This window comes from Dermacentor silvarum, unplaced genomic scaffold, assembly GCF_013339745.2.
Source record: "Dermacentor silvarum isolate Dsil-2018 unplaced genomic scaffold, BIME_Dsil_1.4 Seq375, whole genome shotgun sequence".
In the NCBI taxonomy this organism is placed as follows: domain Eukaryota; kingdom Metazoa; phylum Arthropoda; class Arachnida; order Ixodida; family Ixodidae; genus Dermacentor; species Dermacentor silvarum.
The window spans coordinates 1-60,001 of NW_023606136.1; the positions used below are offsets into that span (position 1 = coordinate 1).

Below are 60,001 nucleotides of genomic sequence, written 5' to 3' on the forward strand. Positions count from 1 at the left end.
AAATTAGGGAAGATTTCACACAGTATACCGGCAAAACGCATATCAGAAGCGGAGCCGATGCGGAGACGTCCACTCGTCTCGACGCCCATGGCGTCTCCCCTCATAAGGCCCTGTGTAGCGAGAGAGAAGCTTCTGGGAGAGGCCGACATGACGACATGGTGACCAAAGGAGCACCCAAGCACCAAGGGCGAACTTAACATCGCGATGGCGCCGATCGTAGTGCTCTTTTTGATTATCCTGCGATGCCAATAGACGAGATTGGGCGACTTGACGCGCCGTAGTGAGCGCGATAGATGACCTCACGAGCGTACTCAGTTGCAACACATGGCACAAAAGGTAGGGATGGTGGCAATGTGGGGTTGCGACCATACAAAAGATAAAAGGGTGAATATGGTAGGGTGTCATGTCGAAACGAGTTATACGCGAATGTCACGTACGCCAGCGTGGCGTCCCAGTCGCGATGATGGTTCGAGACGTACATCAACAGCATCTCTGTAAGTGTTTGGTTAAGACGTTCCGCAAGACCGCCCATTTGTGGGTGGTAGGCGGTGGACAGCTCATGCTCTGTGGCACAAGAGCGGACGAGGTCATCGAAAACTCGAGACAAGAACGAACGTCCGTGGTCTGTAAGTAACTGTCGAGGTGCACCGTGGTGGAGGATGACATCATGGAGGAGAAAATCTGCGACGTCAGTTGCACAACTAGTGGGCAACGCCTTTGTTATCGCGTAGTCGCGTAATCGGTTGCGACAGCGACCCACTTATTCCCTCTAGCCGTCCTCGGAAAAGGGCCAAGCAGGTCAAGGCCTACGCGATAGAAAGGTTCAGGGGGAACTTCAATTGGATGGAGTCTGACAGGTGGCAGGGGAGGTTTCTTCCGGTGCTGACACAATTCGCAAGTTGCAACATAACGACACACAGAACAGTAGAGACCCGGTAGAGACTCGGCAAATACGAGAAGTATTTAGCTACGTGCAAGCAGTCCAAAGCGTCATCGATGCGTGGTAGTGGGTATACGTCTTTTCGAGTAATCTTGTTAAGCGGTGATAGTCAATCAACGCAAAAACGCCACGTACCACCTTTCTTTCTTCACAAGGACAACAGGCGAAGCCCAAGGACTGGCTGATGGTTCGATGATCCCTTTGCGGAGCATTTTGTCCACTTCTAATTGGATGACTACATTCAGCATGCGATACACGATTGGGACGCCAACGAATAGGTTTCGTGTCTCCAGTGTTTATAAGGTGGAGAACAACAGATGTTTGGCCTAAAGGCCTGTCGCCTAAATCAAAGACGTCACTCTACGATTCGAGCAGGAGACGAATGGCCTGGGCCTGATCAGAGGCGAGGTCAGGTGCAACCATTTTCGCGAAGTCATCCGTGAAGGAACCAGAGCTGTGAGCTGCAATTGGCGTTAATAAACCACTCTCGGCATTCAGACTCTCAATGTCAAATTCGGAAGTACTAAAACCGCAGGCCAAAAACATGCTGGCCGGAAGCACTTGAGGGCACAGGCTGAAATTCAGAAGCGGAAGAACAATATCGTTATTGGTAACCGTAACCAGCGTATGCACATCGACGATGGGGCAAAGCACATATTCACCGTGAGGAACCTGTGGCTGTGCGGTCAAAGTAACGTAAGTGACTGCCTTGGGTGACAGACGCACATCTTGAAGCGAGCACAAGTGCAGTGGGGCGGTGCTCGGAGCATCGGAGAATTGAGGTAGTTCCAACTGAAGGATGCTGGTTGCGCAGTCGAGAGCTGAATGATTGGATGAAGATCCAACCAAAGGATAACGTCATGAGGGCAGTTGTCGATCTGAGCAAAGAGAGCAGAAGTAGGGCGGCCGGCTATACTTAAACATGCAGTACACATTCCAAGAACAACCAGCACGCCGCTGTCGGCCACACGAAGCACTTGTGCAGCTGCTGGGGTGAGGACCTTCTTTAAATGTCTACGTAAGCTAACACTCATCACCGATACGTGGGCTGCAGTGTCACGAGTGCTTTGACAGGTAAGCCGTCTACTTGAACATCAATCGCACTTCTCTTTGTGGGCACAGACAGAGGATTTGCTACGGCAGTAGTCAATGCAGCACCACCTCCGAGGGCTGCATTTCTTAGTTTTCCAAAAAGGTGCAGCCTAAAGCCACAGGGGGCGAAAGGCGACATGGCTGCGGCAAACAGGAAGATGGGCGACGCGTTTGCGGTGAACGAGACTGGTGTCCGCGTGGCGATGGTAAGCGATTGTACCACGTGTTCCTGGCAGAGTTGTCGGCGCTGTTTGACTCGGCGGTGTGCGTCACACGGCGGCCATTCCCATCAAAATGGCTCAGGTTGGTCGGCGTGCGAAGTTTTGAGGGCCATGAGTTGCGACAGTATCGGGCGACATGCGGTGACAGGTGAAACATATCGGCTGGTGGTCCACAGTGCTCCCTCAGTTGGGTTCCGATCGGGGCGGAGCGAAAAGGGCATTCATTGACTCTGGGGTTGGCGACAGAATGTAGACCACCATTTTCAATGGCTTGGGGAACTGAAAGAGGGGTAGCAAAAGCACAAATGAAGCACACAAGTAGTTTCAATGGGAAGAGTGCAATGACCGCTGCATAGCCTGTAAATGTATGGCTACCTAAGCGACGTACCACTATGCAAGTTTTCATATTTCATATGCAAGGGTGAAAATTTATCTTACTTTTGCTCCAATTTTATGTTTAATTGAGCACAGCTAATGTTTTGAAATATTCATAAAGTACTTAAAAAATATTCGCATTTATGAATAGTGACTATTCGATTCCAAGACTAAACATATAATAGGACACTCTTAAATTCGTTATTCAAAGATCAGAATATTTGCACACCCCTAGTAGCGAACAACACTACACATGCATCAAATAATGCAAGTAAGCCTTCCTTTTTTTACCAGATGGGCTCCTCACATTTTCACATGTCACTTTCTTTAGTAAAAAGTTGTCGCAGTTTCACCTAAAAGGCGAAGCATCAATTGCGATAGCAAATTTGTAGAGAGCTATACGGAGTAATGATATTAGCTTTATCAGCTGTATAAACTTGAACATGCAGCAGCACCGGCAACGCGCAGAACTGTTGTCGACGCCGTCGGCGTTTTGCCCGCGTTCGCTCAAAATGTGTGCGGCGTTGGTGACTGTTGCCGGAGCCTCTGATATAAATAGGCACTTGGTGCCGCAGCTAAACGTCGCCTCCCTTCCCTCCCCCTCCCCCCCCCACGGCCTCTCTCGCGTCGGAAGAAGGCGTGTTTGCTCTACATATATGGTGATTGTAAAGGAGGAAAGAGACGCCTACTTCTGCAGCCCTTAAGGGAGCACGGCGCAGAACGCGCGTTTGTTCTCCGCCGTGCGTTCACTCCACTGTGAAAGCGCGCGCCCCTCGCACCCTTTCACTCGCACATACAATGTTCGGCGGCGCGCGGCGACGATTTCATCTCCATTGACGTCATACGGAACCTCACGGCGATGGCGACGCCGACGGCAGAAATCTGCTTTTGAGTGTCCATATAATTGCTATCGCAATAATATTAAAATATTCAATATTCAACTTGATATTCCAAGATAATTTTTTTTCTAATACTCTTATTCAATGAGGAAACTTCCCTATTTGAACACCCCTAGATAAATTAAAGGAAGCATTAACTTCCTTTATGCTTTCCCTGCCTGTTGACTTGGTGTGGTTGTAATGTCATTTCGCTGAGCACCACTGCTGTACTGTCATTGATGCATCGTCATCAGCCCGTCTTATGTCTAGGCTTCAAAAAAAGAGCCTCTCCCAGCGATCTCCAATGAGCCGTCCCTGGTGCCAGCTGTTATGCTTTCCCATTTCCTAAATTCATCGTTCGTCTTCCCTACTCATTATAATTCTCTGCTGTGCTTCCCTATCCATTCTGTAAGTCTACTTAATAGACCACCGGTGCCTTATCCTACATCTTACACGAACTGCCCAGCTCCCTTTTATAGGAACACTAAAGGTAAATACTAACCAACGGGAACTGCTAAATACAATTCCAGAAACCTCACAGTGGTAGCATAAGAGAGGTGGACAAACGGCGCTGCTTTGCCAATGCGTGGGCCACACGTTACACGATGGCTCTCTATTGCCGCTGCTTTGCCATTATCAGGGGTAGTCTGGGCTCATTTCAACGCTCCACCGTACTTGAAAGTACATAGCGGCAGGCGTCGCGAGCATTTAAACTGTATTTTTACCTCTGACTTTTGAGAAAGAGCTTCGCGTCGTAGTGCCGTACACCAGAGAGTTATTCAATAACAGTGAACAGTTGCCGTCGCTTAAAACGGACTCTTTGCGTGGATTTATGCTTGCAGCGCCACTTCAAACGTGTAGTTTATTGCTTGTTTACTTTATTGTTTTCTTTCTTTATTTTGCCGGATACAGATTGGTTCTGAGAAGTATGCGGTGACTAATGCGTTGTTGCCAAATGAATCACATTTGAAACGAATATTTTTTAACACGAAAGTGTTTTATGCCGGGGTCCACCAAGACTTCACTGACGTATTTCCGTCACGGAAATACATCAGCTTACAATGTACACGAACATAATACAAAGAAAGAAACCAGAAGAAAAAGTTCCACAAACATGGAAAATTTGGAAATCGAACCCACGACCTCTCGGTCCGCGACGATAGATCGCCGAGCGTTTAACTCATTGCGCCACAAACGCATTTGCAGAGAGCTACACAGACGCGCCTTATATATCTAACACTCCTCCGTGTACCCGCGCTCTTGCTCGGGGCGGTGCCGCCGCCTACGAGCAGAAAAGAGAAGTACTGCATTATGACACTAACGCGCACCGACAGTGAACGCTTCGGTGGTCTCAGCACTACGACGCCTCGATGCCAGCATTCAAAGGGACGCTGGCATCAAGAAGCACTACCAACGCCACCTAGGTGGCGTTCACCGTACTCAGCACAGCGGAGCGTGGCCTCCGCAATTAGCTCTGAAAATGTTTCTGAAGTTGATCGCGGAGGCTGCAATTACGACGCGCTGTACGCGCTGATTTGACTCGGTGACGATTCAGTTACGTGCTTTGTCTTTCGCGTTGTATTAGTGTGTCAGTTACGTGCTTCGTCTTTCGCGTTGTGCTAGCGTGTGCAGCGTAGTGCAGCTTCCATATGCACGACGGTTGCTCATGGTCATCGACGTTGGTAGTCGTGATGGAGGAGACGTGCCACCAGGCGTCAGCGTGGGTGCATCAACGCCTAAGGGCGCTTTAGCCACAAAACACCAATAGACATTATATATCAATGTGCAATAAACATTACACTACTTCTGTGAAGACACGTTTCACTTTCGTGTTCTATATCGATTCCTATATAAGAGGGATCAACCACATTTTTTTTTTATATGTTCCTGATCAAGTACATGTTAATAAAAAATCCTTTATTAGCATGCACGACTAATATGCATAAACAGTACTTACTGTCTGCCCAAAAGCTTCTGTTGGTCTGTTAACCAATATATATATTACTGTTACTAATACTAATGGAAAACATTGGGTCAGGAAACCGTCAGTTTCCAAGCACGTTACTGAAAGATTAAATCAATGGGAGCACAGGCTGATTAAAAAATCGGCGTTTCCTGCAACACCGTGATATTCCTTGTTTCAGCGTGCACAATCTGTCTGCAGTGTGTATCCCAAGTGCGCTGCATTTACAATGGTCACTGTTTTTGTTCGTTGTTGCTCAGTTTTGTTCGTTGTTGCTCAGAGTGGCCGGCCAAGGTCAGTTGAGAACACTAAGGCATGGCAGTGCCGCTCTGTCTAGACAGCATTTCGCAGGCCTCTCCATCTGAATCTACGCACGAACCCAATGCTACCTGATAACTTAAAGCCCAATGCTACCCACAATGACGTGAAAACTAAATGCTTTTTTTACGCTGTACACTCACCGGTAAGAATTCTCATGTTTCCAGAAAAATACATGCGTGTCCCTTTTGGGACCGGCACTGTGTCGGTCTTGTCAAGATTACCCGTGCCGATAAGAAACTTCTGAGCTCCATAGAGACTCGTACACTTATTATTGCGGGCAAGGCCGGCAGACAACCTCTACAAGCTATTAAAAACATATAAAGCCACAAATATTGAGATAATAACCGACCTTTTACGTCACAGCAAAAGCTTACGGTGTGCATCTTTGAGCCCACAAAACCCCACCTGGCGAGAGCTGTAGAAACTCGAGAGGTGTGGCGACACGCTTGGCGGCGCTCATTTGGCCACCTCTCCTATTCTACCACCGTGCTCACAGTGCTTGTTTCATGCCAAGAAAATACTTAGCTCATGAGAAAATTGCATACCTTTAGCGCAATTCAAATACCCCACAAGTGGGGAATGGCGATGTTGCATACGCCATCACCGCCCTTTACTGCCATTGGTGAGCAAAATGGCACCCGACAGACAGTGCTACGGTTGTTTGAACAAAACGCAAATGCGCGGCCATCAAGAAACTGAGCCAAGACAGCATCTTGATAGACCACAAGGCCCTTGTGCAGGCAATGAACCATTCGGTGTCCTGTTACTCGCCCCGCAAGAGTCGACACCTTTTCTACATCTCCGAGTTTACAACTTTCCGCCACATCAAGGGCACTGACAACGTTCCAGCCGACGTTCTGAGTCGCGTCAATGTCGTTTCCACGTTGACGTCGGAACCTTTCATCATCGATGTCGACTTACTCGCCAGTCCTCAGCGTGACGGCACCGAACTTCATACACTGCGGAATTCGTCAACGTCCCTGAAATTGGAGGACGCCGTTGTGACTCCAGATGGTACGTCCGTCGTCTGCGACACTTCTACCGACACGCCTAGACCATACATTCCGGCATCCCTTGCAGACGTCTATTCGAAACCGTGCACAACCTGTCGCATCCTGGCATACACGCGACACAGAAGCTTCTTTACAGTCGTTTCGTTTGGCCTCGGCTGAACACACAAGTTTGCGATTGGATTCGCTGCTGTTTGTCGTGCCAATGCTCCAAGATCCAGCGTCACCCCATTCCGCTTGCCAAGTCTTTTCTTCCACCGGATGCTCGTTTTGACGCCGTACACCTGGACCTTGTCGGCGCTCTCGCACCTTCGAAAGGTTACTGCTACATACTGACATGCATCGACCGCTATACACGGTGGCCAGAAGCTACACCTATATCAGACATCTCAGCGCCCACTGTTGCAGCAGCTTTCGTGTCTACATGGATTGCAAGGTTCGGCTGCCCATCCACAATAATCACCGATCGCGGTTGGCAGTTTGACTCAGCACTCTTCAACGAGCTACTCAAAGTACTCGGAACGACACGTTTTCGCACGAATGCTTACCACCCGCAGTCCAATGGACTTGTTCAACGTTTTCACAGGCATCTCAAGGCCTCCCTTATGGTGCATGAATCGCCAGAGAAATGGGTTCTACATTTGCCTCTCGTCTTACTTGGCATCAGAGCCCCACTCAAGAGCGACCTAGGTTGCTCCTGGGCTGAGCTCGTCTACGGCACTCACCTACGCCTTCCATGCGATTTCTTTGTCGCCACCAGCAAAACATCTATGCCATCACCTGCCGACTACATTGCCGAACTGCAAGCTTTCTTCAGCCAGATGTGCCCCATGCCTACACGTTAGCAAGAAGCAAGGTCTCCGTACATTTCTCCCGCACTCACCTCTGCTACCCACGTTTTCGTGCGTAACTGTGCCGTGCGGAAGCCTTTGCAGCCACACTACTCTGGGCCACATTGTGTTTTCAAGCGTCGTCCGACAACTTTTGTCGTGAATGTCAACGGCCGATAAGACACAATTGCCCTGGAACGTCTCAAACCCGCCTACATTGAAGCACCCACGCCATCGGCCCCACCAATGTGCGACGCAACCCTGCTGCATCCATCAACGCCGCCTCCGTCCGTGACACCCAAGACCAACGCCAAGACACGCCGCGTCACGTGGACTTTTTATCGTTCGTTGAACTTTCCTCCTCTCTAGGGGGGGGGGGTGCCCTCTGTAGCGGCAGCAGCATCGGCGTCACAGGAAGAATACGCAGACGCTCGCGTCTGCACGAGGCGCGAGCGGCTGGCACGCACCGGCAAAGGCTAGCGTTTCGAAAGAGATTAAAAATGCTACACTAAGAGATCGGATGTCAGTATTTGTTCTCCCACAAGAGCCCGCGATTTTACCGGTCTATGTGGTCGCTCGTCGCCACAAAATTATTGTTCTCTTGTCTGGGCTACCACTTCTGAAACAAATATCAACAGGTTGTACATACTGCAAAAGAAGGCTCTTCACGCTATTTGTAATAAACCATATGATTTCCCTTCAGCTTATTTATTTCATAAACTTAAGACACCAAAAGTACAGGCCCTTTTAAAGTATCATTTAGTGCATGTGTATAAAAATGAACAGAAAAAAAAAACTACATTACTGTGATGGTTAACTTGAAGCTACACGAAACTCCATTACAGTGCAAGAAAGCCAGAGTACTGGCACATACCACAATCGCGCACTAACTATGGATCACAAATGCTGCGCTCCCGGCTACCTCTGTTATTAAATGATCTTATCATTAATAAAACTGATATTGCGACTTGTTCTCCTCCTGATATTCTTGATTTTTTTTTCTCATATGTGAGTTGTACATTGCCTATATGCTTATCAAGCGCAGTGAGATTTTGTGCGTTTTTTTCTTGCTTGCTCAGATCTTGCTTTTGTTGTTTTTCCACACCTGATTTGCGATGCTCATGCATGATATGTTGTAGTGCTTGAATTTGTAAGTAGTTGGGAAAACTGTATTTCCGCTCTGCTGCTCTTTTTTTTTTTTTTTACGGGTATTTGGGGCTGGTCAGGCTGCTACGAGCAACTTTTTCCCCCACTTTACCCCCGCAAGGCTGTACTTAGTTTTTGTGGAAATAAAGCATACATACCCAGCCAAACACTGAGCTAACATTGCCGTAACAAAGTGCAAAACACTTTAAACATTTAGGAAAACAACGTGGTCATGATTACGCTCCTGCCTAAAATTTACGCCAGCAGCAGAGTAGAATGCACAAGGTGACTGCTATATTAGCTCTGTGTTTGGTTGAGTTTTGTGCCACCAGGTGGCTCTACCGTGCAGGCCATTCACATTTTCAGGACCACATCTTATGGGAATGCCCCAGCAATCCGCCCCCTAGAGAGCTCACAATACAAGCTCCCTCACCGGAGGTGTGGGAATCGACACTGGGATCGACAGACCTGGTCATTCAAACCAGGCTGGCAGAGTGGTCAGCTAGTGCTGCGGCTCCCTCGGCCCCAAACTAGTCCCCCTGTCCAGCCTGGGCTCCATTTCCCCTCCCTTCTATATATAATAAAGTATTTCCAAACCTCCACCTCCCCTCATCACCGGACACACTAAACTCTATTGTGGTAGTAATCCTTCGGCGTGAAGTGACAGCCGCAAATGCATAGATGCTGGTGCCGATCAGATACCGAGAGCTGCAGCCACTCCACTTGCATGTTGCCTTGCAGAGGGACTCAGCTTGACATGTCGCCGATCGCTACATTTGCAGCCCACAACGCAAGGGCGAACCATGGTGCTCGCGAAAAGACAGATCGAGACCAACACAGACCGTGCAGCTCGGGTCAACACGCAGCACGTTGTAACACAAGCAGACGACAGTTGCTGCGTGCTGGAGTGTAGTGAGGATTTGTTCTTTTGCATTATCTTCCTGTTACTTTATTTTTCATAGAAACAAATTAACTAATATCCCCCAACTATTACAAACAACATTTCTTCAGCATAAAGTTAGAAACATTATCGATGACGTGCCCCAAGCAGCCAATCGAATAGCTCACCCTACTGACGTCATATGGTCATCAAGCGTCACTTGGTCAGGGGCCGCTGAAAACTCAGGAGAGCGGTGCCACTGCGATCAGCAGCTATATAGATTTTTAAAACCTTGTAATAAATTACACGCTTTATGTGGAGCGCTTAAATGCGTCACTTAATGATCAGAGGGACCAACACTAACAGCTTAGTTCGTTTATACAAATCGTCAAAATCGTTTCAGAAACGCTTTAACGTTACAGTTAATATTTTTTGGCCAATCGCTCATTGCGTGGTCATTAAGTTAAAAAAGAAGCTTGAAAAGAAGTTCTTTTCTTTTTCTAGCTTCTTTTTTAACCTCCCAAGTTTCTGTAGCATGTCAATGCAATGACTACTGGTATGCACCAAATACAAACAAGACGCTCGCGTGTCTTGTTTGTATTTGTATAAAGATGGCATTATCAGTTCCTTTAGCATTTCCGACCTTACTAGCGCACTTATCACCGTTCAGTGAAAAACCTATCTTCTTTATAATATACAGATTGGTTCCTTTGTACTTGTGTATTGTATAATCATGTGCCTTGCTTGCCAAGCCCGGAGGTACAGACCCTGTCAAGCCTGATTAATGGCTTTTTGTCTGTACCCACCAAGTGTCATTGATTTTCATTGATGCTGAAATAAAATGATTGATTGATTGATTAACTTGTATGTTCAAGGACAGCAGTAAGCTGCCGGTCATGATCTAGTAATAGCTGTGTGCTGTATGCACTCCAACCCACTTTTATTCCGGAAATTTCCTTGTCAGGAATCAGGTCCCCTGTGAGTAACTGGCCTAAATAAACATACTCTTGCCCAGATTCTAGAGGCTGACTGCCAATCATGAGTACTTGTTTTTTTTTGCTAGGCTATTGGACATTACCATTACCTTGTACTTTGTATCTTCAACCCTACTTTGTCTGCTAAGGTTATCAATCGTTTCTAGCAAGTCATCAGCAATGTTGCTGAACAGGTCAATGTCATCAGCATATTGCTGAGAATTTTGTTGCTGATTGTTTGCAGTGTCTCGCAGTCGAAAGCACTCCTTGCCCTTTGACATCCTGTGGAGGGTAGCTGTGGGGTCTTTATATAATTTGCAAATAAATCCCCATGCTTCCTGCACTCCTTCATGACGCTGGTATCTGTACTGAATCAAATGCCTCTTTGTAATTCCTGAATTCATATGAAGAGGTTGGTTGTACTATGATAATGCCTGTAGTAGTAGGCAGTTATTTTCAAATGTATTGCAAGGCCAAGCAGAAAGAAAGGCTTGTTTTAAGAGGAAATACAGAGGAATGGCAAGTCCCTTGTAACAGAACCAATTATGTGAGAAAAGCTTAAGGTTTGTCATGCCAGCACACTTAATACTGCACAAGCCGCGTTTACTAAGCGCTTTGAAAATGACAGATTTTCGCGCTTGATCTTGAAATTCTTCATTTTCTGTTATTTTTTTTACTGAGTATATCTATGCTGCCTCGTCTATCATTAAAACTGTACCATCTCGTGTTTAACTGCGCGCTACAAGTGTTGTAGCTTGAGTGAGCTTGATTGCGTGTTCGACTGCCGCGCAACCAATCAAGCAACGAAGCACACGCAAGCTGCAGCACCGCAAGCCTACATCTTCCTGTGAACCGCTCGCTCGCCTTGGAACGTTCGCCCGAATCCCTTTATGTGGAGAGTGGAATAAAGTTTCATTCACTGAGACAGCAGTGCTTCGAGCGAGTGCCTGGGAGGCTACTCCGTGATCAACCAAGTCAGATAGCAAGGGCAACATTCGGCTACGCTCACCCATAGCGGACAGCGTGTCCACATTGGCCCGTGCGCAGACGTCCAAGGAGCCGTGGAGCAAACAGCTGGCCACCAAGTCGGCTGGGCCCCGTTGAGCCGCCAATGCCAACGCGAATGAAAAGTCGCCTTCGCCAACAAGCAGGCACACCATGTCACCCAGTGCGCTGTAATGTGTACTGTCGATGTTCAACAACAGCCAATGCCTCCTTTACTAGATGCCCGTCGCGTTGCTCGCTTTCCCATTGGGGCGGCGGTTCCCTTAGTTCAGCATAAATTCCGTGAGGCGGCGCTCGTTGCCTTTTCAACTTCCGGCGGCTGCGGCAGCGGCGATCGACGACTTCCGGCGGCCCTTCTATACAGTACACTGTACCTTCTATAGCGCCTGCCGACTCCGAGACGGTAACAGATGCTACAGTAATCTCAAAGGCCGCAGCACGTGATCTAAGTTGCAGACATGCGCCACAAGCGGCGCTCGTTGCCTTTCGCGGATGATGATGGTATACGGGTTTGTGGAGACACATCTTAGGGACATGGAGCAACCTCCCTGTAACCCTGACTATGCATGGGAATATTGCAATAGAACAGAGGGAAGCAGAAAAGGGGGTGGAATTGGTGCATTCATTCATAAAAGTATGAACTGGCAAAGGGTCAAACAGGAATGCAAGGAGCATTTATGGCTAAAAGGGAAAGTTGCAGGAGAGCAGACACTCCTTGGCTTTGTATACTTGTGGACAGGAGCAAATGCCACAGAGGAAAACAAAAAAATGCTGGAATGCATATCAAGTGACATTAATGAGCTAGGAGAAGGGTGCGAGATTATTATACTAGGAGATATGAACGCACACATAGAAGACATGGACGGGTACACAGACTCAACAGGCAACATGATGCTGGATATGTGTGAAATGCATGACTTAGTTGTATGCAACAGTACTGAGAAGTGTGAAGGGCACATAACATGGGAGGTAGGGAGCCTGCAGTCGACGATAGATTATGCACTAATGTCACATAGGATGCACGATAGGCTAAATGTAATGAGCATAGATGAATATGGCTCCAGAAGTCTAGGTAGTGATCACAAACGTATTAAGGTGAGTTTTAGAAGGGAAATGAAAGTAGGTAGGAGGCAAGATGAACAACCAGGTGGGATATTTTACACGGAAAAGCAGCTTGAAATAGCAACCCAGCAAATTGAGGAAGTAATTTCAGAGGATACAAAAACAGAATGGACATATGCAAATTTAACAGGACTATTTGAGCTAGAGCTTACTAAGGTACGAGTCAGGACAAAAGGGAACAGAAGACGTAAACCCAAGAGCTGGTGGGATGAGGAGGTTAAGAAGGCCATAGAGAAACGCCAGGAAGCATCCAGGGAACACAGATATTCAAAGCAGAGGGGTGAACCAGAAGCTGATGTAGGCAGAAAATGGAACAACTTCTTAAGCTGTAGAAGGGAAGCATCCAATTTGATCAATGAGAAGATCAGAAGAAAGGGGAGCCAATGGTTGTCAGAAGTAAACAAAAAGGATAGAAAAGCAGCGAAGAAATTTTGGAAACATCTCAACTCCTTGAGTAATAAGACTAGCCTAGAGCAGAGGTTTATAGTTACAGCTCAAGGTGTTCGACTAGAGGGAGATGAGGCAATGGAACATATAAGAACAATGATGACAGAAAAATTTAAAGAACGAAACATAGCATGTGCTCAATCAGGTGAGGATGGACTAGTCAGTGCAGTGGCTCCACTGGCACAAAGCGAGTGGGAAAGGGCAGAGAAGAGGGTTCCTAGTAGCACGTCGACAGGTCCTGATGGCATCCCAATTATGTTGATAAAGACATTGGGCCCAAAATCTAAGAAAGCATTAAGAGAGGCAGTGAGCAAAATGATAATGGACGGTAAAGCCCCTGACGGGTGGAGACTGAGCAGGATGAGCATGATATATAAGGGAAAGGGGGACAAAGCTGACATAAACAACTACCGTCCCATAACAGTGACGTCAGTGGTTTACAGGGTGGTGATGCAGATTATAAAGGACAGACTGCAGGCATGGGTGGAGAGCGAGGAGGTGCTGGGGGAACTACAAAATGGGTTCCGAGAACAAAGAAGGTTAGAAGATAATCTGTTCTCATTGACACAGTGTATTGAATAGCAGAAAAGGAACACAGGCCCCTATGGCTTGCCTTTCTGGATATCAAGGGAGCCTATGACAGTGTAATCCAAAAGGATTTGTGGGACATACTGGGCACTCTAGAGGTGGAAGATGGAGTAAGAAATCTTTTAAAAGATATCTATAAAAGTAACAGGGTGCTTATAAAATGGGAAAACAAGGTATCTGGGCCTATAGAGATACAGCAGGGGCTTAGGCAGGGGTGCCCTCTGTCACCTCTGTTGTTCATGCTGTATTTACAAGGATTAGAGAAAAAATTAGAGAGGAGCGGACTTGGCTTCAACCTTTCCTATTCCAAGCAGGGAGAATGGATTAAACAGTCATTACCAGGACTGATGTATGCAGATGACATTGTACTTATGGCTGACAGCAAGGAAGACTTGCAGAGATTAATGGACATCTGTGGTAAAGAGGGAGATAGCTTAGGTTTGAAGTTTAGTAAAGAAAAATCGGCAGTCATGACTTTTAATGATAATCAGGGCAGCGAGCATAGGATACAGGAGGTTACGCTGGAGGTGGTGGATAAGTACAAATATCTTGGAGTGTGGATAAACAATGGGGCTGAGTACCTAGCGGAACATGAAAAATATGTGACGGCTAAAGGTAGCAGAAATGCAGCTGTGATGAAAAATAGGGCACTGTGGAATTACAATAGGTACGAAGTGGTGAGAGGGATTTGGAAAGGGGTGATGGTCCCTAGTTTGACTTTCGGCAATGCGGTCCTGTGCATGAGATCAGAGGTTCGAGCAAGGTTGGAAGTTAAGCAGCGAGGGGTAGGTAGACTGGCTCTGGGAGCACACGGAAATACACCAAATCAGGGGGTACAGGGTGACATGGGATGGACGTCATTCGAGGGCAGGGAAGCCAGCAGCAAGATAGAATTTGAGGAGCGATTGAGAGAGATGGCAGAAAAGCGGTGGGCAAGGAGAGTTTTCAGTTATTTGTACATGAGGAATGTTGATACAAAATGGAGGAAGCTGACCAGAAAACTGTCAATCAAATATTTGGACTGCAGGAGGGGTGCAAACCAGGAAACAGCAGTTAAGAAAAAGGTTAAGGAAACAGAGAGGGGTCTGTGGAAAACAGGGATGCAGACGAAATCAGCACTGGGCACATACCGAACTTTCAAGCAAGAAATTGCCAAAGAAAATATCTACGATAATTCTAGGGGAAGCTCTTTGTTGTTTGAAGCCAGGACGGGAGTATTGCGGACTAAGATGTACCGAGTCAAGTACCAAGGTATAGACACGTTGTGCTGTGCGTGTGGAGAAGAAGAGGAAACGGCTGAACACCTCATACTTTTCTGTAAGGGGCTTAACCCTACAGTGCAAGGCAACGGGGCTGATTTTTTCAAAGCATTGGGGTTTAGGGACAGTGAAGGCAAAATAGACTTTAAGCGGGTAGAAATAACCAAACAGAGGTTATCTGATTGGTGGATAAAATTAAGGCAGGGGTGAAATTTCACCCACCACAAAGTACAAATTATCTTAATAGTCATGGCTAGGTGGCGTATGTCACCGCCCGATTTAAAGGGTTCAGCCTCATCCATCCATCCATCCATCCATCGGAGAAGAGAAAAGGGAGAGGGCACGGAACCGGGTTTACCGGACCACGCGGCAGGCATCTAGTAAAGGAGGCATTGCAACAGCGCATGCTGTGGGGCCTCCTAGATCAAGGAGGTCGCGAAGCTTCCATAGAGAAAGAAATTCAACAAGAGGGGACACTCGGCAAAAACTGGCAACTTTTTGGGCAGCGTCTCCTGTGCCGCAGTGCACTCTAGACGAGTCCACACAGACACGGCTCCAGCAACGCACAGAAGTGACGTCACTTTAATAAATTAAACTAAAAACAAGCGAAATATATAAAATCTTACTAGACAATGCGTTGAACTTACATCGATATGAAAGAAAGTTGTCTTACGCGTTAATTAATATACACATTTTGATTAAGGACATCATCGCAAAATGTTTTCAACCATACTAGTCATGGGTTCCTGTATAATAATAGTTAGCGTTCAGTATTGCAAGAGAGCAAAATATTATTTTAGCTATCAGGTGCCTGCAGAGAAAGAAAGAAATTTTATTGACCATCTTGCGCGCTGTATTCCCCGCGCGGCACCCGAGAGCCCTAGGGAACAGGCACGCTTCTCAGAAGCGTATCGCCGCAGCGCGGCTGTACCCGGTTTGGGTCGAAACCGGATATCACGTGGGGTCAGCGAGGTACTCCCTGCCCCTAGGTAGGCGTGAAAGTAGCTAGGGAATGATTCCTCGGCCATGCCTGCCATGTCCCCAGTCCCTGTGTGCCTAGAAGCATCCGCTGGCCCAACACACGCATGCACGTTGCGCGGGAGCGGCCGCATACAAAACGCCGCCGACAAGAATTCGCGGTGAGAACGTCGTCGACCGCATTACCGCCAACCCAAAGGACTGCGACCTCAAGGTACGTCTGCCGAAACTGCAACTTGTGACATAAAGCGGCGATGCACTTTCATTTTTTTTCTTCTAATTTTAGGCCTTGCTCCTTCAGCTGTAGCGCGACGTGAGCCCTGCCATTTCACTTTCAAGATACGTAAGCTGCTTCGACACTGAAAATGCCGACGCAATGGTGAGTTGGAAAAACCATCGCTTATTTACGCTGCCAATTCGCGTGCATGCGACCCATACCTTCTTTTTTTCTTTTTTTTTTTCTTTTTTGCGGCATGCGATTGAAGTAGAGACTGCGATCGTGACTTCATGGCCCTCGCATTGTTATCTTCTGCAACACCCAATCGTCGCGAGCTAACATGTTTTTCAAATTTGTCAGTGCTAGCGCATCTCTTGATGTGAGCGCAAGTTCGTGTCTTTAATGACACGTAAACAATGCGCTGATGTATGCACGCTGCATTGAATGATTTACTGTTTACCTTGGTCATTGATTACATTAAAAAAAAAAGCTGCAGATATGTCCTTTGTAAAATCTGAATTACTTAAATGCGATCTTACGAGCACTTGAAAAGAAAAATTACTGGCTGATTAGTTTTCATATTCTACTACACCTGCCCGCTTCACAGCGGCTTACGAGCCAGAAATGTATGCAGCAACAGTTTACATTAAATGTAATATGTTACAAGACGACAGTAAATAATCTTGCACCCAAATTGATCATGAACAGCAGCTGCTACAGGGGCGCAGATATTTGTACCAAATAACCATATTCTCATAGCTGACAAGCGAGAGGGAAAATTTATTTCGTAGGAATGAAAAGCAGAGGTGAGCCTGAACTAGTATATTCTTGCCTGATACTCTGCTAAGGGGAAGGTGCAAAGGGGAAAAAAAGTCTTTAAAGGTGTTGAGGAAAAAAAGGATCACATGTGCACAATAATCACATAACGCAGTGGTCTCTCTAAACCTCAAGTATAGTCCTGTGTTCTGCAAATAGTCTAGAACAGCACTCGTAGCTATTTCTTGCTGCAATGCTGTCACGGTAAGCACCCAGAATTTCAGCTTCTGATAATCTTTGCCTTTGTTGCTTGCGAGCACAGAGGGCACCATCTGCTGCTCTCGCAACTAGTAACAGATGTCGCAAAAATGTGCTGCAGAATCTCAGGCATGTGGCAGTATTTACAGTTGAGGGATAAGATTTTGTAACGATTCCTTTTCCAGTACTAATGGCTTTTTGCATTCGTGAGTGGTCAGAGTGACAGCGTGTTGCTCAGGGCCGCGATTTTGTAGCAATGCCTTATGACTTATTCTATAATAGTCTTATCATCCACTGCTCACGGCCGGCTGAGCCCGTTGATAATGCGAGTGGACCGTCGCTCTGACCACTGACAAAGCGCGAAAAGGCATTATTACTGGGAAGGCATCGCTACAAAATACCGGCCCTGACCACACATGAACGCGAAAAGGCCGTGCTATAGAATTGTGGCTCAGTCTGTCAGTATAACCAATGAGATGTGCATAGCATTGAGTGAAGGCAACATGAAGACGAATTCAATAACGCATGCTTGCTTGTCTCTACTTTGATCTTAAATGGGAAGTGAACAACTTCTCATAATTTCTTCATTATTTTTTAAAACAAGTTGTATAATGTGCCCTAGTTTATCGCACAATTATGTCCAACATATTTTAGATGCAAGATCTTGTAGTGTTGGGTCTGTGGAAAACAAAACAACGCAGGAAAATCTCAGCGCATTTTTATTTAAGCAATGTTTTGACACCTTAAATGGCATGGCCATCTTGTTCATTGCTTTATATTCGTTACCTCTGGTGCAACGCGAGTTGACTTGGAATTAGCATGGACGTAGCATATATATTTTAAATTGTGCCTGGTGCATGACATTGTGAAAAACCTTGAATGTGAACCCGCTACAAACAACATACTGGCACCTAGCAAGAACACTCAACCGTCTACCTTCCCACACATTTTCCTGAAACAGTTTGCACACGTTATTCAAAATTGCCACACCATTCCAATCATAAGTGTTTCAGGATATATACGACACATTTCATTTGTGTCAGCAACGACACTAGTGGAAAACCTGACAGTCAATCTGTCTCTAATAAAGAATCCGTGTTGCTGATATCTGCTCAATAACTGAGATCTAGGGGGGTATTCTGTAAGAGTTCACCTGGACTGTCCACTTCAGCTGTCGCCATTGGCTCCAGCTTCACGAGCGCGAAGGAGACTGGCTGGCACCTTCGTGCTCGTGAAGCTGGCGCTAATGGCGACAGCCGAAGTGGACAGTCCACTAGGTGGACTCTTACAGAATACCCCCCCGCCCCTGGGCCAGGATAATATAGATTATTCCTTCCGTTCGATTCTATACCACTCTTATCATCCGCTGTTCACTGCCAGAAACTCGCCAGTTCTAATGGGTATAGGTGTCCCCTGGCCCAGTGCTCGGCACCTTCTACGAGTTCTCATCTTGCAAGGGGCCCTCCAAGGATTAAAGAAAATGGGTCTGGGCTGCTTCCACGGCAGCAGTTTCCTGTGTGGCATCCTAATGCAGCTGTTAGGTGGGGATGCCCTTGGATTGGAAAGAAACACCCCTTTCCAAGTATCCCGTAATGGCTGAGCACCTGACCGGAAGCACAGTTATACCTATTTTACCGGTGGGTACCAGGCGGCAGCGCTACTCAGCCTCCCACAGCAGTGGCAAATGCTCGTCTGGGTCACCATCGTTGTGGTGAGACAAGGGGCACCTTTCAAATCTCTATAGCGCCCCTTTCGACATGAAAACTCCTACAAACAACTGAGCACCAAGCCGGAGGACATCTCTACCCAATAAAAATCTGATAGGTTCCCAGTGGCACTGGGATTCTAACCAAGTACCTCCCTGCATACGAGGAAGACGCTCGACCATTTCGCCACCGCTGCAATACTTGTGTCCTGCCAAACAGATCCGCTGAGCACCTTGCCCAAGAGTGCCTTACTCACACTGGGTGTAGCACCACATACTGGCTTGCAGAACCACCATCCATGACCAGGTCGCTACAAATCCTGTACCCATTCACGTCAAGTCATCCTCAGACCGAAGTCCTCCTAGCTAGCATGATGGCCCACCCTGCTATTGTCACCTTGTTGGTCTCGTTGTGGGCTAGACCCATGTATATCGAGTAGGTGGGGGCATAACTCCCCGAATGTGTCCTGTGAAGGACACCTTTTTCAAGCGCTGTGGTGCCAAAGCCGCAAGCACCATATCTGCGCATGTGGAGCATGTATCGAAAGCCATGTGCTTTGCTGTTATGCCATTGTGATAGTACATATCACAAATAAGATTATGCAGTAACATAAATGAGAGCTTTAGATTGTGCTATCGAAGCATTCAGGAGTCCCTATCTTTTAGTATGTGTGTGGTTGCGTGCCCAAGCAAAAAAGCATTATAGCTTTGCATCCCCAAATGCAAGCAAGCCACACGCACTCGCAGCACGTAGTCAAGGTGGTGGTAGCATTTTTTAATATATAAAGCTAACCATAGAATTGCAAATAAAAAGACAATAGTTTCATGAAAATAGTTTATTTACATGCAGTTAAGTTGGCCCAAGTTGGAGCCCGGGGGCCACATGCATGACACTAACGCAGGTTGTTTATTCTTTCACAGCTGACGTCGTTTGGGTTCTTAGAACAGTGACCGGGACCGCTAGGGATAGTGCACTTCCACTGCGGTGTCCAAGATATACGGTCATTTAACGGAGAAGCGTACATAACGAGAAGCGAAGCAGCCACCTCACCGCGCGCATATCACTCAGTGGCATATAGGCGCATTCTTGGGGGCTAACATAAACACAGGCACTGCCGGGGGTGGCGGCATTCCCTTTGCGGTGTGGGAGACAGTTTACGTCGTCTAGCATACGTATGTAACGGGAAACTTGACGGCAATGTCATGCTCAAGTGTGATTCTGCGGCATGTCCAGGGTTAGTGGCTCGAGGGGTGATTTATGTGTTCGCGGGGCTTGCCATTGCACCGGGGCAACTGCACTGAGGCGTGTGAACTTCAAGCAAGAGGGCCATGTGGTGTTCGTTTAAGTGATGTTGGTCTGCGTGTTCCAAAAACCGGACTAGAAAATGGGGGCGGGTACAGCGTGTATTGTTGATGATCCCTTAAAAAAGTGTGTAGAGATGAAGAGGGAAGGAGCCAGCCGATAATCAGCCGCCGCTCGTCGATGTATGCTACTTTGTCCTACAATAAACCGATGTATTCCTAAGTTGGCCTCCCTGAGTGCAAAGTGTCACCGGACGACTACGAGGACTCTCTGAAGAATCGTCTGCCTGGAAGACCTGGGGGAGAAGAAACTTAACTCATGCTAAAGATCTTTGACAGGAAGCAAACAATGTATACATGCATAGGTGGCAATTAAAGCTGAGCCAAACCAATCCCAAAGGCTAGAAATTTTACCGTCTGGCACAGGATGTTTGCTGTGGAAGTGCACCGTGATCAGCATTTTGTCGCCTTCATTTCTCGGAAGATGACGTCAACATGCATTGTGAAATGCTGTCATCAGATTGAAAAATCAAATCGTGTCGGCCTGTTCAGCGCCGATTGTTTTATGAAAGCATGTCTTGGCTTGCTTCGTCTCAGTTTGCAATGTTTCAGCAATATTTCTTCTAAGTCAGCCACCCCAAAGAACCAAGCACATGTTAGGTCCTGCAGGTGCGCAGTGCCGCTTGCATCCTTTAATCTAAAACTCTTACGTTTACAGCAAGAACATAAGCGCATCCCTGAGTGTTGCCACCATGGAGTAATCGGCTTACATGTATTAATTTTGCATCATTTTTGGTGCTTAGCAGGGTCATAGGGCTGTGGGACCAGATTTAGTCCAGATGCAAGCAAAACAATGCAACTTAGAACAGAAAGCTGAGCAAGCTGGTAAGGGTTCATGCATTGTTTGAAAGGTTAGGCATAGAAAATATCTCTTGTGGCCATTTCTGATGCCTAACCCTTCAAACGACAATAGTGGCCTTGGGAACACACCACAATGTACTATCGACCAAAAGTTTACAGACCAAGGGACCTGACAAAAAGCTGAATGTCTCCGCAGCCTGGTATTCCCATTTCCCGCCTCTACTGGTATATGTGAACAACATTGTGATGTGCGGTTTTACTGGCTACTTTTAAAGGCTGCTCGGATATTAAGCGTTTGCCGAGAGTCCGTAAACTTTTTGGTCGATAGTACTTTAGCCATAGTCTTAGTACTATGACTGCAAAAGATGCCTGTAAAACTGCAACTTTCATGAGTAAATTTCATGATGGACTAGGTTTTCATGCAGTTAATCTTAGAAGCCTGCCATTGTGTTTGCTATCTACATGTGTGCCGCCACCATTCTTATTGAACACAAGCTGTAGCAGGAAAGTGCATAACCGGGACAGTTGGTATAGGTTCATCCGTTGTTTGAAAGCGCAAACGCACAATGAAGAACTTGCACTCATTGTCTCGTTCAGACTGTTCTTTTTGTGTTTGCAGTTCCAAACAACCATGAAGCTATAGGAGCTCTGAAGTAATGGAAAATTTTTTCATATTTTTTTAAGCAAAAGGATTGTCTTGTAGCAAGTATGCTTCGGTCAATAAGGCATGTGCCATATGTGTAGAATCGGCTCCACCTTGAAATTGTTCATTTCCACTGCTTGCTCAATTATCTGCTGATAATGAACTGTAACTTTGGGTCGATACAAACCGCGCATTGAAGTTGAATATGCCTTGAGCTTGGGAAGTAATCCACTAGACAAAATATAATTGTGACCCCCCTATGGTGGCTCCATGGATGTGGTGTTCTGCTGCTAAGCAAGAGGTCGTGGAGATGGCAGAGTTCTTACGGGCAGCCTACAACACAAAAATGCAGTAAAGCGGAGCCTTGTTTGCATACTGCGGTTTAAAATTAGACTACGCAGTGACACGCACAAGCTAGAAGTGATACTAGCGCAGATTTTATGTAAACAATTTGCTACATCTGTGCTTGGAAAACCAGTGAAAAATGCGCATGAACGCGATCCGACACGCTTGCACGAGACAAATAGGCATAGTCAAATGACCGATGGTTGACATACTCGCTAAAAAGGGCCGAGAACAAAACTTGAATTTGTAAAGATCCACCGCGTTCTGTGCACGTTGACACGGGAAATCCATTGTGTTGTCACTGTTCTAAAGTTCCCTGGCTTTATCGGGCATGCGTGTGCACTCCTTAGAAAATGCTGACAGAACTCTGCTACTTCGTCTTTAGCTTACCTTCTCTTACTCTGGAAGGGTTGCAGCAACACACGACAGTGTACGAGACCATTTATTTGGTGCACACTTGCAACAGTATGCGCATTCTTGTCCGCGCTACAGAGTGCACCAACAAGACGTGCTGCCCGGTCGCTGCCATTCGTGCGTATTGAATGCACACAGCATGAGCTGCAAGTTATATGGCTTTAACTGTCTTTTTTTTCCACCCACTTAGGTGCATCTGAACAGCTAATGGATACCATGCCCACTCTGTAACGACCAGTGCTTTTAATGAAACAGCACGGCGGAATAAAGTCAACCACGTGAGGCACCTCAGACAGCATATGCAGTGGGTTGTGACGGATTCAATGATTTCATCAGCATTTTCACTGGATGCAAGGCTGTGAATCTCTTGTATGATGCATGTGTGGAAAAGAAACCCAACATCCGGTGCACATGCCTGCTTGAAACAGTCGGGCATATCCCATTAGTTGAGTGCCCCTGTGTCGGCATTTGCTGATGTGATCCCAGCTATCTTCACCCATTACATTCTGCTGAATTTACTGCAGCCACCCTTTGGAAAAATAGCACATGGCAATTATTTCAAGGTAATTAGTTCTCCCATACAGAAAAAATACCATTAGCAGTACTCGTGGATGGGATAATCTGCCACTTTGCAATGGTGGCGAGCATAAATCCCACTAGCTGTAGTAACACCAGTTTTGACATTAGGAAGCAACTTTCTTGCAGCTAGACTTCATATGTACTATGTTTCGTGCAACGTCAGTGTTCAGAATAAAAGCATTTGACCACTGCAAACTGTCGTTTTTTTTTCTTCTAGACGTACATATGAACACATTCTTGATATAAAAAGACATGCAGGGCTGTATTACAGCACAGAAATGTTTGGACAATTCAAGCTCATTAATTCAGAATGTAAGTTTGAAAATTCTAAGGAATCAAACCATTCTGTTTTCAGTGCACTGAAGTACACAAAGTGCACTTCAGCCACCAAATGCAATTGACAAGGTTGATAACATTTATGAGTTATGACGGCACTGCAGTTACCTTTGTGTTGGCAAGCACGCGAATTTCAGGATCTGCAAAAAATGGAATGTGCCTTGCACCTGTACAGGACATTTCATGCAACAATCAAAAAAGGCGTGCATACATATTTGGCCAACAGGCTTCTCAGAATAGCTTTTTGCACAGCACTTAGTTAATATAATTTATTATGCAATGCTTTCTTTAATATTTGTTTCAGGACATAAGTTGTACTTAAAAAATTTTGAAAGCTGTTCCCAAACACCGAATGCAAGCTGAAGAATGTGTTCACATACAACCACTTCAGGGGGGGGCAACCTTTTTCTGGTCACTCAAGACCTCAAAGACTGCTGTCAGGGAGGAGTGTTGCAGTGGGTGAAAAGTGAAAAAAAAAAATGAGCGAACACTACACAAGCGCTTTATACCTGTTCAAGCATGAACTAACGCCAAGTACTCAAATTGCCATATTAACGAGGAATGTTGAAATCTTGTGCATCAGGCATTGTTAATTTTTTACAAGATGCCTCAATCACACTGGTGAGCTTATGCAGTTTTTTTTTTAATTTGTCACCAGAAATGCCCACACTGCTATCCGTCACTCCTATTCCTTGAGCGGACAGCAGACACAGATTACTGCAAGTCAACGATTCTGACCCGAGAGCTTGGGCTCAATTTTTACCAATGTGCGAAATTTTAGAAACCGATTGATGGAATCGCTATACTAAATAAATGCCACAAACATATTCAAAATGGTATGCTTATTGGAGAGCATACATAAAAAATATGTAGTGCAGGAGAAATTGGGTCTCGCTGCTCTGCCAGAATTTAGTTTTTTTTTTCAAGTGGTAATGATGTAAAAAAAAAGAAGTGAACATGGCTTTTGTAGCTGGTGGGACTACAATTACACCTAACTACCATCTGGGATTAAAATTATTCATGCAGGGGGGCCTCAGTGAGGTACATCTCAAAACGAGGTATTGCACCGTAGTCGAGAGTTCGACAGGATAGTCTGGTCAGGTGAGATCATTGTTAAATACGGACGAAGTCATTGACCATGACGAAACAAAAATAAAATAGCGTTTCGGTATCCACAGGAATCCCTTGTTCATAAAGGAATGTCTGCTGAGAAGGTTCTTGATGGTTCTTAAGTAGCATTGAGTGCATGATGCAAAGTTCGGAAGTACATGTGGTTTAAAATGTTAGATGATCTATTGATTGTTTACTTGTTTGAATTATTAGTGATTCGAGATGGAGCCTTATTGTCCATTTCTTCTCTGTGGCCACGATGCGGGCGTTGTACTAGTTTATCTTCTGACTCGTCGTCTCGGCATGCTCTGCGAGGGCATTTGTAACTGTGTGGCCTTTGGCGACATTTTTGTGCTGCTTGAGACGCCGCCAGAAATATCTGATAACAAGGGATCTATATGGATCCTGAAACATCATGCTATTGTATTACAGCTGTAGTATGTGGACTTAGCTTCCTTCTCCAGGTTTGGTGCTAAGTAGACATAAGTAATCTCTTGCACAACTGTGGCACAGAGAAGGCAAGCACACAGAACAGCTGTGACATCAACATATGGGAGTTTATTCTTGTAGGTCAGCGGGACCCTAAAAGACATTTACCAAATCTTGGTTGGAAGGTAGAGTCGATTGTGTCCATGCAAAGAGTTTTTGACATGTTAAAATTCAAACGTTAAATTTCATACTTCTTCGTACATATGCTCATACTTCCAATTCTATTTGCACTGTGACACCGACAACCTCTCAGTATTTAGTGAGTTGGAAGCAGTTGCGGGTATGGATATGCTGAAATGTGAAGCAGTGACTTTAATTTCAATCAATAAATAAAGAAAGCTTAATTCATTATCGTGTATTGCTTGAACACATTATTGCCATTAGCACAGCGTATACTTAACATAAAATAGTATCTACAATGCAACATTACATGACACAACACATTTAGCATAAGCGCAAGCATCTACACCAAAGCTTCGTATCCAGTGTTTCTCACAGAGCACTGGAGCCTTCCAGAATGCTCTCAAATAGAATGGAGCCCGAGAAGCTAATGTGATGCAGACATAGCTTTAGTGTAATGTGCACTTGCCAGGTTCTACTGTGCAAGTGTATGAACAGCTGAATACAGTTAATGAGTCAGCATTACAAAGAATATTATTCTGCATACGGAAGCTGGTTGTGGTGATAATTTTTAGTGAAAAGTGTGGTGACAATTGTGTGCGTTGGTTTGAAGAGGATAGCAGTAGGGCAAAGCTGCGAGATTGTAAGCACGCCACAGCCTTGAGTCTGGCCTGGTGGAAGAACGAAGTGTTCAATAAAATCTCGGCATTCGAATGGTAGGACTTGGATAAGGCCAAGATGGAAGTACTCCAGGGAATAAAATGAAATACCTAAACTGAAAAGCAAGTATCTTCGCGTACGTTTGGCAATTTATTCGCTGCAGATCTACGGCCTCCTAATGTTGATTACATTCGTGACCGCAATATCGTCGACTTGTTAGTTTTCCATGCACCTGCCAGTATCGTAAGTAGCAACAGAATACAGACATTTAGCACATAAGTTTACAAACGAAGTAGGCCCACCATTGATCCAAGTGCTTACGTGAGTGTGGAAACTCCGCGACAGACAACAGACAAAACGGTAGGAGGGCTAAGCGTCAGTTGACGACACGTATTCTCAGGTGCTCATATCGCATGAGGAAACTCATGGACAGTGAATAGTCGTATTTTTAACAGCAGCAGAAGCGTAGTACTCGTCAGATGTCCACGGGAAAGCAGTTGCCCATCAGCCTCATCAATTGCCTCGAATGCACACATCGACAAGCAGTCGTTTTCTTGACCACACTTACTCGTATCTGCAGATTTCGCGAAGCATTCTCGCTTCATTCAACAAGTTTAGAACACGAATTTTGCAGGTTGCTCGGAGCATGTCTTACCTGACCCAGTCATAGAATAAGAAGCCAGACGCAGTGGACAAGCATTGCCGGTCAAAGCAATATTCATACAAAAATCAGTAGCGGAATAAGCCGCTGCACTTGCACACGTGTTAAAACACGTTCAGAAGTTTAGAGAATGCGTAAAAATACTGAAAAGAAACCTCACTTTACACTTCAATCCGACTTTCTGTTGCCGCCATTACCGTGTTTTGCTCACGACTAGTGTCCATGGCGATGCGGCCGCCGCTTCGTGCTCAGAAGTATGATAAAAAAGTAAAAGTAAAATGATGCGCATTTTTACACATAAAATAGGTTAAGTACTTTTTTCCCAATATAATAATACATAAGGTATTGTATATGTTATGCAGACTATGTAATTTTCAGTGCAGATCATAACTTCAAGGCACAGTACTTGCTTGTAGTGCTTAATCAAGCACTAATTAACAGTTTAATTATTTGCCACAGCGCACATAATGCAATCACACAATTTGTGTCAATCGGTACTTCAGACCAACACCAGTTATATACTGAAATCCCCAGCACTATGAAATACAAACAAAATCAGTGAGAAATCTCGCATATTATTTTCCCCAAAATTTGTAGGCAATGCTGGACAAAACTGATGAATGCCAGCATATCCCGGTTTGGGGAATGAATGTGCTATACCTACCGGCTTCTCTACCTGAAGAACTGACACACTTTCAATCATGTACCACAATGATTCTGCATTCAAGGCCTTCATCAAATGAATCCATGCAGGAGAAAGCAGAGACAAGCCCGAGCTGCTTGAAAGTCATGAATGACATCAACATTATGTTGCAAGCTGTTCGTGAAGTGCAAGACATTAATTCTGCCCCTTTGAAAGGAAAGATCCCGCTTCGCAACAGCTTTATTAACAATGTCATAGAACAGACAGGCAATGACAATTTCAAAGCAGAACAGTAATCAATAAAGAGCTACCTAGAGTCCTTTTGTCTAACAAACTCAGAAGTATTGCCATATAGAAGTTTAGAACATGGTTGCTTCCACTAATGTGGTTAATCTAACGAATAGAGCCACCAAGAAAAGAGTATAGACATGTCGGACCTACAGTCAAGACAGCCAAGCTACGAATTGTCGAATTTGACTGCAGTTTTTATGAGTGGCATCCCTCTTAGGATCTCTATGTGGAGTCTCTACGCAACAAGCAGCGACTTAACATTGGCAATTTCAGCCACGGGAAACGGTTTATAGAGTTTAAGTCACCATCCCCCCCCTCTCTCTCACAAGTGTGTAGGAAAACTCACCATCAGTGGCTTCACAGACTGAAAACAAATTCCAGTCTGCCAATTACTCATTTACTTCACTTAAACTTTACTTTAGCAAACAGTAAAGGTATACTCGGACATTGCAGAAAAATAGTTATGAACATGCGCGTCAGATCTTCAGTTGAGCACCTTGTTGTGGACAGCTATAGCTATGGAAAATACCTGCCACATGAAAGTATAACTTGAAGTACTGACGACAGAGGTCTGCAGCACAAAGTAATTGCAGAAAGTAAGAAAGTGAATAACCAACCAACCACCCAAAGGAATACAAGGGAAATGCAAGATTGCAACACAGATGTTTATACCTACCCACAGCTCATCTAATGCCCAGTTTAAGTAATACTAAAGAAGCTTGCTTACTCTGGCTTACTGGCATGCTTCTTTCCGCACGGAAGCTTGGGCTTTTGGGAAGAAATGCGGGCGCAAAGCTTAGACAACTTTAGGGGCCGAGAAAACCACCCGTACTGCGTTGCATGGTGGGCGTCGTATATGAAATTCCGTTGAGCTGTGGCAAGTCTTATACAGGCCAAACAGGCCGCTGTGTTAATGACCGCCTAAAAGAGCATGTTTTATTGATTAAAAATGGTGTGGGTTCACACCTGCCGTTCCATTGTTCCTCGCATGGCTGTGCTCCATGGTTTGACGACACGTGTGGTAGGAAGAAGCAGAGTAGTGTTAGCACGTGAATTGCTCGAGGCATATCACATAAGGAAGAAGGGTGATGGTTGTATCAGTGTGCCCTTTGTTGACCTCTACAAAAGTGAATGTTCGTTTTTAGATAATGCAGTGAGGTAGCTTGTGACACGTGCTGCACCATGTCTTTGTGCACATATTTTTTTGGAAATAGATATATTTTGGTGATGTGCTAGAACTAAAACTAGTAGAAAGTTTGGCACCCTATCCTGTCTCCTTTTTGGCTTTACTTTTTTTTTCAACCTTGCACCACAATTCATGCGTTTAGCTATGCACCAACTCACCCAACGCACTGCCCTGCAAAACTTGAGTTGTCTGTCTCCGTCTTCTTTTATCTGTGTGTGCACGCCCCACTTTCTTCTAATAACATTAAAATATTTGCGTGCTTTGCATATATATATATATATATACCATGCACAACTTTGAGAGCACTGCACAGGACACAAAAATCGCTATACAAACTGCCTTGCGGCAATGTTATTTGTACAAGGTCAAACTAACTAGCAGATTTGAAAATGCTGACACTTTCGCAACTGGAACTTCTTGGGACTGTGAGAGCAGCCGAACTGATGTCACTGGAAGGAACTTGCAGGTGTCTATGACACATGGTTTCTGTTGGATTTATCACCAGTTTTTCAGTGGAATAATTCAAGCCAAGAAAAAATGAAGACCTTTGTTGTAACGGAGTGAAGAATATTCGAGGTTAAGCCATCCTGATCACATTAGTTGCTCAAAAGAATCAAACCCATGTGACATGATTAACTGAGGTACAGCAGGAAAACGTTTTTAAGAAGGGCTTCTCTATTGAGAAAGAGCTCATTGGCTGTATTAAAATAAGTAATTTTGTCCTCATCATTTGTGCTGCATGTAAGCATGAAGAACTTGAGCCATTTACAATGTTTACTCAACAAAATTCAGTGGGGAGCACAACAGCTTAAGAGGACCAGAGATCGGATTCTGCATGTGATGATTAAAAGTCCTGACCTCTCTTTGTTCCTCTCGAGTAAGCAGTTTGTAAAAGAGCTTTAACATCACTGAAATGGCCTTCCATTTGATGCACTACTAGATAATTGAGTATGAGCAGCCCTTTCTGCATGGTAGCCACAAACAGCAAAATAGTTTTTGATTGTGAAGGTGTAAGCATGCACAATTAAAGAGTGTATGCTGACTATGTAGTGATATTAGCTAATGAATATTGCAAATGCCTCTCAAATTTTGAAAGCAAATGATGCTGAGATCACCCTCATGAGATATTGTCCATATAAGGGCAACGTCTGTGTTACAGCTCAGTGTAACCATTACCTGGTTGACAATCTTTTGTACTGTGACACCTGTTTACCTATTACTGCACTATATTGGACAAATTTTCGCCCGACTCCAATGTACTACATCTATACTATTCCTGCAGATATCCCCAAGACTGGCTGTGTTATAAATGTGAGTCATCTCAAGACATGCTAACATTTGGATTAACAAAAACATGGCTGCACTGCTGCTCTGGGACCTTCTGGTGCACAAACTTAGGCATGCCGTCTTGGGATTTTATCAGCGGGAAATATTTAGCACTCAACATTTTTGTCATTCAATGCAACAACATTCGATTTAACTAAACACGAGCACTAGTTTATTCGGTTTGCTACACAGTCTGCAACACCGCAGCGGTAATTCACTCAAGAGAAGCTGCAAACGTTTAACAGCGCCCACCACACATTTATTCACATTAAACACGATTTTAAACACCTCGTATACAGTCATCGGCCGAAACCCTCGGCTCACGGTTTTGTGCATTCTCGTAGAATATCTGAAAAAAACAAGAAAGACAACTAACGAACCCCATTATACAGCGTAATTTTTACCTTTCGCGTTTTCTAACGACAAATCCACGTACTCGGGAACTTGTACACACGACGTCACGCTGCGATTCTTTCGGTCTCAAAACACTTTCCAACGAAGGGACGTCACCGCATGCCTCATTTGTCACCTCTCCACATGTTTCTTGCAGTGATCTCAGATGTTCTTGCGTTGAGTAAAGTGTTTACTCTAAAACACGCGGCGATGGCTGACGCACTTAGCCGTTGACCCAGTTGACAGGTGATCTCAACTACACTATATCTCAACTCTCCTGTGATCTTTCCAATCTCCCTCCAAGCACGCCGGCCATGTTCTCATGTTCACGTGACGCGCTAGGTACTTCACAGCGTCATAAGGAACGCACAGAGGGGAAAAAAATTCTGCGGACAACCTAGGGAGGAAATATCTGGTGTGACGTCAGAGCATCTATTGTTCACCGGGTCCAGCCGAGCTGCGGCGAAACGCATGTCCCACGCGGCCTGTAAAATAAGTCGTGTTGTTATTCCTCCGTCTTGAATGTGCCGGTCGGTAGTGCACGCTGCTTCGATGTGTTTGTCTGATCGTGTGTTTTTAGGTTTGCCGTAATGAAATGTGGTGTAGTTCGTGTGCATAAAAGTGCCGGAAGGTAGCCTGCGTCTCGCTGCAAACTCGCCGTATGCGTGGCGCGCCAGGCAAATGTGGACCAACGATTTTCATGCCGTGGAGTGTGTTCCCTTTGTCTTGGGTGGTCGTGAAAAGTTTTGTGGACGTCGCGATGAAATAATGCGTATTATTAGCGTGCCTCAGCTCGTCCATTACGCAACGGCATGTATACTGGATCAACATCGTCGACGCAGCACTGGCAACTCGGAGAGCTCTTTTCGATCTCATCGTACTGTTCAAAAGGTAAGCAATCGTAGTTGCTAACTACACGTGTGTTGTGCGGGCTTATCGTGTGCATAGAGTGCCTTGCGGACGTAGGAAATAGAACACCCACGGCAACAGTGAAATCTGTGCTGATGCTTGCGGCGCACTGGTTGTCAGAATTTAGTTACGCAAATTTGTTGCCACAATGCGGAATTGATAATTGTGATAAGCGTTTTCTTCCGCTGAGATAGATTTCGTTCGGGAATCATCTTGTGCACCTGTGCGTGAGCTCCCGTTTTTCTGCTGCAGTTGCATAGTAACGATCCACCTGCCTCTTCACCGATTTTTTCAATGACGTTTCCTTGCTTATAAATGCTTCGACGTTGTGGGTAATCTCTGCTTACGAGGTTTTAGGCTTACGAGCAGCAGGAAAAAAATGTAAGCCAATCACAGCTTGCTACTTACTAGTATAGCTTTCTTTTCATGACAAGCTGTGCTGACATAACTTTCACATAAATAAACATGGTAGGGGAAAGTTGCTTAATCTAAGTAATAAAAAAACGACTCTAAAAAATTTTAAATAACATTGTAATGTGCAGTTGCGACGTGCCCAAAAATTTACTTTGATGAAGAGGTCCATATTATCAAGCCATTCAATAATTTCAACCTTTTGCTCTCTTGCCATCATGTACTAGTGCAGACATTGTTTTCGTGACTATTTTAGGTGCTCCTTGCATGTGTTTACGACATTAGAGCTTTATTGCTCCACTGCTATAAGCTAACACAACTCATTTTGTAGTGGCGAGGCCTTGGCCCGCAACAGTGTTCACTAAAAGGAGGAGCCCCCAGAAATGCAGACCCCATACGAGTGCCTGCAGCAGCATGGCTGGATGCTCATGTCAGGTATGTATGAAATGTACATGTTCCAAAAAAGTTGGACCTTGGTATCATTCATGGTTCAGTTTAGCGACACATTAGTTTATGCAGTTTATTAAAGAGGATAAATATTTATGCAACTGTATTCAACTTACTTACATGTGTGCGTAAAGATTATGCACACATTCTCATGTTCTGTATAAAACTAGACCTAACATGTCCTGATGTTTAGTATTTTTTCCTGCATAAATTGTTTGGCTGCAACATAAATTTTATTTTTGTTTAGTACACAGTATGTTTATCGCTTTTTAGTTTGGTTTTATTGTCTTAAAACTGTTTCCTATGCTGTTGCATTTATTTCCATATTTTTCCTGTTTGTGCTGCAATGCTCATGCAGTTACCTGTGCATGTAAGAATTTGTAGTGTAGTTTGCCACATATGTCACACAAGTCTAAGCAAGTAGTGTGCACACCATTGTTTATCATTAATATCTTCCCAGTTATTTCTGTCCTGTTCCCAGAAAAACTGTGTCTGGCAAATGCACATTTGATTAGCTTGAATTTGCTGAAAATAAATATGAAGGTCAGTATTCGCTCTGCTCAGTTACTTCAGTAATAAATAGGCAGACTGATTTCGATCCCTTGTCATCTAGAAAGGATATCTTTTTTTTCGTGCATTATTAATGAAACCTCGCTCACACATGTCTTCTTATTTATGTGGTATGCCTCACTGATTTCTCTAGTTAATTTTTCAGTGTGGGTGAACACAGATGAACAATCTTAATCCTACATTATGCCCTTTGTGACAATGCATGGCCAAGTAGGACAAGCATACTGGTCTTTTGAGTGAAATATGGTCATCTCTTAGGCACATGTTTAGGCACCGGCCAGTTTGCCCTATGTAAGTTCGACCACATGTCAAAGGAGTACAGTACACTACCTGTGACACGTAATGGACAAATTTGGTGGTATTTCTCACCGACGCAAGCCTCCCTTGCCTGCTTGCCTTTCTCAATTCGCTTGCGGGCTGCCATGCATATCCTGCCAGCTTTATTTTTCGCTAGAAATACATGTGCATAGCAGTGTACAAGTGAACTAAGAAAGGCACCCTGGCCAGGGAGACTTATACTATTAAATTTGTCTTGTGTCTGTCAGGGGTAGTGTTGTCTATTTCTGTGATCATATGCATATTTGGTCAAATGTACATGGCGCAGACTGGCCGGTGCCTCAACATGCGCCTAGGAGAGAAAATTATACGGACCAGGGGTTCAGCGTTAAAGCCAATTTTTTCCTCTGCCTGTGAAAGCAATGCGAAATTGAGGACGGCAGTCCAAACTTGGCATTGCAAACTTTTCATTGCCAACAACCCTAAAAAAGTCTGACTGGTCCCCATGCAACAGATAGTTAAATGCATTGTTATCATGATTGCTCAAAATCTCAAGCTCCACGTGAGAAATTGAATACTGCCATATTACGCATAGCACATACGAACTATGGCGACCGGCAGATGTAATATTGTTTCACCCGCTGAACAATAGAAGCCAGTAGATCATTCTCTTTTTCTTCCAAAAATTTGTTTGCTATGCGTAGCGCGATGTCTATATAGGAGCCTTAGTTCATGGGTGTTCCTGCTTGCTTACATATGTTAAACTTAAAATGTGTTGTCATTACAAGATGACGTTAATGTGCGACTGGGCTGCTGTCTTTTGGAAACACTTTATTTTTGTCACTAGCAATGGCATTCTAGTATCGGTGCATTGGCCTAGTTCTAGTGTCACAAAATCTTGGGAAAGTGAAAATATTCTCAAAAGTGATTGCCTGAGAACTGTCCCTCTTCACGGAGATACTTCTGCTACTTTCTTGTTATAATTTTTTTTCTGAAATACCTAAATGAAACAGTGTAGTGCTACAACTATATACATATAAATATTTATACCACATTTGTAGATATATATATTTGTGACATGTTTGCGCCTGCCTATACATTATGGCTAAATGTTCATTACACCTTTTTAAAATGATTTTCAATTGTATTTTGCAGGCTTCATCCGTGGCAGAGTACCAGGCGGAAGCAACGAGGTTAAAAGCTAGCCTTTCCTCGCTGCTTTCCAGGAAGTGAAGTAGTGGGCGATCATGTAAGAATGAACTTGCAACATGTGAGCAGTAGCCAAAGCATCATACAGGTCATGCTGCTGGTAAAAACTGGAATGCTGAGACAAACTACATTATTTATTTATTTAAGTATTAAATAATTTACATTTATTTGTTTATACCTCACTAAAGCCTTACATGCCTCCACGAAGAAATTAGGTAAAATGGGAAAGCATTATTAAATCAAAGTAAACACGTCATTCAAGAAAGCATCATTCGCATGCACAAGCATGATGTAACATTTTTTATTCAAGTGACGTTTCATACAAATCCACGAAAATTCCAAGAAACGAAGCTATTAAGTTAACAACTCTTACTAAAAACAGTGATATCACCGTTCTGTTAGTTGCACCTAATCCATAACTAAAGTTGGCGAAATTGACGTATCATATACTGCTCTAAAATACAATAATTAATTTGTGAGTAGGACGTGCAAAATGCTTATAAACATTGGAACATTTCACGCAAGCTGTAAATTCATATATCAGATTCCTTGACTTAAGACATAGCTGATCCAGTCTGCAGAACTGTTATATGTGTTATTATTGCAGAGTTGGGGAATATTAAACTTCATGCTTTTACTTTTCTTTAAACCTCCCTATTTTTTATAATTTTTACTTTAGGCTCCGAATTGAAGTTCTTCCAACAACCGGTAGACCTTAACTTTCTCAAATGCTACAAATTTAATTCAAAATAGCCTTGTGGTTGTCTCAAAACCATTTAGGAATTTCACACGTATTTAAGGAGGGACATCGGAGTTGGTCCTTAGCTAAAGCTCGAGGCCAATTCCGATTTGCAGAACAGAATTGTGCTTGCTAGTTTTTTTTATGAGTTATAGTTCTAAACATAAGTTTTTTTTTTAATTGTGCAATTTTCAACCATTCTTAATAAAGATTGGTCTAAATGTAAATAACACCAATTAAAAATGTTTTAAATAACAAACATCAAGTTCAGTCCTGTGGTTGCCAAGAAAAACGATTTCACTATTCACACGCATGGGAGCTCCTGAGCTAAATCGTTTTCTTAGGTATTGGTGTGCATCAGTCATGTTTGTATTTCCCTGCATAATTTTGGAATATTGAGCCTGATCTCAAAATTTGCCTTATAACAACATTCAAGCTTATTAAGCTTTGTACAATATATGACGCACTTCTCCAGGAGTACCACTGTTTGCTGCATTTTTACAAGGACTGCCAGTGTTCTTTTTACACTTCAAAATAGGCCAGAATGCTGTGTTTTATAAGTTTAGTGTGGTTTTGTGGAGCTGACGCAAAACATTGCAGTGCACATATATCTGTGCACATTAATATGGATCTACTTTCAGGCTTTAGTATCCAACCGTTTAATGTGCATTGCTGGAACAGCAGGTCCTTCTGCAGTTTTAATGCGAAGCTTTCTTGTCTTAGACAAGCCTGCTTTTCTCAGATTTCAACTCCAGTCGAGTGTGCCACAAATGTTTTCCTGTTTCGTATGTTAGCACCACCAGCTTGATCCGTGAAGCGCATTGGCAGCTACAGTTTGTGTGTTGCAAGTTCTAGGCTGAAGCATGTATGCTGACTGTTCTAAAGTGTGCAGTATGTATGATGCATGTATCTAGTCTGAAGTGCAATAAACGTTTAAAACAGATCACTTTGTGGTTGTAGTGCCAATTATTTTTGCCACTGCATTTACTGTAATCGTTAATGCTTACAGTACAGTTCTCTAGAACCTCGGCAAAGTACAAGCACATTACAAACATCGACATAGGTTTTATAGAGATTTGTCTTTTGGGTCTGTAAAGCAACTGCAGAGAAATGTTCTGAAGAAATTTGTCTTTACAATCTTGAAAAGAACTCAATAGAAATGTTCTATAGAAACTTGTCTTTAGGATCTTTAAAAGAACTCCGTAGAAACGTTCTGTAGAAATTTGTCTTTACAATCTTGAAAGGAACTCCATAGAAATGTTCTATAGAAATTTGTCTTTAGGATCTTAAAATGAACTCCGTAGAGATGTTCTATAGAAATTTGTCTTTGGGATCTTAAATGGAACTCCGTAGGAATCTTCTATAGAATTGTGTCTTCAGAGTTCCTATAAGAATGCGGTGGCCAAATAACTGTTGGAACTCTATAGGAAAATTCTATAAGCAGTCAAAATAAACACAATAGAATTCTATCGAACAAGTTCAAAAGACTCTCTAAAAAACACATTAAAAATTTTCTAAGGGTGCACAAACCGGCACATTAGTGTAAGAAGCGCGCAGTCGTTTTCGGCGACGGAGCACATCCCGAACATACTCGCTCGAAATAGTAAAAGCCGCGATGGCGTACAAAGAGCAATGGTAAACAACAAATTGATATCAGTGGTAATGCTGTGAAAACAGGTTACTGTCAAAAAACGACCCATGTTAATGGCTAATAAAGTTTTAGAATAGGGGTCCCTAAAGTTTGGGGCCCCCAAGAGCTTTGCCGGTGTTAGCGTTGGGGCATGCAGGAATGAAGAGTTTTGGAATAGGTGTTTTGCGTTTGCGGATAGCGTGTTGCGTTTGCAGCTCACTACGGCGTAAAAAAGCGATTTTAAATAATAAAATATGCAATTTTATAAGAGAAGTAATTTAAACTTTCGTGTTTTCGCCTTTAATTACAATTTAGAACTTATTCTATTAGCAGCATGCAACTTGTAGCGCTCAGTTTGAATAACCAACTTTACGCACCTTCACCCAGCCAAGTGAGTCTGTGATAGGCCTACGAGCCATGAAATCGACAATTGAATTCGGAATCAGCGGCGTATAATGAATCAATCTTCATTACACATGTTAGTTGAGAGAAAGCGATAACCGTAATCACTTATTCTAGCTTACGAACTTCACGCATTACCACGAATCGAGCCCAGTTTTGTGCTAAATTAGAGTCGTCGCTTCGAAAGGCGCCGCCATGTTTGTGGACGAAAGCTTTTGGGGCAGCTTTTGGGGATCCCGCTAAATCGATAAAATAGCGTGCCCGACGCAAAACCCAAACACAGTTTCCGCCTTGCGGTGCAGTGGCTTCGACGCTATTTCTTCGGGGCCCCAATACTTTTGAGGCCCCTATTCTAAAACTCTAATAATTGCTAGGGTTTTGCGTGCCAAAACCAGGATATGATTGGGGGCATGACGCAGTGGGAGGACTCCAGATTATTTTTGGCCAGCTCAGGTTCTTTAACGTGCACCTAAGTGCACGGGTGTTCCTGCATTTCGCCTTGATCGAAATGCGGCCGCCGTGGCCGGGAATCAAACCCGCGTCCTCGAGCCAGCCGCACGACACCTCACAAGTTAAGCTAACACGATGGTTGAAGTTCATGTGACGTGGTGCACTGATGTCATCATGGCAAACATGTTTCGATATTAGCAGAATGAGTGTCTGCATTCATGTCTTTACGGGAATACCATCTAGAAGTAAAAGCACCACAACCCACCTTTGGCTCGGGGTCTTGCTCCCATTCGTTTTTATACATTCCCGCATACTTGGCCCACTTCCCCATGTTTGGATTCTCCTCTGTGAGAAGGATCCCATCTTACGTCCAACCTATTTAAATGAATCTCGAATCTAAGCACAATTCCTCTAGCACGAAAAGGAAAATGGTAGTAAAGCTTCGCGGCAGAAACGTAGAGTAGGTCGAAAGCTGCGCCCGGCGCGATACTTCATCCGGAAGACATGGCCATGAACACACTGGAGCGTGTCATCCACCCATGCTTCCCTTCTTTCATGTCGGCGCCACGATCGCCCGACGGCCCCGACCCTATGTTACTGCTCGCCCTTCCTGAACATAGCCATATTAGTACAGTATACCGTGAAAAACCCACTACTCCCAGGTTCATCCCGATGCCCGGAGATCGGGTGCCGAACGGTCCAGCAGGGTGTAAGTTTAAGTGCATCAAAGATCCAAGCCACCGGCTCAGACAACGGCGCAGAGAGGGAAGGAAAAGCGGGGAGGGTGGGGGGTCCTTTCGCGCACACGCACAGCCACGCAGCCGGCTCAACCAGCTATAACACCGCCTTCGAGATTTGCTTCTACCCGATCAGAGCCACTTTGGAGCGTGGATTAGGGCGCCACTTATAGCCCAAACACAGCCAAGTCGCAGATTTTCAGTAGCCCAAATATTGCCACATAGCCAACTCGTCCAAGACGACGCCAAAACATTTTTCCCGTAGCCCAATATGGCTATATATAGCCAAACCTGGCAACAATGGCTTTCAGTTATGAGCGCTGCTCTCCGCCGAAGGCTCAAAAAGGTTCTGACGCCCGCCGTACCGTGCACTGGGCGAGTAGACGATGGAGTCCGCACTACCTGATTCTCGGCCTCGACTTCCTTTCAAAACACTCTGCCCAAATGGTCGGCTCCGCAGGTGTTGTACAGTTTGATCTGACATTTCCTGGCGACGCAGCAAGTTGTGTTTCACACCGCTTATGTTCTGCTGAATTTACAAGGCTGTCTCCACAAGCTGCTACAACTGCCCTCCTGACGCCCTATCCTCCCGTTCCTGATGACGAGCATGTCGTGTCGCCGCTTACTGACGTGGATTCGTCGCACAATATTGCCCTACCGAGCACGATAGTCCTCGAAAACAGCGCTCGCGCACACATCCTAAATTTAGGATTTTTGACGCATGTGCTCCACATGGCATCGCCATAGCGCATATCATTCCTTTGGAAAAATTTGAGATCCCTTGTTTGGCCTCTGAATCCTTCCTCTGCACCAACGAACCTTTGTCACCTACTCCTTCATCCTGGACATGTCTGCGGACGACGTTTCTTAGATGATTGCCCCTGACCTTCTTTTCGAGCAAACAAGACCTGTCCGTCCTCTTCGGTCGTCTTATCCGGATATATTTGATTTGGACGACAGTCCTCTTGGCCAGACACCCTTTACACATTACATAAACACCGGTGACGCCAGCCCCATTCACAGGCAACCATATGGCGTCTCCGCAACAAAAAGGGCCGTCATACAGAAAGAGGTCGACAAGATGATGGACAAGGACATCATTGAGCCTTCCAGTAGCCCGTGGGCATCGCCGGTTGTCTTAGTAAAGGAAAAACACAACTCGTGGCGCTTCTACGTCGTCAACACGATAACAAAGAAGGATATTTATCCACGGCCACGCATAGAACAATGCTTTTGACTGTCTTAAAGGATCCGAATACTTTCCTTCAATTGACCTCCGTTCCGGCTATTGGCAGATTACCTTTGATTAGATGTACCACGACAAAAACCGGCTTCGTTTCACCGGACGGTCTGTACCAATTCAAAGTCATGCCCTTTGGATTATGCAATGCGCCAGCTACAATCGAGAGCATGATGGACTCTCTCCTGCGCGGCTTGAAGTGGTGTACATGCCTCTGTTACCTCACTGATGTGATTGTGTTTTCGTCGAACTTTCATAGCCACCTGAGGCACCTCACGACCATACTCTCCCTGTTTCGCAGGGCTGGCCTTCAGGTAAACTCCTCCAAGTGCCATTTCGGTCACCGTGAAATCACCATGCTCGGCCATCTCGTAAACGCCGCCGGCATCCAACCTGATCATCGCTCGCGAAATTTTCCTGTACCTTGTTCAACTGAACATGTCCGCAATTTTATGGGCTTATGCTTTTATTTCCGGAGATTTGTGCGAAATTTGCCGACATCGCTCGCCCTCTCACTGACTTTCTTACCAAAGATGTCTCTTTCTTTTGGGGACCTTCTCTAGCCTGATTAAGCGGCTTACAAGTTCGCTGATTGTGGCCCGCTTTGACCCTTCTGTGCCCACTGAAGTACGAACTGACGCGAGTGGTCATGGCATCGGCGCTGTCCTCGCTCAGCGTCAACAGGGCCATGACCGTGTCATCGCTTACGCCAGCCGCCTTCGTTCCCCGCTCGAGCGAAATAACTCCATTACTGAGAGGGAATGTCTTGCGCTCGTATAGGCGGTTGCGAAATTTTAACCGTACCTTTTCGGTAGGAACTTCTGCGTCGTAACCGATCTTCACGCTCACTGCTGGCTCTCCTCTTTGAAGTACCCTACTGGGCGACTTGCACGTTGGGAATTGCGTCTGCAAGAATATACATTTTTTATTATGTATAATTCAGGGCACCTGCAAAAGACGCTGACTGCCTGTACCGCAATCCCGTGGATCAACCGGACGATACCGATGCAGACTCGGACATCAATGGTCTGTCCCTCTCCTGCTTTCTCCTTATTGGCAACGAGCAACGCCAAGATCATGTTCTTCGAACACTTATGGAACGCCTAAGCTCCTCGCCCAGTTACCCTTCCCTCCGGATGCCATGGAACTTTATACCGTCGTAGCGTTCATCCTGATGGCCCGGAGCTGCTCCTAGTCGTTGCAACCCACCTCCGACTGGCTGTGCTCCGGCAACTTCACGACGCTCCTACTGCTGGGCATCTTGGCATCACTCGTACTTACGACCGCCTGCGGTGCCGCTTCTTCTGGCCTGGCATTTATCGCTCTGTGCGCCGTTATGTGGCTTATTGCGACTTGTGTCAGGGCCGGAAGATGCCTGCTATGCCTCCTGCTGGTTTGCTTCAACGTATTGATATCCTTACAGAGCCCTTTTTTCCATGTGGGCATCCACCTCCTTGGTCCTTTTTCCATTTACATAAAATGAGTCAAGTAGATTGCTGTAGCAACAAATAGTGCCAGGAGATATGCCATCACACGAGCGATATTAATCAGCTGCGCTACAGACGTCGCCAACTTCTTACTATACATCGTCATCCTGCACCATGGCGCCCCTCGTCCGTTATTAAGCATCGGGGCCGCTACTTTTTCTCTAATGTCGTCGATGATCTGCTCCGCTCTTGTTCTACAGAACACAAGATTGCTACCACGCACCAGCCTCAAACAACAACCTCTCCGAACGGCTGAATCGCACAAACTGGAATCACTGCAACTGAGACGTCGATCGTTTTACCATGCATCACTTTTGCATACAACTCGTCCCGTCACGACACTGTCGGATTCTCACTATTTTACCCTTTGTATGGCCGCGACCCCACCTTGCCCTTCGATACGTTGCTACCTTCTGAACTACAATCACCAAGCACTGATTACGCCCGCGACGATATTTCCCTTGGCCATCGAGGCCCGAGAAGTAGCCCGTCATCGCCTCACATGTCTCGCAAGCTTCTAAAAAGTGACCCTACGACCGTCGAGAGATTTGTCGCTGCATTCCCACAGATATTGGCAAGTATCTGTAAATCTTTTTTATTGTCCGCTAGTAGCACAATGTCGTCTGCGTACATCAGTCCAGGGACCTTTTGTTGCACCATTTGTCCATTACGCATGTAGGATAATCAAAACCTAATTCGCTTTTTTCCAGTCGTCTTTCTATACGCTTCACGTAAAGCGTGAACAACAATGGTGATAGAGGGCATCCTTGCTTCAATCTTTGGTGAATTCCCACCATTTAATTTCCTTTTCTACCTTCCCATACTACTTGTACTTGGTTGTCTCTATATATCTCTCTGAGCAGCTCCACGAAATTGTCATCTGTGCCTTCGTACTCAAGAATATCCCACAACAATTCCCTGTCTAGGTTGTCATAAGCTCATTTAATATCTAGAAATGCTATCCATAAAGGTCTTTTCTGAGCTACTGAAATCTCTATGCACTGAGTTAGTACAAACATATTATTTTCTAAGCGTCTGCCTTGCCTGAACCCATTCTCTACATCCCCCAATACATCGTTTTTCTCCCCCCACTTCGACAGTTCTAATTTTATGGCTTGCATTGCCATTCTATATATCACCGACGTTACTGTAACTGGCCTGTACGAGCTCGTCTTATCCTTAACTCATTTGCCTTTGTAGATGAGATTCATTTTGCTTTCACGCCGTCCAACGGGAATTTTCGTTGTTCTAATCACTTGCTCTATGGGATTAGTCAGCAGTGCCATGCTTTTTGGACCGAGGTTTTTGATTAGCTGTATTGGGCTTTCATCGGGTACTGCTGCCGTGTTGTTAGGGACATTTTCTGCTGCCTTTTTTCCAATAAAAGCTTTCTATGCTAAAGTTTCATCTCTCTGGCCTCTCTGCTGTTGCTGGATCTGTTGTCTGAACTACGCTTTTTCTCGTGCCGAAGTTATCCCTAATTACGTCTGTGATGTACCGCATCACATCATCTCCTTCATAGATGTTACCGTCTTCATCCCTTATAGCCGTTTGCGAGTTTCTAGTTGGAGATCCGAGTGCTTTTATATGGTTCCAGAATCTTTTTGGGGCGCCTTTGTCTCTTTTGTGAATGTTATGCACCCAACGTTCACTTGCGCATTTAATTTTCTTTTGCACGAGCTCACTCGCAACCCTTTTCTTTTCTCGGTATGTATTCCATCTAAGGAGTACCTCTTCTTCTTGTAATCCCAACTTTTTGGCTTCTCGATGAGCCCTAGATGCCTCTTTACGCTCTTATATGGCTTGTTTTATTTCCTTGTTCCACCACTTACGTGGTTTCCTCTTGCCAATCCAATAATTGTTTTGCTGTGTCCGCCTTATTTCATGCTGCATAACGTCCACCAGTTCCTTATATACCCAGAGTACTGTAGGAAAAGCCTCAATGTTCTTCTCTATGTTGTTTGCAATCTCTGTTATTTGCTCGTCCTTCATTTTAAAAAACTCTGAGGCTATTGGTTCATGTTCTGCGCTAGTATCTCGCGCAAACTTTAATGCTAAACGGCTATGATCGCTTCCCAGGCTTTTTTTTTCATTTTCGTCTACTATCATTTGGTCTAGTTGTTCGTAGACCATTTCTGAGACTAAGGCGTAGTTAATACCTTACTGCCTGTTTCCGCATTTCCACGTTACCTCTCCATGACACGTATTGTACTTCTTCTCCTGTCCATGACACTTAGACTGTCAGAGACGCAAAACACCACCGAGAAGGCCAGCCGGACTTCTACAGCCGATCGAACCAACTCGCCGACCGTTCCAGCAGATCGGGATGGACTTACTGGGTACGTCGGAATAAACGGATCGTCGTAGCTACGGACTACCTCACCCGCCACGCCGAAACAAAAGCCTTGCCCAAAGGCAGTGCCGACGAGGTAGCCAGATTCTTCGTTGAGAACATCCTCCTGCGTCACGGTGCCCCAGAAGTCCTCATCACCGACAAAGGTACGGCCTTCATGGCAGATCTAACTCAAGCCCTCCTGCGATAGAGCCAGACAAGCCGTCGCCGAACCACCGCCTGCCACCCGCAGACAAATGGCCTCACTGAGCGCCCAAATAAGACCATCGCAGACCTGCTGGCAATGTACGTCGACGTCGAACACAAGACGTGGGATGCCATCCTTCCGTACGTGACCTCCGCATACAACACGGCTGTGCAAGAAACTATGCACATGGCGTCGTTCAACCTGGTGTACGGAAGGAACCCGGCAACGACGCTTGACGACATGCTACCGGGCGTCACCGAAGAAGACAATCTCGATGTTGCCACCTACCTGCAGCGCGCCGAAGAAGGTCGACAGCTCGCCCGCCTGCGCATCAAGAATCAGCAGAGGACCGATAGTCGGCACTACAATCTTCGACGGCGCTACGTCGAGTACCAGCCCGGCGACCGTTTTTGGGTCTGGACTCCGATACGCCGACGAGGACTTAGCGAGAAACTGTTACGACGCTATTTTGCACCCTAAAAGGTCATCCGACGTATTGGCGCACTGGACTATCAGGTCGTGCCAGACGGCATTTCGCAATCACAGCGGCGTCGCGTACGACCTGAATTCATCCACGTGATGCATCTCAAGCCTTTCTACGCCAGCTAACTTAAGGACTTTGATGATTTATTGTTTTTTTTTTCTCTTTATTACGCGTGGTTTTGTTTTCGTTTTCGTGCGTGTTTGTAGCATCGGGACGATGTTTTTAAGGGGAGGGTATTGGCACGTGTGAATGTTTGTCTTTCACCGGCGACCGCTTTTTACCGGCTAACAAATGGTAAACATTATCGCTCGGCGCAGAACGCGCTTGCATGTAACGGAACTTCCTCGAACGTTATCGATGCTTCTAGCCGTTGTCGGTTGTCACTACGCTTGTGTAATCTAATTGTATGAGTGACGCGAATTGTCTAGTGCTTTCTGGAAAACACGCGGGCACCGAGATTACTCGGGAACGTTCGATGACTCATGTATAAAAGCCGACGCGTTTCACCGCTGATCAGATTTAGACGATCGTCGACTGTGTTCGCCGCTATCTTTGTGCTTCGATTGCAACTTGCTCTTGTGTGCACAGGTTCGCCCAATAAAAAGTCTGTTTCCTCATTCACAGGTTGGCGACTGTTTTCTTCACCATCACTACTACGTGACAGTAGGGTCGGTGCTGCGGCGACAGGTAGCGTCCTGGTGACGGCGAACGGAAAAAAATTAAATTATGGGGTTTTACATGCCAAATCCACGATCTGATTATGAGGCACGCCGTCGTGGGGGACTCCGGCAATTTGGACCGCCTGGGGTTCTTTAACGTGCACTTAAATCTAAGTGCACGGGTGTTTTCGCATTTCGCCCCCATCGAACTGCGGCCGCCGTGGCCGGGACTTGGTCCCGCGACCTCGTGCTCAGCAACCCAACACCATAGCCACGGAGCAACCGCGGCGGGTAGACGGCGAACGGAAAAGTTGTCGTCGTTCCCACTGCGTTCCGGCGACGAGGTAGTCAGCGATATCACGAGGCCGTTTAACTTGCTGTAGGCGGGGCGCGTTGATGGCTAATCCTCGTAGTCCTAAATCGCGGTACGGGCATCGGTGGTAAACGTGGCCCGCGTCTCCGCAGTGATAGCAGAGCGGACGGTGATAAGGAGCGGTCTTCCTCGGGAATGAATGAATAACACGTTTATTGAAAATTATATGTTGTATTAGTTACTGCTGGAGAGGGTCGGGCGGGTCCCTATTCCGAGACTCTGTTGGACAGGACTGCCACCCGCGTCTGCCCCACGAGGCTCCGCTGGTCCTCGATAGCCGGGCTGGACAAGGCCTCCTCCCACCCCTCCCACGTCGGCTGCGTAATTTGCTCTATGCTGCTGTTTGCTTGGCACGATCAAACCATGTTGTACAGGTCAGTCCGGCCGCCACAGAATTTACATGTAGCGTAAAATATTCGGGATCTATTTTGTCCAGCACGGCCGGGCTACCGTACGACATAGTTTGGAGCCTACGCAGATGAGTCTCTTCTGCTTTAGTAAGTTCCTTAGCGGGATGAAATAGGGTTTGTCTGCGCAGGCGATATAGTTGCAGTAAATTTGCGTATGTTGTGATGGGTGTTGGTAACTGAGTGCCGCGGTTTGAGGGGTCGGTAGACAAAGCCCGGGGAAGGATGGCTCGGGCCGAGTTGTGTGGTAACTCGTTTCCGGCTACCCCCTGGTGACCCGGCAGCCAGATGAGCCGCTTTCTCGTGGCCCGTGTTCGTGGCTGCCATAGGATGGCGTGAGCTGAATGGGAAATTCGCCCTCTCATGTAGTTCCTATATGCTACCTTAGAGTGGGTAAGTATATATTCCGCAGAAGAGTGTGTTGCTGCATGGGCAATCGGTGGTTTCTTCTACAATCGATGCATCCGAGCATCTTACTACCTGAGTTTGGTGGATGACTGCTACTGTGCAAATCCCTCTAACTGGACCTGCAGCATCAATGAAGTAGGCTCCCTCTGCGCTGCTATAGCGTTCATTCTGGGCTGCTCTTCTTCCTTGGTGGTGCATGTTGCGGGGTAAGGCAATGTCAGGAAACAGCACCGCAATTCACGGGCCTGCCTGACGCTGTAGGAGGAATAGCAATCTACAGATCATCCAGGACCTGTGCTCAGGTGCATAATTTGGTTCGTGAGATGAGTCTCGATAAGCTCCTCAGCCGTGTTGTGTATACCTAACTTGAGAAGCCGCGAGGTGGATGTTTTAGATGGTAAATTCAATGCCTTCTTCTAGATGTTACGGATAAGGACATCTGATTTGTGTAGGTCGCATTTCCGTAAGTGAAGGTAAGGGGTGCTGTAAGTTATCCTGCATATGAAAAAAGCCTGTATAAGCCGTAGCATGTCATGTTCCTTCAAGCCGCGGTTCCTGTTGGCTATTCTGGAGATCATACGCGTGATTTGCTCGCACGTGCCTTGCAGCTTGGTCATGGCGGCCGCGTTGGCCCCTTTGTTGCTGATCGTGACTCCGTGAATCCGGATTGTGTCTCGCTCGGGAATGGGAGTGTCGTGTACCTGAATGTTAACCGCGGCTGTGTCTTCCTTCTTCCGGAACAGCAGCAGTTCGGATTTCTCAGGCGCGCACCGCATGCTTCTGCTTGGTCTTGTACCTCGTCGGTTGCCATTTGGAGAGCTTCTTCGATGTGTCCTAAATTTCCGCGTGTAGTCCAGATTTTGGTCGTCTGCGTATAGTGCCTGTGGAATATGCGGTATGCCATTGAGCCTTCCTAGGAGCTGCATGAGTGCTATCTTAAAGAGCAGCGGGGAGAGGACGGCTCCTTGGGGCGTCCCTCTAGTGTCCATGCTTATTGGTGCGGACTTATTGCCTCCAATTTTGATGGCCGCCTTGCAGAAAGTTGATGTAGCAGAAAGTTCTTCTGCCGCAGTCTGTTCCCTGCAGATTATCTAATATTTTCGAATGCTTGACGTGGTCTAATGCCCCCTTGAAGTCCAATGCGTGAATGGCCCTGTGATTATATTTGCTGTTAGGTTTTATAACTTCTCTCTTGAGTTGCAGCAGAAGGTCTTGTGTAGATAGATGAGCTCTGAACCCGAAAATGGTGTAGGGGATGAGTCCACGGTCCTCGAGGTAGGTGGATAGCCGTAGCTATACTGCTTTCTTCATGAGCTTACCCTTGCATGACGTGAGGGAGATCGGGCGGAGGTTATTGATGTTAACTTCTTTGCCTGGTTTAGGGATGAAGCTAACCTCCGCCGTTTTCCAGGCCGTGGGCAAGGTGCCGGTTCGCCAGTACTCATTGATGTAGTTTGTGAGGCTTTCAAGCATCTGAGTGCTGATATTAGCCAGGATCCCGACAGTGATTTTTTCGCTGCCGGGTGTCGTACCTCGCCTCATGGCCATGAGTGCAGCCTGGATTTCGCTAGTGCTGAATCCGCGATCTAGTTCCTCGTTTTCGGTACCGGTATATTTTTGCTCAGGCTCGTTATCTTGGGTCGTGCATAAATATTTGTCCTGAAGTGCTTGAATGAGCCCCTCATTTGTGCCCTCGAAACCATGAAGGGACCGTTTCAAGTTCCGCTGTTCCCCTAGTATTGGTTGGTTCGATAAGGCATCTTAGGAGGTTCCATGGTGTCTTCATATGCAAGTTACCATTAAGGGAGTCGCACTTGGCAAGCCAGTTGTCCCGGGCCAGTTTCTTTGCATATTGCTGCGCTTGCGCTGTAAGGCTGGCTATCCGACGTTTGAACTGCCTGGCGTTTCCATCACCGCGTTAGGTCCCTCCTTGCGTCCCATAGATTGATTAGACGATTATCTATGGCGGGGGTATCTGTGTTAGTTTGAAGGCTGCGCGTGTATCGCTCTCGCGTCTCTAATAGCATGTGGGCCCATTATTCGTATTGTTCTATAGGCTTGTTTAGTGGGCTATCCTCTTCGTTCCTGAAGGCCTTCCAATCGGTGATTTTAGCTTGTGCTCTGCGTTTACGGTGGTGTCCATGTTGTAGTGTTAATTGGAGGATACAGTGATCGCTCCCAAGCGTTTCTTGAGTGTTAATCGATTTGTAGTCGTATACATTCTTTGCTAGCGATAGGTCAGGGCAGGTATCCCGGGATACACTGTTGCCTATCCTCGTTGGTAGCTGCAGGTCCGTGAGTAATGTAAGACCACAGTTAGATATGGCTGACACTAATTTCCTTCCATTTGGGTCTTCTTTAAGGTATCCCCATTGAAACGCATGTGCGTTCAAATCTCCCACTATTACAACGGGTCTTGTTTCGCGTGACGGAGTGCCTTCTGAAATATTTCGTCGAATGTAGCTGCCCTTTCTTGCGGTCTGCTATAGACGCTAAGAATGTAAACGTTGGGTTTGGATCTCGTGTGAGGAAGAAGTTGAATAAAAGAGTATTCTACGTTTTGTATGAGCTCGAGGTCTATGGTGAGTGCGGTGCAGTCTTTGCCTACCAGCAGGCATGTAGATGCATTGGTTTGGTGCGTGCTGTACTAAGTTTGGCTTCGGTATTCATATCCTGGAGTGCGATAATGTCAGGCATTTGATGCTAGATACTCTACGTATTGTTGCAGGGTTTCTCTTTTCTTTCCATTGCATGATTTTCCATTGCATGATTTTCAGAATGGGTGCGTTAGCCATCTTGTTTCTGTAGGTCTTAGTCTTGGGGTTCCTCTCCAGTACCCCACGAATCGCCTCTGTCTGCTCGTTTACTACATTTTCTCCCAGGTAGTTTGGGAATTTTTGCCCGTGTGCCCTCGGTCTGTTCCTGCAATTTACGCTCGAACTTTACTTCGAGGGTTTCCAGCTGAAGCAGCCGTGGCTCCAGGACTGCTTGAAGTGTGCGTTCTATTGTGTCTCTGATGTTCTCTTCGATGGCTGTTGCACGCTTCGTTCAATGACGTTTTGGAGTTCTCGCTCCTTGTCTGCTTGCACGCGATGTGTGCACTGCATGACTATAGCTTCTATTTTAGCCTCATCAAGTACCACTCGAGCATGACTATGTTAGAACCATTGAAAGCGACGGACACCTCCTTGCAGATAAGCTGTTGTTACCAGGCATGGCTGCTGTTCCTGGTATTAGCATTTTAATTGGTGCTGACCAGCTATGGCAATTCATGTCCGGAGAAATGAAACGATACCATGGCCAGGCAGACTTGGTGGCGCTAGGTTCTGCATTTGGCTGGATGTTACAATGACGACTTTCGTATACCACCTCTTTGGAATCAGCGCTCAATGCATGCGTATTGCGAATAAGTGCATCTACCGACTTTATCGACGATCTACTTCGGAAGTTTTGGGAGTTAGAGAGCATCGCGATTATGCCAGTCGACAACACTCCAAATTAGGAACCTAAGATGGTGCTAAAAAAATTCGAACACGATATCACCTTCGTCAGTGGTCGCTACCAAGTAGCCATTCCGTGGAAAGAAAGCTGTGGAAAACTAGAAGATAACCGATTGCAAACACGGAAGCGACTGATGTGTCTTGAAATGAAAATGAAGAACAATCCAGAGTTTGCCGTAGAATATGATACCACCATCAGAAACTATATGAAGATGGGTCACGCCGAGAGAGTACCTACCCAAATTGAGGTACAACCCTTTAAGGTTTACTACATGCCGCATCACGCTGTTGTGCGAAGCGAGTCTACAACTACTCGAGTACGAGTAGTTTTTGACGCATCCTCTCACGATCCTGATTCATCGTACCTCAATGACCATCTCGAGAAAGGACCAAAGCTACTAGCCGACTTGGTTGCTCTTCTCATTAGTTTTCGTATGAACCGTATTGCTATGACGGCTGACATAGAGAAAGCCTTTCTCCAGATTAGCACAAAAATGAAAGACAGAGATGCGTTGAGATTCCCATGGTTGAAGGATATGCCCTCTAACACAAAACCCGATCCTAAAATAGAGGAATGGCGCATGACAAGAGTGCCTTTTGGAACAGTAGCAAGCCCATTCCTACTCAACGCCACACTCCAACACGACCTGAAGGGAGTAAATAATCAAACAGAAGAAACGGCCAAGTTGCTTGCTGATTGTTTCTACGTTGATGACCTTCTTATAGGAGCAGATAGTGAGGCTTCAGCTCAAATAGTATACAGAGATGCAAATTCTATAATGGAAGACGCCGGAATGCGACTAAGAAAATTATCATCAAATTCTAATCTGCTGAGAGATCTTATTGCCACGGCTGAATGAGATCCCTCGGGAGTTGTAAAGATATTGGGACTCTTGTGGGATCCTCTAACAGACAAGATGACAGTAGCCGCAAAACCAGCGTTATGCTTCTTGGGAAAATATCAAAAGCAGTGTAAGAGATACGTTTTGCAAGCAGAGTCAAGGATATTTGATCCGCTTGGAATGATTGCACCCTTCAGCATTCAAGCCAATATATTGTTTCAGGAGTTGTGGCAGAGACAGGTAGATTGGGACGCAGATTTGCCTTCGGACCTTGCTTTACAGTGGCAAAATTGGTGCTCAAATCTGCAGCACCTTACTTCTACGACTATCCCACGTTGGGTCAAGACTGGGCTCGAAAGTCACTCCATGCAGCTTCATATATTTTGTTATGCTAGTCAGAGGGCATATGGAACTTGTGCATATTTGAAATTTCTTGACCAAGAGAATTGTGCTCACAGCCACCTCATAATGGCGAAGTCACAAGTGGCGCCTATGCAAAAAGTGACTTTGTCAAGACTGGAGCTTCTTGACGCTTTGCTCAGAGCAAGACTAGCGAAATTTCCGAAGACTGCCTTTGAGAAGTGCACGTTAAAAACATTCTTTTGGACGGATTCCAAGGTCACACTGCATTGGATAAAAGAGTCCCCGAAGAAATGGAAGCCATTCGTCTAGAATAGGGTGGCTGAAATTCAAGGCTGTTCCGACAAGAGCCAATGGCGACATTTTCCGGGGACTGATAATCCTGCGGATTACCTTACACGTGGAGTTCAGCTGCAGTTTCTCAAGACAAACGCAGTGTGGTGGAAAGGACCACCATGGTTCACAGAATTGGAAGATGCATGGCCCATGCACACCCTGGAGGAAGATTTACATTGTAATGATATACACTCAACTGAAGTAAAAGTTGTCGTGCAAGTTTTACATGTGAGAACGTTGTTCCCTATTTTGGACCTTGAACACTACTCAAGCCTCACCAGAGTATCACGATTAACAGCGTGGCTATTTTGTTTCATCAAAAGCTGCAAAAATAAATGCATTGGGGGCCAACCAAAGCTCACAGGCGAAGACATTAGCGGCGCTGAAAATTACTGGATCAAGGTGGCTCAAGAGGATATTTATGGAGAAGAAATCAATTAACGTGAAAAGGAACTACAGCTAAATCGCAATTCAGACCTGAGAATGCTTGATCCTTTTCTCGACATGGCAGGAAGGTTGCGTGCAAGTGGACGACTGCAATTATCACCGGAAGCAGAAGTTCAACATCTTATTTTGTTGCCTCCGCTTCACCAACTGACAAAACTTGTCATAAGAGACTGCCACAAGCGTACACTCCACGGTGGTCTGCTAGATTTCCCTTGCCGAACTTAGAGAGAAATTTTGGGTACCCCACGTCAGACAAATTGTAAAGAAAGTCATCAGAGGATGCAACGCTTGCATAAACACACTTAAAGCCCAGCCGCACACCTGTTGTACCATTAATTGAACGAGCACACTGATCTGATCCCTTTCAAGCAGTTGGAATCGATTTTGCTGGACCTCTCTATATGAAAGACAGTACGTGGAAGGTCTACATAGTGTTATTTACTAGTGCCGTCACAAGAGCAGTACATCTTGAATTAACCACAGGCCTGTCAGCAGAAAGTTTCCTGCTCACGTTTCGGCGATTTTTATCGTGTCGTAGATTGCCTGACGCAATATACACAGACAACGCGCAGACTTTCCAAAAAGCGTCAAAGGAAATCGCCTCCTTGGCAGGAGCTCCTTGTTCAGTGGAGAGCTACAAGACTGTTGCTCTCAAAGAAGAAAAGAATGGAAGTTCATCGCAGAAATAGCTGCGTGGTTGGGCGGCATCTGAGAGAGATTGAAAACCAGCCTGTGAAAACTGTGACAACCAGCCTCCGGAAGATCCTTGGCAAGGCAAAGCTTCCGCCAGAAGAACTAATGACGGTACTGCATGAGATAGAGACAGTAGTAAACTCCAGGCCTCTCACTTACTTGTCAACTTCACCAGCAAAAATGGAAATACTTACTCCGGCTCATTTCTTAACCGGTAAACGACTAACAAGTCTTCCTTACCACAACGAAGATGTCGATACTTCAGGGCCAAGATCTACGCTACGGTCACAAGAAGGTGGCTTCATCGTAAGTAGTTACTGGAGCACTTTTGGAGATGATGGAGGAGAGAAAAATCTTAGCCTGCGCTCAGCACACTATGGCAATGTTCAAGCTTCGAACAATCTGAAAGCTGGTGATCTTGTGCTTCTTTACGAAGAAAATGAACCACGGCAACTATGGAAGACGGGGCGAATCCAAGAAGTACATCGAGGACGTGATGAAAATATGAGAACTTGTTCGCTGAAGCTTTCAAACGGCTCTGTAATACGCCGACCCGTCCATTGTACCCAATGGAACTTTCTTCACTCTAACACACTCGAACTGTGCGCCTTTCCGGGGTGCGGAGGATATTGAACATTTATCCTTCTTCGAAGAGCTAGAGAAAAAGAAGAAGCCAACTGCACGGCACGCGGGAGCACGGACGCACGGTGAAGACTAAAAAGTAGAAGAAAAGACAGCGTCCGCCATGCACTGCATTCGATCGAATTACTGTAAATAATGTAAATACAGTTGTGTTTCACCATAGGCCGTGACCATTTATTCTGTAATAGTCATGACCATGACTCAGAAAAAATGACAAAGGCCTAGCGAAAAAACATGAACACTCAAAAACCGATGGAATGGGTTCGGATGTGGTACTAAGTGAAGGAAAAGACTAAAGGTCGAAGTCATAGTCTTGAGCATGACTAAGGCATTCGCATAAGCTTTTTGAGTTTTTAAGTGTTAATCTTTTTTCGCTAGGCCTTTGTCATTTTTTCTGAGTCATGGTCATGACTAGTATAGAATAAATGGTCACGGCCTATGGTGAAACAAAACTATATTTACATTATTTAAAGTAATTAGATCGAATGTAGTCCATGGCGGACGCTGTCTTAGGCCAGCTAAAGGGACTCCTGAGTAACTCGTGACATGAATGTTATGACATGCGTGTCATGTAGGTCATGAAACAGGCGCCTACGTCTTGGTGCTCTCATGGTCGTTTCGTTAACTTGGTAGGCTCCCCCCACACACTTCGCATATTTCCACTTGCACTCGGTGGCTCCCGCGATGTGCGGACCGTTGCGCACACTACACTTGGCGTGGCACCCGTGTCCGGCCTCTGGATTTAGCGTTCCACAAGTTGAGTAGCGGGCGAGATGCGGATTAGGGCATACGTACGTCCGATGGCCCACTGTGCCCCCGTGGGTGCACATCGGTGTAGTCTTTCGGTAGAAGCCCACAGGGACTGCTTCACCACAGTAGAATATGGTGTATGGCATTTTTCTGCCTTCGAATGTAAGCAGTGGTGTATTTGAGTTGCCCAGTTTTCGGACCCCTACAATCGGCGCGTCCGGCGAGTATATCACTTCGGTGATATTGGCTTCGGTGGTTGCTACTTGAATTACGCCATGTCATCCGTCGCCTAGGGGTATGTATGCACAGCGGCCGCCTAGCAGTATGGGTGTTACTGCCAGGACTTGCCGTATGTGCTGCGCCTCTCGTATTCCAATGACTACGATGTTTTCTTTCCACGCCGGCCAGATAGAGAGTACCTGATAACCGCGCGGGAGTTCAGCAGCTGTAACGGCTTCTCTGATGAAGTTGCTGCCCTTGTATTGAGTGAGGTTGCACACATCTCTGGGTTTCATCCCTGCGACGGCGTCCTCCGCCCCTATCTTCGGGTTCGTTGTTGGCCTCCAGCGCTTCGGTGCTCCCTGCTCTCTGGTAGGAGGCCCGGTTACGTAGTTGCCTACCCCTTTCCCGTAGCAAAGCGATGCCCGTTGTTTTTCAGCGGCAGAAGTCGGCCCCACGCTCGCACAAACTGCTGTCGTCTTCTGGATTACATATTCGGTGGTCTTATCAAACACTGGTGTTGTTACAGTTCGCACTTATTGCATCTGCATAGTTTCTGGGTCATACCCCCGTGTCACAGACCACGTGAACGAGGCGCAGACGCCAGACCAAATTCCAAAGCCGACTTAACAGCTTTCGAAAATAATCCCACGAAAGCAAGGACAATTAGGAAGGGCCCTCTGGTGCGCCAGCGAACGCCTGTTGCTGTCCAAAGACCGAGTCAGAGCTCAGAGTTCTCGAAATACAACAAAATATATTCTTCACACAATGCAGTTACACACACACTTGCACACTTAGGCTAGACACAACACAATACAAATCAGATGGGTATTTACAAACACAAGGAAATAATTAACGACAAGCACTAAGAGTCCAACACGTAAAGTACAAAATAAAAAGGAACACTAAGTGTCTAATCGTATTCACCAGTGTTGCTCCTGGAGTCAGACGATCTCGGCGTAGCTCGGGGCAAATCTCGAAGAAGGAAGTTCTTCTGGAAATGCAGACGCTCGATGAACTCGTCGACGAGCTTGTCGGGGAATCCCCTCCTTCTGCAGACGCTCGGTCTTCACGTTACATCACTTCACCGGTGCGGACTGAACTCCAGTGACGATTCTCGTACGGCGGTTGTATAGCTTCCACAGGCGTTCTCGAACTTTCCTATCGGAGTCGTGATCTCGTAGCATGGCCAAAGCTTGGGAATCTTCTCGTCTTTTCTCGTATCTTCGACCACCGCCGTCGTAGCGTCGTCGATGGGGGGGGGGGGGGTGATGACTCATGCTGTTGGTGCACGCTCACGCTGTAGTTATCTCTCTCGACTCGCCGGGTGAGAAGGTGTCCCGGAGTGCGCGTGTGCTCTCTCTCTCTCCGGTTAACGTCGTTTCGTCGATGCTCTTCTAGACGTTTCGGCGCCGTTGTTCGCGCTGCTGTTTGAGGCGTATGCGCTCTCCCCCTCTGTTGAGAGAGAGAGAGAGAAAAAATTGCCCCCACCTCCCCGAAGGGAATCGTGAGGAAATGCGAATGCATTTCTTGCGCCGAGAGTACACAGCGTAGTAATTTTAATGGCGTAAATTAATGACGAGACGAGGATTTGTACAGACACCAGCCAGCGAACGGTCGAGTGTGAGGCGCGCGCTTCACTCCATTTATATATACGTGTGAGCGAGCGAACGGGAGAGTGGGGCGCAGGGAGGAGAGAGAGCGAACGGCGAGACCGTCTGAAAAACTGCTGTCTCGCTACACGGGCCAATACCGGGTGCTTCGTGCCGTGACTCCCGTCACCTACGAGATCGCCCCCGACGCCCCATCTGCTTCCCAGTCCAGTGATATCGTACACGTTACACGACTTAAGCAGTATCACTTAAGCAGAACGGGATCGCGCCGCTTGCGTGGCGCGATCGAGAGCGCGGGCGGCAGCAGGATCAGCCTGTCGTCGTTGCCGCTTGGACTCGGCCTCGCGCCGCTTCACTCGAGGATCGGCGGCTCGCCGTTGACGTTTCTCCGCCGCGTCTTGAACACGAACTTCAGCGTTCTCGGCTCGCCGTTGACGTCTCACAGCGGCGTATCGAGCACACATTTCCGGATCTTTGGCTCGGCGTTGGCGTTTTGCAGTGGCTTCCCGAGCACGGAGTTCGGTATCGGCAGCTCGCTTCGCTCGCTTGCGTTCGGCATCACGCCCTCTTCGCTTCGCAGCCTTGTCTTCCGCTTCTTCTCCTTCGGTTGATGATGACGTTGAAGCTACTGCAGTGACGTCACCTCCAGCAAGAGGTGGAATGCTCGGGTTGGATTGTATTACACTTCTTGCTAGGGGTACCGTTGCCGTCAGACATTCGCCTTCACCCACTTCTGCCATCGCCTTGAGAGGCTCCCAGCCAGAGAACGGTCGAGACTGAGGCGCGCGCTTCACTCCATTTATATATACGTGTGAGCGAGCGAACGGGAGAGTGGGGCGCAGGGAGGAGAGAGAGCGAACGGTGGGAGAAGGAGCGGCGAAGCACTTCACCTACCCTCTCCTACACTCTCTCCACACACGCGGGAGCTCCGCCGACTTCCCGCGATGCGAGCGCCCTCACATGCCAGAGCGCGGTCCTCCTCTCCACTCACTCTCCGCTACTCCGCCCGCAGCACCTGCTCCGGTTGCTAGGGGCGAGGATAAGCGCGGCGCGCCCGCAGCTGTTGCTATGGGAGAGGGAGTGAGAGCGGAGAGATAACACCTGCCGGCGCGCGGACACCGAGAGACGCCTGACATACCCCGACTAAGAAATGCATTCGCATTTAAAACAACTTTATTTATCCCATCTTAAAGGAAAAGGAGCTGCGAGAAGAAGGCGAGACACGTTGTCCTACTCGCGGTAGGCCGCCTCTACCACCTCAGCCCACCTCAGGATAACTTCCTGAAGTTCGGGGTTATGGCTGCGCATGGCAGCCTCCCACACCTCCCGACTACTTAAAACTCTACAAAGGTGAGGGGGTGGGGAGTGGTTCTTGCGTTGCCATATATTATGGTTTAGGTCCGCTCTGCTAGCTGGACAAAACTTGCAGGCTGAGGTAGGGTTATTCCAGGGTAAATTTTGTGACGTAAGGCAGGGGATAGAAAAGTGCGAGTCTGCAGTCTACGCCATAGCACCTCGTGTATGCGTGATGACCGACACATTAAAGGTTGGAGGGTTCGGTGACCTAGGCGGTAATGCCCGCAAATTTCGTGGTATGAAAGTAGCTTGTCTTGGAGGTGAATGCTGGAGGTAGATTATTGGCGTCTGAACCATCCCCTAGCCTAGCCTGCGCTCGGTTCGTGAAAGCTCGAGCACTTGCGTGGGCCATTTCATTGCCCATTAGACCTGCGTGAGCAGGTGTCCAGAATAAACTAAGAAGTTGGGATGGCGGATTATGGGATAGGATGGCTAGGGCTGTCCTGAAATCCCTACCCGCTCCAAAGTTGTATATGGCAGTTTTTGAGTCACTTACTATGATAGAGTAATTGGGTATTGTTGCGGCGAGTGCCACCAACAGGCTAGAATGGATGCTGCCCTCGCAACACTGCCAGTGGAGCCAACGCCTGATATGGCAAATTTGTTTCCACACGGATACTCTGCAGCATCGACATAGACCACGTCTTCGTAGTTAGATAACTTTTAGGGGCGAAGCTCCTTAGGGGGTGGGTCTGTCCCTCCTCTGTAGTATGTAGTAGTAGTAGTAGTAGTAATAGTTCGTCGTAGTAGGTAGCCACGTCTAGTTTTATGAAAAAAAATGTCACAGTTTCGCCCTAAGGGCGAAGCAATGAATGCGATAGCAACACAGCAATGTCATACGAAGTAAGGTGAGCGGCTTTGGTAGCAACAACACGCAGAACTGTTGTCGACGCCATCGGCGTTTTGCCCGCGTTAGCTCAAAATGCGTGCGGCGTTGGTGACTGTTGCTGGAGCCTCTGATATAAATAGGCACTTGGTGCCACAGCTAAATGTCGCCTCCCTTCCCTCCCCCTCCCCCACGGCCTCTCGCGCGTCTGAAGAAGGCGCGTTTGCTCTACATATATGGTGATTGTAAAGGAGAAAAGAGACGCCTACTTCTGCAGCCCTTAAGCGAGCACGGCGCAGAACGCGCGTTTGTTCTCCGCCGCGCGTTCACTCCCCGTGAAAGACGCGCCCCTCGCGCCCTTTCACTCGCACATACAGCGTTCGGCGCGCGGCGACGATTTCATCTCCAAATGACGTCATACGGAACCTCACGGCGACGGCGACGGCGACGGCGACAGCGACGGCGACGGCGACGCCGACGGCAGAAATCTGCTTTTGAGTGTCCATATAATTGCTATCGCAATAAAAAATTCCGAAAGTTCTGTCCGTAGCGCGGAATCGAACCAGGGACCCCTCGCTTCCGAACGCGCGGCGCTAGCCACTACGCCACGAAGCGCACATGGACACACGCACCACGATGACAATAAATACCCAACATTAACGAAAGACTGCGCGTTTCTAACGCGTTTGTGCTAGCGCGTTACGGCCCGTGTGAGAAGCTGGTGTAAGACGCTGTGGCCTCTCCGCCTTACCCCCGTATTCACAAACGCTCCTCGACTTGAACTTGACTTGCCACCGCCTTGGGCAGCGCGCTCGAAACTCTCTCATAAAGCCGTCATAATGAAGGGACAACGCAAGCCATCCATCGTCGAAGAACAAATTAAAGTTGATTTTGTATATATACACACAGTGTTTCTCACGTCTTTACATGATGATCGACGGGGCGAATTACACGGAAGATTCACGGTTTACCTATGATTCCCTCCGGAGCTTCGCCCACTCATCATCATTCACCCCGTGGATATGCTGTGATTTTTTCTGTAGGGCTCGTTGTTGCCTTCTAGGTTCGTGATGAACAGGGTGCATATTCTTAAGGAGAGGGGGTATATGAAAGTGCTCATGAATCGGGTGAGGAATATTAAATTTCTCATTGGTCATGGGTGCTGGAGTTTATATTTAAGGAGTTTAGGATGTGCCTAACAGTGTGGGAGTTCGATAAGCGCTGGTATTGAGCTGTCAGGTGGGCTTCTGCGAGCTCACTAAATGTATTCAAAGTACCTGTAGCCAAACGTATCTCAGTGGAGGCACGTGGCACTCCAAGTGGAGACCCTCCACGTGGCACTCAGTGGAGACCCTTGGCACTCCAAGGGCAAATTTGTATAGTCTGCGTATCAGTGCGTTAATTTTATCTTCCTCGGCCCTAGTTGGAAGGGAGAATGGGATTTTCCTAACTGAAAACGCCTGTACCATTAGTAGTTCTGGTTCACGGAGACCCCCATGCTTATTAGACACCCTTCCTATAAGCCGTGTGGTGTTTTCTACGCTGGCAGTAACCGTTTGAAGTGTATAAGTATTGAGTCGGTTAGATTGAATGTGCATGCCAAGTACACAGATTTCGTCGACGACGTAAACTTGCTTCCCGTTAATATTAATCAGAATGTTGGGCGTATGGCGTTTATTTGCGGATAGAAGTAACAGCTCAGATTTATCGGGCGGGCACTCGAGGTTCATGAATCCGGCTCTCGTAGCCACTGTATCTGCAGCCGCTTGCAAGGTATCTTGAATGTAGCCATCTGAACTACCCTTAATCCATAGGGTAATGTCGTCTTCATGGAAATAATATTGGAGATCCGGTATTTTTGCCAGCCCCTGCAATAGACCTCATAGCTAGGTTAAATAGAAACGGCGAGAGCACAGATCCCTGAGGAGTGCCAAAGCTACCTAGGGTGATTGGGGGAGAAGTTTGATCATTGAGAGTAATGACGGCTGTACGACTGGTAAGAAGTTCGCGGATATAGTCATACATTTTACTACCACAGGTAATAACATTAAATTCACGTAAGATGGATTCATGATCTATGTTGTTAAATGCACCGCGAAGGTCGAGTCCCAAGATGGCTTTGGTCTCTTTGCTACCTGCAGGTGTAAGGAGGTCATGCTTGAGCCTTAGCATGGCAACCTGGCAAGAGAGTGACTGGCGAATGCCAATCATCTCTGGCGGGAACAACTGATTGGCTTCCGCGTATTTATTTAAGCGATTAAGCATGACATGTTCGAGCGTTTTGCCCAAGCATGACGTGAGGGAAATAGGTCTAAGATTAGCTATGTCAGAGGGCTTATTGTGTTTGGGAATAAATATTACTTTAGCGGTTTTTCATGCGTTCGGAAGGGAGCTGTTATCGAAGCATTGATTATAGTATTCTGTGAGGGCGGAGACAGATTTGTCGTCCAGGTTTCGGAGTAATTTGTTACTTACATTATCTATACCCGGAGCAGATGTAGTTTTAAGGGAAGCCAAGGCATGTCGAACTTCTGTATCTGTTATTGGGGCGTCGAGAAGTTCATTAACCTCACCTGTGTAGTTTGCATTCTCGTTAGTTGTGGTTGGAGGGAGGTCTAATCGTGCAAGCTCCTGAAAAAGATGGGGAATATTATCCTTGTGTTTGTGCAATAATTGAGTGATATAGTGACTATGTTGCGCACGCGAGCTCGAGGA

At 46.3% G+C, this 60,001-nt stretch overlaps 2 long non-coding RNA genes across 2 annotated transcripts; one reads left to right on the plus strand and one right to left on the minus strand.

The window, feature by feature from the left end:
* Positions 1-16,095: 16,095 nt before the first annotated feature.
* On the plus strand, positions 16,096-23,541 carry LOC119435012 (uncharacterized). The gene is made up of 3 exons (XR_005188732.2): positions 16,096-16,243; positions 16,316-16,408; positions 22,721-23,541. It is a non-coding gene; the product is annotated as an uncharacterized LOC119435012 (long non-coding RNA).
* Positions 18,372-27,858, minus strand: LOC125941818 (uncharacterized). The gene is made up of 3 exons (XR_007464633.1): positions 26,480-27,858; positions 23,554-23,585; positions 18,372-20,563 (listed from the first exon to the last, which is right to left on the minus strand). It is a non-coding gene; the product is annotated as an uncharacterized LOC125941818 (long non-coding RNA).
* Positions 27,859-60,001: the final 32,143 nt, after the last annotated feature.